This window comes from Emys orbicularis, chromosome 6 (genome assembly GCF_028017835.1).
Source record: "Emys orbicularis isolate rEmyOrb1 chromosome 6, rEmyOrb1.hap1, whole genome shotgun sequence".
In the NCBI taxonomy this organism is placed as follows: Eukaryota; Metazoa; Chordata; order Testudines; family Emydidae; genus Emys; species Emys orbicularis.
In genome coordinates this window covers 134,643,812-134,714,977 of record NC_088688.1, presented here as the reverse complement: position 1 = coordinate 134,714,977, position 71,166 = coordinate 134,643,812, and the positions used below count along the sequence as shown (strand labels likewise).

The following is a 71,166-nucleotide window of genomic DNA, read 5'->3' as shown; positions in this document are numbered from 1 at the left end:
CTTGTCTGGACCACGTATTCATTTAATCCCGTGGCTTACAAGTACCCCTCCACCCGAGTTTCATGGCACTACTCGCACCTGGCAGCTTCTATGTTTCCAGGCTGGGGTAGCTTGGCAGGCATGGACCCTAACTCCCAGCGATAACATCTTAGCCCCCCCCTCTCACCAACCGTTATGCATTGAAACAAAATATGATCCCTGGGTTGTGTCTGACGGGGGCACCTCACCATCCCCCAGGGCAGGAGTTCTTTGTTCCATATGTAATTACTTTAATGTGCAGTTACTGCCCCCCTCCTGCTCCGCACAAGAATGCGAAGTGCAGGGCGTTCTTTTAGCTGCCCAGCATGTTGCTAATGCCCACTCTGCCAACAAGCAAGTTGTTTTAGGTATCGATTCTCAATTTTGTTTAGATATTTTAATTGAGCAAGCCTCTCCCTCAGCTTTTGTTAAAATGTGGGACCAAATTTTTACCCTAATTCGTAAATTCTCTCACCCTTGGTTCGTTACGCACTGTCCCTCTCATCGACCAGACTCTAACCCCCTGCATTCCAGTCTTGATCAAAGAATGAGAGAGGTCTCCCAAGTTCATATGGCAAATCCCGCCCCACAGGCCGACCCGCTGTTGCGCTGGCTCCACGAAGAATGGGGACACTTACCACCCACAAAATTGTACGGCCTGTTATCTGGCTTTTCTAACCAAAAGCCTGACGTTAGCCGCAGTCAGTGCGAGCTCATTGTTCAGTCCTGCTTGCAGTGTGTGCAGGTAAAAACTATGAATCGTCCCCGATATGAGCGCTCTGCATACGCTGCAGAACACTTTGCCCCAGGTAGTACGTGGCAAATTGACTTAATAGGACCCCTGCCAGGTGCTCGTCGTTTTCCAAAAGCCTTAGTTACTGTCGATCTGGGGTCTCGGCAAACTTTTTGTGTCCCTCTTACTAAAACCAATGCTGCTTCTGTCGCTGTGGCTCTTAAGCAAACAGCAGCTGCCTGGGGCACTCCCACTGAAGTCCAAGCAGATGGTGGGCCACCCTTTACCAGCAAAAGCATTGAACAGCTCATTTTTGGATGGGGGGCTTCCCTTCACATCCATACTAAATATCATCCTCAAAGCAATGGTGTGGTGGAGCGAAAAATCGCAGTCCTTAAGACTATGCTGCGAACAGCAAACCCCAACCCTGATTTTAAAAACTGGAGCTCATTTTTACCCCAGGTACTTATCGCACTCAACAAAAGTTACTCTCGCTGGCCTCACATTTCACCTACACCTAAGCCGCCTTGGTCCCCCGTGTTTAACACCGGCCAACTGGTTTGGCTTACAGAACCCCAAGCCTCTGGCCATCGAGAACCTATAAAAGCCACCATTCTCCGGGCCGGCAAGTACCCTAACACCTACTTAGTGGCTACAAGTACCCACGGTGACAAGCTAGTTCATCATAACTGGCTCAGCAAATGTAGTTCTTAATAAACAAACTAATGCCCCTGAGCAGGGCTTGTATTATTCTGTTTTACAGGTTATGCTGCTCTCCCTCACAACATCTTTGCCCACGGAGCCCTTAGGAGAAGGTGGACTACAAACCTGGTTCGCCGCCTACTGGGTGCAGGAGGTCAGCGGAAACCAGTCCCTGTCAGCGCTGAGTCCAGAAGATTGTCTTGTTTGCTCCACTCAGCTCTCACCTAAATATCCATTACCCTTTCAATTTGTACCAATAGTTTATAATTTTTCTTCATTTAATATTTCTAGTGTGAATTGTTCTTCCCCCTATGTGCAGTGGGCTGCTTCTAGTGTTTGGAATAATTGTTCTTCACAATTTAATTCTTATGTGTTTCCAGTTCTTAATGCTTCAGGTCGAAGTGATCATAGCTTTCCTTTAATTGAGAGTATTAGAGTTCCAGCATCTCATTGTTGGGTTTTTGTTGGTAATAGTTTAACCCCAGCCCCTACTTGGGTTGGTACTTATTCTAATTGTTCTATGTGGAGTTTCTCTTATGCTAATACCTCCCTAACTAAACCCACTCTTAATTTTACCTATCCCCCTCCCATTAATTGTTCTTATCGTCTTAATTATAATATTTTTTTTGGAACCTTCTATACCTCCATAACACATACGTATCTGTTTCATGCCCAGCATATGCATCATGCTGAGGCTGCATGTATCAATCGTGCATCCAGCTTTTATTCTGTAACCAATAATGGGTGGAACCATACCACAGTTTCTTCCTTAAGACCCGGTCATTTTTGGATTTGCGGTAATGTTGCATTTGCTGTGCTTCCTCCCAATCCCCGGGGTATATGCACCATTGGCACCCTGTATCTACAGGGCGGAGGTATTTATACCTTGCCATCTAGCCACCGACACCATCGTAGTACCCACTCTTTTTGGACTCGTTTGCAAACAGCAGCTTCCTCCCTCGCCTCCTCTATTGTTAGTTTTAACCCTGTTGGTTATATGATGTTACGTGATCAAGTGCTGTTTCAATCCCTTGCTATTGAAATGCTTGCTAATACTACGGGCAAGGGCCTCTCCTTAATTAATCAGCAGTTAAATTCCCTTGTTCAGTATAGTATTCAAAATAGATTAATGATTCAATATTTGTTACAATCTTCCTCATTTTGTACTAAATTTGCTGAAGTATATCCCGACTTTGCTGATAAATGCTGCGTTTCTTTGCCTTCTATTTCTCCTAATTTGTCCTCAATTGTTAAAGACCTGCAAACGTTGAGCTCTACTGTCCGAGAGTCACGAGAATCCTTCCAGTTTTGGTCATGGCTCGATTGGCTTGGCCTTGCGCCCTACAAATCCTATTTCCAATCCCTGTTTGTGTCCCTTCTAGTTGGGCTCGCTCTTCTCTGTCTCGGATGTGCCTTCATTAAAGCCTGCATTCGCAAGTTTGTTGCCTCGGCCTACATCGCTTCCACCCCCGAAGCGCATCCCCTCGTAGGTGGGGATGAGGAGTCGGACTCGGAAGTTTAGGTTTTCGGCCTAACTATTTCGGCCAGGGCACGGGGGCATGTTGAGATGAGTTCCTGTCTGCATCCTGTAAAACTTGCCCATACCGGTATTGCCCTGGCCTCTTCTTTTGTCATTCAGTGTTGCACGCATTCTAAAGCAATATGCATTTCCTCACCTTTTGGGGGCGAAGCCAGACTTTGAGGCACCTGCTCCCCTACTTGGTGTAAACTTTGCTTGTGCCAATCAGAAACGAACACAAACAGGTTTTGGGCCCCGTCCCCTATGACACTTCTATGATGTCATAGTTGGTACTTTATGGGCTGCCTGCCATGTGCAGGCAGGGAGAGGAGAAAGAAAAACGAATCCTGTGTATCCTGTGTACACCCGTAACCGAGCCTGATCACCTCGAAGCCTCTCTCTCAGCTCACGTGTTTCAAACAGAGTTTCTACGTTTGCTGGTCGTTATGCGTTGGTTTGTATTTGTAAGTATCAGTTATTACTAATTGCTGCATCTTTGTTTATAAATATTGTTAGTAGATATTTTAGTCATTGTGTATTTTAAGTTTCATTAACTCTATTAGCTAATCAAACGCTGCTCCCTTACCCCTTGTAATTATCCCCAATAAAACTTTAAATTGATTAATTTTAGTTGTGTGTGTGTGTGTGTGTGTCTGCAGTTTGCATCGTGACCCATACTCTCCTTGCATCCCTTACCAATATAGTCTATTGCCACGTGCAGCCTGGTAAATAACAGGCCTGCATTTTCTTTCGCCCCTGCGTGCCCGTGGCAATCCACAGGTTCCTAACTGTTTCCCTGAGATGGTTTCTAATTTCACTCTCTTACCCTCAACGGTCGTAATTTTGTATGGTCCCCGATAGTTAGATTCCAGTACTGCTCCTTTTCTTGTTCTCTTTCTAGCGTTCAGTAACAGAACAGAGTCACCAACAGCAAAGGTTATTTCCATATTTAGAATTCTTTCTTTTAGCATAATGTCTTTGTTGCTTTTCTTGTGCTTTAGAAATGTTACTTAGGGCCAGTGCAATGTCAGCGTCATGTCTCGATTTCATTTTGATGCTGTAGTCTTTGCAGAAATCTTCCCCAAGTGTATTCAGATCTGGGATCTTTGTAAAATAATGGAGAAGGGGTTGTATTTGTAAAATGAAGACACAGTTAATGCCATGTGTACATGAAAGGTGCTGGTAATAACATACACTTACCATGTAATTCTCTGAGACTTCTTCTGGAAACCGTGGGTCTTCACAAAACATTAGTCGAAATGGTGAAATTTTTGTTGTTGCGTGTACTTTAGTCCGCAAAGAAAACAAAATGGGGTCAAGTAATTTATCCCAATTACTCCCGTCATCATCAACCATCTTCCGCAATGCTCTGTAACAAATGCAAATTGATTTGATTAAAAAAAAAAAAAAAGGAACAAGTACAGTCTTGGTTGAAACATATCATACATAATCCAAAAGCTGTAATACATAATGAAAAAGACGTTCAAGGCAACACATTGATTTTGAAGATTTTTTTGTGAATTGCATCTTCTAGCATTGGACACTCTACTTGCCATTAGTTCTGTAATATTCCCACCCATTCACTTACCTTTTTATGGATTTATTAGCGTTTTCAACCAATCCATCTTTCACAAAGATACTTGTTAAAACTGAAAGAAAATAAGTTACACCATAAACTTACATATAGACTTGTGTTAAGGAATGTTCCTTTTCGTATTTGCCACTACTTTTATGTGTAATTAGCAACCGGAATAGCCCATGTTTTCATATTTGTTTTGGAAACAAGTAGTTGTGTGTTTCTTTGTTAGATATGAAGACACCAAAAAATAATGTTATAGCGACACTGACGGTGACCAACAGCAGTTTATAAAAAAAAAGGTTGGTGATTGTTTGAGATCAATGAGTGACCTGATAGTGAGTTTGACTACATAGTACAAATAACCAGAAAAAACCCAGTCATTACCTTATTATTGAATTCCGAACCCTGATCTGTCAGTATCCGCTCTGGGCATCCACGTCGAACAATCAATTTGTACATGTTCTCTACCACCTCGTATGCTGACTTACTTCTAAGTGGAAAGGCTTCCACCCATCTTGACAGATAATCTATGGCTGTCAGTATATACTGGTATCCATCCTTTGTTACTGGTAATGGTCCTATTAAATCCATTCCCACCAATTCCCAGATCCGAGTGACCTACATACAAGGGTACCAGTTACAGTCATACTACACATGTTTATTACTAAATGTTCTCAATAAACCCATATGTCATAAGCAGAGTACACAGTGTACTATGGTTACAACAGCCATAGAATCAGAATGAAAGCCCACTCTTAAATACAGCAGAGAAAGAAAGAAAACAAACAAACACAAAGAAGGACAGGAATGGGTTATGGAAAACAATACAAGAGTAAAGCTGAAGACATATCCCCAGCCAGTGCAAAGGCGCATTAGAGGTAATTGCTGCACTAGGCTGTGCCACTTGTACGCATTGGACTCCTTTCAAAATCAAAGCCTCATTGTATTGCAGAAATAACAAAGGATAATGATAAACAATAATGTGTCCGATTTCAAAATTCACCTTTATGCTTTTCAAGGTGGTATCCAGATTTAATTCCTTTCCCTGTTTCTGGCATCGTGCAACCTGTTTTTGATGGAAAAATATGATGACATGAACATTTCGTTATGGAAATAGTATCGCAAGGGAACTGAGTTCACATTTGCACACCAAATATACTTTTATATTTCTTTTATACATTTTGAACTTCTATTTCAATTGTAAATAGCATTCTTCAGGATTTAGTTTCATTACTTTACATACCCAATTGGCAATGTCTCTTGTCATCCCTGGCCAATAGTATTTTGATGTCAGCACATTCCTCGTTTTGAATATTCCTAGATGTCCACCCAATGGACTGTCATGGTAACTTGCAAAGAGTTGTAGGGCTTCTTTCACGGTATGCACAACGACAACCTTTCTTCCTTTTGCTGAATGGAACAATGTCCCCTCTGTTGATCATAGAAGATGGAGCACGGAGGATGATTAAGGTTTATTGGGGCCCTGGGCCAGAGCAATTGTTGGGCCCCTACCCACCCTGTCCGCTGGCTGCACCACATATGGCCCTATCCCGTTAGTCCTCTTCCCCAGGATCTCTGCCATGTTCCACGTAGGCTCCCCAACATTTTGCCTGCCCCACAACTCCTTTGCTCATTTCCCACCCATCCCGCTCTTCCACACAGCCCCAGGACTGGAGAAGCTCTGTCCCTGTGTCACGGCCCCAGGGCTGTACCAGGGAGTGAGAGCACCTCCAGTCCCAGGGCTGTGGCAGGGGTTTGGATGCTGCGGTTCTTTAGGGGACCAGGAGCGGGGTGCTGTGGATTCTCCTGCCCCACCAGGCACTTCTGCTGGAGAGGGGTTCGGGCATAGAGGCTTCCCATGCTGCCACGTGGCTTCTGCCAGGGCTGGGGTGGGGGCAACGTGTTGCACTTAAGATATAACCGGTTATTTGCAAAGCCATTTATTAATTATAAGGCATATGCCTATCAAAGACATCTATATACAGTATGGTTCATAATCCCTTGAGTACAAGGATTACATTTCAGTGTATAGTTAGAAATTTTTGCTCATTGAACATATAGTGATTGTTGGTGGTGCTTGCAGCAGACGATAACATACTTAAGAAATGAAGCAAAGTCATGTGGTTTTTTTGGTAAAATTTATACTCATTTCTCATATAACTGCAAAGCACACTGCATTTCTTGCACCACTGGCATAGATAGCAAGGGAGATTTTCTGGAAAATTTCATTAAAACTAGAGATCTCAATTCCGGTCCCATTGAACTCCAAATAATCCCAGTGTTGGGACATCAGGACCATCATTTACAGGCTGAAGTTTCCTGTGTAATGTGTCAGTATTATCTTAAGTAAAGTATTTCTTGCCTTCCAAAGAAAAGTTGACAGCATATCGACGCAGGTTCAGTCTGCCTGCTTTATTCATTCCTTCAGGATATGTGCCACTCCTTAGGTATGCCAAAACATTTGCAATTTTCTCGTCAAAAGATTTCCCTGAGAATTGTTTACAAGAGAAAACAGTTACTTAAGTGCAATGTCAATCAAAAAAGAAAACACAAGCACATTTGCTTGAAGATAATGGGTTCTGAAAACAAATGAATAATTAATAATATATGGGGATATACCTATCTCATAGAACTGGAAGGGACCTTGAGTCCAGTCCCCTGCCTTCACTAGCAGCACCAAGTACTGTACCTGACAGTTTCCCCCCCTGCTTTTTTTCCCTCTGATCCCTAAATGGCCCCCTTAAGGATTGGGCTCACAACCCTGGGTTTAGCAGACCAATGCTCAAACCACTGAGCTATCCCTCTCCCCCATGGGAACACATGGAAACATTCTACTTACTTTCCATTATGTGTATTGTAGAGTTAATTTTTTAGTTGGTGCAAGTTTTTGGGAGAAAATAGTTTTCTGAAACTCTGAAGAATCTGAAATAGAGAAACACCTATAACATACACATATCAGTATCACCTCATTCTCAGCTATGCCTTTAATCAATCATTTTACTGTAATTTAACTAATGAATCCTAAAATAATGTTAGTCCATTATCTAACAAATTAGATCCCACCACCTGAATTGTTTTTCACCAGCAAAATTACTTATACATCAGCCAAAGAAAATCAAAAAACCAGACACAGACCACACAGATAATAGAGAAATGGGGAGCAATAAATAAATAAATCACCATGATTAAAGGCATGCAAACCATTTAAGAAATGACTATACAGTTATTTTAAAGATTCTTGATTAAACATGCAGTTAGCCAGGAAGACCATTAGTATTTGTGTACTTTTACCAGATTTGACCATTACTTGGGGTATGCTCAGTTATTGGGGTTACTTGTTTGGGTTTTTTCCCCCTGATAATTCTAATAATGTACTGCTTGTGTATAAAGCTGTTGTAAAGCACCCCTCTTTCACTACTAACAGTATTGCTGTAAAACCTTTATTTTTAAGGCACAACTCTTAACTCCTTTGTGCACAGTTCTACAGGTATTCTAAGCAAGATTCTTAGTAGAAGGTTAACAAATATTCTGTGAGAGAGAGATAGACCTTGCTAAAGGAGCTTGGTCTGAAAAAGAAAGCTTGCTCAGGTCTGTGCCTCAGTTTCCCTACTCCACAGCAACTAATCAACAATTAACATGTGATTATGGTCACATGCTGCCTGCATTTGTTCAACAATTTGTGACCAGCTTTGCACAATACTTTGGAGTACTCTCATTTATTAGGGTTACTCTTCTGGAGGGGGGGTGGTTGTGTAATTCTATCAATGTACTGCTATTGTGCCCAATTGAATGAGTCAAACAGCACTTTCAAGCTGACACCCTGATTTGTCCCAGATTTAGCATGTCCCTATCCCCACTCTTACATCACAATTGTACTGGTAGTAACCCACTTGATGAGCAAACCCCAGAGTATTTTTGGATGCTACAGGGGTCTGTAGCTTAGGAAAAAGAAGCATTGCTGCAGAATAAATGTGGAAGATACAAACAGAAGAGTAAAGTTATTTATGGACTAATAGTGATAGCTACTCAAAGGAGAGCCTAAACAAAAAAAGTGACATTATTAAAGGTTAATACCTGAGGTAGAAAAGGAAACAGAGAGGGAAAATGAGGGATCTCACCCACTCCAGGAAGCTTGAACCCGTGAAGCTTCCCAGCTGATGATCGTAGCTCAGAGTCTTGGAGTAGATGAAACCCCAGTGGAACTCAGGCAGAATTTGGGTCTATGCATGCTGTCACGGACTCACAGATCGTGCCCACTCTTGGCCCCGTGCGGTCCGTGGGGGGTGCCCCTTTCAGTGAGACAGCCCTTCTCGGGGGTCCACTCTCTCTCGGGGTCAGGCCCCTCCACCTCCTGGAGCTGCACCTCCCTCAGCCCAGCACACCCCAGTCGCTCTGCATCCAGGTGGGCTCTGCTTGCTCCCCCTCTCCAGCCCAGAGCCCCACTGCTCCCAGCTGTCCCTGCTTCTGTCCATTGTCTTCTCTCCAGGTAAACAGGGTCGTAAACCAGGCCTCCTCTCCTGCTTCTGTCCTCTGGCTGGAACTGGCTGGTTAGGTCACTGGGTCCTCACTCTGCAGCCCATTGTCCTCCCACTGGCCAGAACCGGCTGCGTCTCCTCAGCTGGGCCTCCGGGTCACCAGGTTGCCGGGGTATCCATTCTCCAGGCCATCGGCTGGGTCCCCAAGTCCTCTCTCCGGTCCTCTGCAAAACACACTCCCTCTCCCCTCACCTTGTTAAACCAGTAACACCCAGGGAAACTGAGTCCCACCCCCTCTGCATGCAAACCATTGAAACTCCACAGAAAACAAGAAACCCCCCACTTCGTCACACATGCATCAGAAATATTACTGGAGAGTCAGTATATGGTTTTGTAGAGAAAATTGCTTGAAGGGAGGAGACTAGATTTGTTTATGGGTAAACTAATGACTCAAGGAATTTCTTTAGGATAGACAATAGGAGCTGGTCACTCCTACCTATGGCTGGTGTTACTTCAGGGTGCTGACAATGAAATTCGTCTGCTTCAGTATTTTGGATATCAATGCAAGTTTCACTACTTGAATTGGTCTAACTGATGAGCTGGGTGTGGATGAGGATAAGGGAGTTGCCAGAAACTTGTCAGCAGGGATATAGGTGTGTCTCACACCTCCATTTAATGCTGTATGCAAGTTTTTTCAAAGATCATTTTTTGTTCAAGCAGAGTGTGTGTGTGTGTGTGTGTGTGTGTGTCTCTTGCAGACTGGATACTGTGCCCTGATTCCCCAAGAAGACCGTTATTATCTGTGACTGCAGAGATCTTAACACAGCATTGAGCATAAAATGAGCTTTAACAATATGTTGTGACTACTTACATTAAAGAAATCCAGTCCACCTTGGTTTAGGAGAGAGACCACTGACTGACCAATAAGAATCGGTTGTTGCAGATCCCCATAGTGCAATTTTTTTTCTTTTCCATTGTCAGTGCAGCTTTTATTTTGGTGAGTTTTGCACACAGATGCAGAAATGTGGACTTGCGCATCCAAAAGTTCTGCAGCCACTGCTCATCAGCCCAAGCCTTCATTGTTTCAGAAGATTTTTTGCCCTTGGGAAGGATGTAAGATGACACCATATAATACACTACACTGAATATTTGTGAATCAGCTTCTACACACAAGTCCAGCACACAGGCCTTGCTGTCTTTTCACTGCAGTCCTTGATCTTGGTGACAAATCTGTAGAGAATTACTGGAACCATAAACTCCCTGAACATTAAATCTCACCAAATGAGGGTCAATCCATCCTCATCATTATATCTATTCATTATACTCCACACCCGTACATAGCCACTATATGAACTTCATACCCTCATATCTCAATGCCTGTACTTTGACCCATCAACCTTTTACCCCCAATCGGGGATATTGCAGATTATGTATTCCTTATGCCACCTGATTTTAAACCAAACTTTGCACCATCGATAATCTGTACAGTATTCCCTGATAACCAGAAACTTCTATGCTCAAACTCTGTTCCCTTTTTTTTTTTTAACATCATCTTAATAAAAATTTTAAATCTGTTGAAACTGGTCTAGGTCTAGGCGAGAGAATGTCTCAGGGCCGCCCGGGGGTGGGTGGGTGGGGGCAAGTGGTGCAATTTGCCCCAGGCCCCGGGGGCCCCGCAGGGGCCGCCATGAATATGTCGGAGGCTCCCCCTGCATCCGTCTTCCCCCATCTCCCGGCGTCTCAGTGCGCCGTGTCCGGGAGCGGCCCTGGCGCGCTGCAGCTAAGCAGCTGGTATACATACCATTAAAGCATTTAATGTTTTTAAATAATGTATTTAGTGTATTTTCAAATTATTACAAAGCAAAGCAATTTTTGGGGCCCCTTCCATAAAAAAAAGTTGCAATACTATAGTAACATGTATTTGGAAATGTAAAAAAAAAAATAGTGAAATACATTCAAAAATTAATTTGTAATAATTTGAAAATACACTAAACACATTATTTAAAAACATTAAATGCTTTAATGGTATGTATACATTTGCAATTACATAATGGGCTGTTGCTGGGTGATGGTGATGGTTAGGATGAGGTGTGGGGGGGGGGGGTGCCCGGCCCCTTACCATGCTGCTTACCCCCTCTCCTGGAGCCTCAGCGTGCTGCGACCAGGAGCGGCCCCGGACAGTGTTGGAGCCAGGGCGCTGCAGTGCGCCAGGGCCGCTCCCGGACGCGGCACGCTGAGGCACCGGGGGAAGACGGAGGCGGGGGCAGCCTCCGACATATTCGTGGGGGCCCCTGCGGAAAATTGCCCCACTTGGCCCCCCCCTCTGGATGGCCCTGGCCCTGCAACACTTGTATAGGATAGAGAGGAGCTGCGGTGATTAAGCTTTGACAGGCTAGGAATTGGAGGCCTGTGCCTTTAAGACCCCAGTCCCAGGAACCCGCCCCCTGCTCCGAGGCTGACATGCAGCGTCCTGTGAGCAGAACGAAAACAGCCTCTGCCCCCCCACCCCTAGATTAGTGAGCACAGTGGGTGGCTCAGCCCACGGGGTCACTGTCCCCCCTCCCCCTCCCTAAACGGGGGTTTTGTACCCGCACGGGGTCTGGCAGTGTTCCCCCTCCCCCCCCCCCCGCTTAACCCCGGCTCTCACCCCCACCCCTGAGTTTTCCCTTCAGCCCCTCTTCTGCCGCTAGCTACAGGAGCTTGAACCCCCCAGGCCAGTAAAATTCTGCCCCCTGGCAGCCCCCCGCTGCGGTTTGCCCCCTTAATCCTTTTACCCCCCCCCCCCAAAGAGGAGGCAGCAAATCCTAAGCAGAAGTGAGGGCAGAGAGAGGGCAGTGGCGACAGCGAAGGGTACTGGGCATGCGCAGTTCGGGTGAGCCTGCTCAGTGCACCCAAGGTAGGGAAACGGGAGCGAGAGCTGTTTGTGCCGCTCCGGCGGCGGGGGGACCGGGTGAGCGGACCGGCGGGGCGCTGCGAGCCGGGTAAGGGCAGCGCGGCCCGGGCGGACAGGGGGAGCAGGGCCCCACCCAGAGCGGCTCAGCCCCGCCCTGGGCTCCCTGCGGGGCCGCGCAGCGAACCTGGCAGGAGGCTCGCCGTGGGGGCGGCAGCGGTGTCCTGGGGTTACCCCCCACCCCGGTAGTGCGGTGCCTCCGGCACACGGGGCAGATGGGGCAGCGAGTGTCCTGGGGTTACTACCCCCCCCCACACACACACCGCCCCACGGGGCACAGGGGGCAGCAGGCCTGGACCTCTTCTGGCCGATGTGCCCCACAGCCAGAGTTGATCTCTGCAACTGGCACAACGCCATGGAGGCTTTCCCAGCTCCCACTGTGGGTCCTCGAGCCCGGGCGGGGTCCAGCCTTGCCCGGCACTTGTCCTGAGTCAGTTTGATGCCATCCAGGGGCTGCTGCTGACCCCTGTATGCTCTGTTCCCCACTGGGTGTGACCCCTTCCCCACTGTCAATGTAGCTTCTCATCTGTCACTCACAGGATCCTGGAACTGCCCCGGTCAGCTCAGGTCTACTCAGCCCAGATCCCTGCCTCTGGGGCTACGTTGACAGTACCCGCTGCTTTGGTGGCTTGTCACATACATACATCCGTACCCCAGAGCACAGGTATAAGTAGCAGTGTAGCTGGTGAGGCATGGCTTAGGCAAGCAAAGATGCCAGAAGGATGTGGGTATGCCCCCGAGTACATACCCTGCACGCTCTCTACTCGCCCAAGCCATGCCTCCCTAGCTACACTGCTATTTCTAGCAGTGCAGTGTCCTGCTGCCCATGCCTTTCCTGCAGCTGGGAAGGGCTCTGGCCGTGGGGAAAGGCTCCATCCTGCTGGAGCCCTGCCATGCCCTGCCACAGGGAGAGGCTCTGGCAGCGGGGAGACAGTGGGAAAAGGCTCCGACAGTGGGGAGCTGCTGAAGTTTTTCCCCATTGTCTCTCCCCCACCAGAGCCTTTCACTGACATGTGAAGCTAGACACTGTAGTGTGGATGCAGCCCGCTTTTCACTGCAATGTATCGCTACACGTTCGCAACATGCTGCTGAACGTGGTGTGTAGTGTAGATATAGGCTGGTAGTGGCCAGCGCCAGCTGCTTCAAGGAAGATGCCAGAGACCTCATAGAGGACAGTTGTGGAATAGCCAGTCCAAGGGGGAGGTAAATTCCCTCCAGCCCCTCAGTGAGAGGCAGACTTGTCTCCTGCAGCCAGCAGGATTTCTAGTTTTCTCAGCCTCCAGTTGTTTATCCCTGGCAATGGGTGGGCTGAATGGTGCCCCCGGATGATTGCGGGCTGGGTTTGATTTTTTCGGTCACTATTCAGCAGGCCTTGCAGTGTGTTGTCAGTGTTCCAAGTCCACATGTTAAATACCTGTGTATGTTGAGTGTTTGGCCAAGGCAGGAGGAGTTCCCTCTCTGAGACAGGCAAGGTTAAGGTAGTGGGTACAGCCGCATTGGTCCCTGCCCTAATCCAGCATTCTCCACTTGCCACATCTAACTTTTCCTGCATTTTACATAGAAATATAGTTAGGCTGTAAGTCCCATGGCTCTCCTGCAGCTTCTGAGGTAACTTACACTGACACCAGGTAACCCTCACATTGGAACAGGAACTTCCTCCTGTAAAAATGAGTTTGGTATAAAATACAGTCGGGGCGAGGTGTGTGTCTGCCCTGCCCAAACAATCAGGGTGAGGTGTGTGTCTTCCTGGCCTTTCTTCAGTTTTTCTTTCTGAATCAGACTTAAAACTTATATTGGCAACTCCCAGGTTAAAGATCCATGGCAAAACTATGGTCTTTGAGTAGTGTGCTCTTGATTGCTCACAGCTAGAGAAGCCCCATGGCTAGCAGCCGTTCAACAAGTTGTCCCAAAGCAGTTTCTTCTCTGTCTCTGAGGGTTTGTTTCCAATTGTCTTGTCACTGGGGGGCTGGTTCTCCTCCCCTTGACATCAAACTTATAAATTTGCAGAACAGAAACAGACTTCAGTGGGGGCAGGAACAGGCCTGGTCCAGGTCCTTGGGCAATAAAGCCTTTCTGCAGTTGACTAATGCATAATTTAAGAATATAATATAAACAGAGCAAATAAAACAATACAAACGAGTAACAGCCCCTTGTCATGCTGTCTAGAGTGGCTCACAACTGTGAGTGCCCACCTTTTCCTTCTCCAACCGAGGCATCATTCTGAGTTGTAACCCTCTCTTGTTCAGAGATGGGTCTGCTTGCTGGGAAGTCACAAACTCCTTTTCAGTTTCACTTAAGCCCAGAGCAAACTCTGGCACAACAGAAACATTTTCAAATCCTCTTCAGAAGGCAACCGAGGGCATTTCCCTTCCCATCGCAGCCTTCCCTGCTGACCACAGACAAAGCAGGTGAATCAGATCCATACTTTCTTTGAGACTGGGGTATAAGATTAGACATGGCTAAAATGTTATTACTTATTAAAATATCTGCGGGCAGTAAATTTCTGATGCCTACAATATCACCCTTGAATCCTTCCACTCCGAGTGAACTTAGCCAGGGGCACAGTCGCAGAAAATTCAGCCAACGCTAAAATATTAATAAGTTCTTTTCAAGACTCAGTCCTAATATAGTTTATGAGGCCATTCTCCTCTTTTGCAACTTTTTCTGGGATCAAGTTGGTCGTATTGGCACTCATGGTTAGGGTGGTGGGTGCCAATTGTGGCGTGACCTTACGTTTTGGACAATTTCGTTTTATATGGCCAGGAGCCCCACAGTGATGGCAGACTGTCTGCTTTCCCTTAGGGTAAGAAGTTTTAAACTCTGGGCTCCCTTGAGGTTTTTTAACCAAGTTGGGGTTAGGTTTATTCCTAGACCCCCTCCCCTCTTTTAACCTGGGGAACAGAAGGATTTCCCTTTCTTTGGGGTTTGCACCCCCCATGAGCACTTGGCTCAATATATTCATCAGCAATTTCTGCTGCCTCCAAACTGGAAGGTTTTTTGTCAGAGATGGCTGCTTGTACCTCATCAGTGACTGTCCACAAAATGATTGCTCTTGTGCCATCAAATTAAACCATTTGTCATAGCTACCTTCAGCCCCTGCCTTTACTACCCATTTTTTCATATAATTACACATCTTACGCACCTATTCCACGTGGATGATATTGTCAAACATTTTAAGATTTCTTTACTTCAATCGATTGGACTGAGGAGTGATCTTAAACTTTTTCAATACATTTTCTTTAAATCTCTTGTACACCGTAGCATCACCCTCCTTCATTTAATTAAAAACTTGTCTTGCTTTCCCAGTTAATCTGGTTAAGAGAATAGGCTTCCACTTATCCTCTGAATTCTTATGGATCCCACACAGTCTCTCAAAGGTCGACAGGAACTCCTCAATGCAGTCAGTCTCTGGGTAAACTGGGGCAGGCTTTCTCCCACTCCCTGTTGTTGAGGGGGGATGTACTCAGAGATTGAGCCTACTGCTTTTGTTGCTGTAGGACTTTGAGATGCAGTGTGTGAGCTTCCATCTGTTTTTGATATGCTCTTTCCTCAACTTCTGGTTGTTCTAGGTGTCTTTGATGATCTTCCTCCTTGATTTCAGTGGGGGGCTTTGCATCTTTAGTAGGCTCTCTCCTCAGCCTCCTTAGTTTCTTTCTTCTCCCTGACTCGGAGTTCCACCATCTGGTGCTCACGTTCTTTCTGGGCTTCCAGGAGCTTCAGCCGAACAGTTCTGCTGCAGCGGTCTCTCCGGCATCTGGCGTGTAAGGGAATGCTCAAGCCCTGCTCCTTGGTCAAAGTCTATGAGCAAAGCTCTCAGTTCCTGATCTGAGGCTCTCTTTTTATGGGCTATTCCCATATTTCTTTGTAATTTTTCAAGGTCTTTCTGTGAAGACCTTCCTATGACTGTGAGTCACTCGTGACTAATCTTTAATCCGTAAAAACTCTCAGTATTCCATTAAACTTTTAACAGCACTGGTGTTATGATCTATAAACCCAATTGACCTGTAGCATGTGAATCCTGCCAAGACTACACCCATTGTCACGCTGTCTGGAGTGGCTCACAACTGTGAGTGCCTGCCTGAGGGCAGACTGTCAAAAACCGTGCAGACAGCCCAAACTGGTGATGTGTTTTATCATTAGATTTCTCCAAGCCAATAACAAATGTGAACTCCCGGATCACTATAACAGTCTTACTGTGGAATCAAAGACATTCCCCTTAGTCTATCTGGCTACTTAGACAAACTGGACTTAGTGATAAATGGTCACTTTTACACCAAAAATCACTCCATCACTGGTTGCTTCCAGTCCCAAGAGACCAGTCGCTTACCCCAGATCAAGTGGTAGCCTAGATCTGACAACAAAGACAACCCTTGTAGCCAATCGTGTAATAAACTATCTAAAGGTTTATTAACTAAAAAAAAGAAATGAGAGCTGTTTACAGGTTAAAGCAAACAAACACATACACACAAACAAGTTACCATCTAAATCCTAAGAGTGATAGAGTTGTGGTGATCTGTCAATTCAAACTCTGTGCAGGCAGACCCAGAAGGCAGTCCCTGGGGATCTCTGGCTTCAGTTTAGAGTCTCTGGCACTTCAGAGTTCAAACAGTCAAAAAGATGGAAAACTGTCTCTGATGGGTTCCCCCCCAGGGTGCCACCTGGAACTGGGGTACCACTGAGCCTCCCTGACCCCCCCAGCCTGGGCTCCCTTTACACTGCCCTGCTGCGTCCAGCCTGCACTTTCACCAGCACACATACAGGTAGGGACACACCCAGCTGCAGTTACATGCAGACACTGTAATCAGCTCTGCATGGGAAGGCTCCAGCTGAGGAACTTCCCAGCTACTCAGGCACACACTCCCCCTGGAGTGTAAACCCAACATTATACCATTTTGCGCTGCACAGGGAACTGTACAGCGTAAGCTCATGAAATTCACCCCCTCTGTGTGGAGAGGAATATACAATGGCTTTCTGCCCCGAGTTAAAACTCCCACACACTGGTTTTAGACAAAGCAAAAACAAGTTTATTAACTGCAAAAGATCGATGTTAAGTGATTATAAGGGATAGCAAACAGATCAAAGCAGATTACCTAGCAAATAAACAAAACCGCCAACTAAGCTTAATATACTACATAGATCAGGTATGAATAGCAAATTCTCACCCTAAATGATGATGCAAGCAGGCTGCAGATTCTTAAGGGACAAGCTGCAATAGCTTACAGCTTGGAATCCCCAGGTGTTCTATTCACAGGCTAAAAATCCCTCTAGCATGGGTCCAGCACTTCCTCCAGTTTAATCTTTGTTCCTCAGGTGTTTTCAGGAGTCTCTCAGGGCGGGGAGTGAGAGAAGAACCACGATGATGTCACTCCCCTGCCTTAAATAGCTTTTGCATATGGCTGGAACCCTTTGTTTCAAAGCTCGGTTCCTACCCGGTCAGTGGAAAAACACTGGTATCCCAAGATGGAGTCCAGCACCAGATGACCTAGTCACATGTCCCTGAAGTGTCACAGCAGCCATGAGTCAGAGGCTGTCTGCAGCGTCCTCAGGAAGGCCCCAAGGTGGGAAATAATCTTCTTCTAAGGCCTATTGTTTTCCCCTAATGGCTCTTCAACCTGAATGGGCCCTTCCCAGCCAGCCATTTAGACTGAGTGCCTTTTGCCTAGTGGGCATTCCCCAGGTGTAAACACATTTGTAGTACAGATATATAGTCAATCTTCCTAACTCCAGATACAAAAATGATACATGCATACAAATAGGATAATCATATTCAGTAAATCATAACCTTTCCAATGACACCTCACATGACCTATCTTGCATAAAATACATTATGATTAGATCTTAACCATATAATAATAATATCACTGTGAAGAATATGGGGTGCAGTGTCACACTGTCCTGTAGCTTTGTTTTATTCCCTTCATTCAGCCTCCAAGCCCACAGGATGAGCTTCCTTGCTTGTAGCATTACCCAGATGGGATAGGGCCCGTAACCAATCCTTTGCATTGTGATGTTCCTTGATGGCACATCTGATTTTGATAATCCTTCTGGATGGGCAGGGAGATGGTTCCCATACCTGAGCTTACAAATTCAGAGCAAACATTTTCAAAGTTATAAAGTAAAACGTACATATTTCCTTATAGCATGGAATACAGACATTGAAAATGAGATAAATGCATGCAACAATTTACAAGCATTTCATAGAGTCTAAACGCTAATTGTATTCTTATGAGACTAATCCCTTTTCTGAGCAAAACTAACATTCTGATGAACTGATCTGGGGTTTCCAGCTATAAGTGTGTCACTGCCTTAGCTAATGCCTGCAGCCTGGGCAGCAGCTGCCATCTGGCCTGCCAGTGTCACACCCCTAATGCGGGAAATGGAGTGAAAGCATAAAGGTGAGAACTGAATGAATGGAGCCTGCTGATGGACCCAATAGACTTGAAGCTCCATGGACACTGGGCAAAGAGAGAAAATTGCCTATAACATTGTGAGAGCAGATTCCAATCCACTTGCTCATATTGAATAGCACCTTGCTCCACAAGCAGTTCTATCAAAGTCACCACTTGTGGAATGCGGTGCCATTTGGGGTCAGAGGATTTGAGTATGGCTCCCCACTCACTAGAATGTGCTAGACCTGCCTGTGTGACTTTGCTACACAGGAAAAGGTAGTCGAGGAACTAAAGTTTACTGATGGTGTGAAATTCCATATGGCACCATGCCTTTGTGAAATATGCATGTTCATGTTGGCAAATGGAATATTCAGCAGTAGGTTGTATCCCAGTTCATGGCAACTACACCTGGGTTTTCCCCTCAGTGGTCCAGCAAGGGCATCCACTCCCAGGCTTCTGGCTCCCCAGCCAGTGTCTCTTAGGTGGAGAGACACCTGTCTCTCTCCCTCCTGACCAGGGTATTTCCAGGCTGCACAGTTTCTTGCCCACACTTTGTCATTGCCAGCAAATGACAGCTTGCCTAAGCAGGCCTGCTTGCTTTCTCTTCAGAGACTGATCACAGTGTAACTGCCCAGTTATAAGAACCAGAGGGCCAGTCTGTTTGCTGGATCAGACAGAAGGCCCTGAGTCAGCTTAAACTCGGGCTATTTATTCACAAGTCCTTGCTCTGTTTGTCCCTTGAGAATCCACTCTGAGCTGTCCTCAGGTAACAAGTGATCAGCAGACAAAAGATCCCCCCCACAGTGCAAACCTTGAAAAGCTGAGTCCTTAGGTGGGCGTTTGCAATGCCCTTTTCCCCAGTATTGCCTTAATCCTGTCTTCCCGCTAAAGAAGTTCCAGAAAAATCCTACAATATTACATAGGCACTTGCATTTTTAATACAACGGGCTCTCCTAAAATATGCCCAGAATATTGCCATCTGTCACAGGTGGATCCCCCTCACCATTAAAAATGTACGCCCTTATTTCTCTCTGAATTTATCTAGCTTCAGGTTCAATCCATTGTCATCATACACCTTTCTCTGCTAGATTGAAGAGCCCCTTATTAAATATTTGTTTTCCATGTAGATGCTTATGGGCTGTAATCAAGTCACTCTTAACCTTCTCTTTGTTAGGCTAAATAGATGGAGCTCTTTGTGTCTCTCACTAGATGGCATGTCTTCTAATCCTTTAATCATTCTCATGGCTCTTCTCTGAACCTCTCCAATTTATCAACATCCTTCTTGAATTGTGAGCACCAGAACTGGACACACTATTGGAGCAGTGGTTGAACCAGTGCCAAATACAGAGGTAAAATAACCTGAGATTCCCCTGTTTATGCATCCCAGGATCACATTATCCCTTTTGGCTAAGGTCCCACTAAGATCTCATGTTTAGCTGATTATCCACCATGACCCCCAAATCTTTTTCAGAGTCACTGCTTCCCAGGATAGAGTCCCCCATCCTGTAAGTATGGCCTGCATTCTTTGTTCCTAGATGTATACACATACATTGACATTTAGCCATGTTAAAATGCATATTGTTTGTCTGCACCCAGTTTACCAAGAAATCTAGATCATTGTGAAACAGTAACCTGTCTTCCTCATTATTTACCACTCCCCCAATTTTTGTGACATCTGCTAACTTTATCAGTGATGATTGTATGTATGCTTTCTTCCATCAAGGTCATTGATAAAAATGTAAAACAGTGTAGGGCCAACAACCAATCCCTGCAGGTCCCCATTTGAAACACACCCACTTGGTAATGATTCCCCATTTACAGTTACATTTTGAGATCTATCTATTAATAAATTTTTAATCCATTTAATGTGTGGCATGTTAATTTTATATTCTAGTTTTTAATCATATAGAAGTCTAAGTATATCACTTCAACACTATTACCTTTATCAACGCAACTTGTAATTTCATAAAAATAAGATATCAAGTTAGGTTGGCACGATCTATTTTCCATAAATCCATGTTGATTTCCATTAACTAAATTACCCTCCTTTAATTCTTTATTAATGAAGTTCCATATCAGCCACTCCGTTATCTTGCCCAGGATCAATGTCAGGCTGACAGGCCTCTAATTATCCAGGTCATCACATTAACCCTTTTTAAAAATTTGACACAACATTAGCTTCCGGTCTTCTGGAACTTCCCCAATGCTCCAAGACTCATTGAAAATTAACTTTAATGGTCCAGCAAGCTTGTCAGCCAACTTTTAAAAAAGTTCTAATTTAAAAATGCCTAACTTTAATGGCTTCTGTTTAACATCCTCCCACGATACTGGTGGAGTGGAAAGAGCGTTATCACCATTTGATGAGACTATATCATCTGCTTTTCCCCAAATACAGAACAGAAATATTTATTAAATGCTTCTGCGTTTTCAGCATGATTATTGTTAATTCTACCATTTCCATATACTAATGGACCAATACCATTGTCAGAATTCTTTCTGTTCCTAATATATTTTAAAAAAACTCCTTATTGCCGTTAACTTTCTAGCCATAGATTTCTCCTTGTGTCCCTTTGCTTCTTTTATGAATTTTCTACAGTTCCTATCATATATATAGCTGCCCTGTGCCTTAACTTCCCCTCTAAAGCAGGTTGGTTTTATGGTCTCTTTCCTCAATTTTGGCTTTTTGGGCATCTAGGAAGGTATTCTTAAATGATTACCAATTGTCATTCACATTTTTCTGTTTAAATTCTTCCTCCCAGCTGATTTGGTTCATAATTGTTTTTAGCTTTGTGAAATAGGTCCTATTAAAGCACCAAGTATATATATTAGTGGTCTGGATTTTATTCTGCTTGCACATTATAAATGTAATCAAGTCATGATCGCTTGTACCTAAGCTACTCCTATAGCTAATTCTCTGTTATGCTTCTTTCCTGGTGACTCAGTGTGTAAATCAGGCTTCCATTGGGTTGGCTTACAATGCTTAGTTTACATTTGGAGAGATACATATCTTACCTCCTGTCTGGAAGAAACCTGTTTTTCTCTTTGGTTGGAGACAGATTATAAAACATATTTTCAGTATATATACAAAGGCCTTAAATGTAATTCGTATATGCATCTCGCAATGATTTGAGGATCAGTATGATATAAGCTTTTATTAGAGACTTCTATGTGACATCATTTATGGATAAATACCACAAAAGTGGTGTGCTAGATGTAGTGAGTTTGTCAGGCCCGTTAGGAGTTGCTGTTATACAACAGTGGACCCTGTTGTTGGCCTTTAGGCAATTCACACTGTCAGAGATTCTTAAACTGAACTCAGTAAGGTTTGTCAAGGATATGACAGGAAATTGCCACATCTGCCACATTTCTGCTTCGACTTGCCAAGATACTATGTCTAGTATGTTCGCTTCTAAAGCTCACGGTGTCGTGATGTCACTTCTCTCCTGTCAGCCCACTCTGACTGCAGAGTGGAAAAGGGAATGGCAAGATGAATGGATGCTAGAGGAAAGGCGATGGGGAAAGTGAGAGCTATGTCAGGGAAGTCAAAGGTTAAAGTCAGAACCTTTGGAAGTCAGACAAACAAATGATTAGGAGGGTGGAACAGTTTCCATGTGAGGAGAAATTAATAAGATGGGGACTTTTTAGCTTGGGAAAGAGACGACTAAGGGGGGATCTGATTGAGGTCTATAAAATCACGACTGGTGTGAAGAAAGCAAATACAGAAGTGTTATTTACTCCTTCTCCTAACACAAGAACTAGGGGTCACCCAATGAAATTAATAGGCAGCAGGTTTAAAACAAACAAAAGGAAGTATTTCTTCACACAACACAGTCAACCTGTGGAACCCTTTGCCAGAGGACGTTGTGAAGGCCAAGACTATAACAAGGTTAAAAAAATAACTAGATTAATTCATGGAGGATAGGTCCATCATTGGCTGTTAGCCAGGATGGACAGGGATGGTGTCCCTATCCTTGGTTTTGCCAGAAGCTGGGAATGGGCAACAGGGAATGGATCATTTGATGATTATCTGTTCTGTTCATTCCCTCTGAAGCACCTGGCATTGGCCACTGTCGGAAGACAGGAGACTGGGCTAGATGGACCTTGGGTATGACCCAGTACGGCCGTTCTTATGCTACTTTAGGCGTATGGACATAGGAGCCAAACTTTAACACTTCGTTTTGAAAATATTGGACCATTACAAATAAATTCTCAACAGTATTTGTGAGTTGCCGTTATACTTTACCTAGTAGGTTTCCTGTTGCAATTCTAATTCCAGGTTTAGGAGATCTTTCCTGGAAGAGATGGAAAGGAGACCTGAAAGTGGAGAGTGTCTCCTGGCTGGAATTCCAGGCAAGCCAGTTGAGTCAGATTCCGATGAGAACAGCGGTAATGCAGGCTCAGCGAAAGAGAGAGCTGTATCGTCGCCTCATAGGGACTTGGGAAATGCACAGCTCAATCCTAGCAGAGAAGAACCCAGAAAAAAACTCTGTGGCTATTTAAATAAACTTGGGGTCAAGGGGCCAATCAAGGCCTGGAAGTCTCGTTGGTTCTTTTATGATGAAAATAAATGTCACTTACTGTACTGCAGGACAGCTCAAGATGTTAACCCTTTGGGGAGCATTGATCTCTCCAGCGCTGGTTTTGATTGCAAGGTGGACGCAGATGAAGGGGTTTTTGAAATCAGAACTCCAAGCAGAGTGTTTATCCTTAAGGTGAGCACAATGTCTTCTAGGCAACTACTGCTGCTGGCTATTGTGAAATGTAGGAGCTAGTATTGCAGCTGTTAGTATGAATGGACCAGCATTAAAACGGTCCAGGTAAAAGTTCAATAGCAAGGTTTAAGCACTACCATGAGAGCATGCGGGCCTTTAGCTTTTGGGCCTGATTCTCTCACTGATTCTGTTGTAAAACTCCACTGGCTTCAATGGGAGCAGAATCAGACATGGAGTTCAAAAGGAAAGTTAAGTCAGGAGCAATTGAACTCCAGGATGTAACCTTTCTAAGGCTACATCTACACTACAGGGGGGGGGTCGATTTAAGATACGCAAACGCGTAGCTGAATTTGACGTATCAGATCCGACTTACCCTGTTGTGAGGACGGCGGCAAAATCGACTGCCGCGGCTCCCAGTCGACGGCGCTTACTCCCACCTCCGCTGGTGGAGTAAGCGCGTCGATTCGGGGATCGATTGTCGCGTCCTGACGAGACGCGATAAGTCGATCCCCAAGAGATCGATTTCTACCCGCCGATTCAGGCGGGTAGTGTAGACCAGGCCTAATACAACACTGAGCTATCCTGGCCTGGGGACGGGTGCTGGGTCAACTTGGAAGCTCACTGTGACGATTTGGGTGGGAGAGAGGCATGTGGTTACTAATTAAACGCCTATTCAGTCTCGTTAAAGTCAGTAGCACTGGCTGGGGTCTATGTCTGCCTGAATTTTGCCCAAGTGCCTAGAACTTCCCCTGTAAAACATATACATTTACCTCTAGTTACAGTCAGATGCAGGGGTCTCAAGCCTGTCGTTTCCCACCTAGATTTAGTAAAGGATGGGACTTGAGGACACCAGGCCTGACCTGACTCACCTGCAGAGCCCCATGGTCAAATCCCAATCTCCATGGGACTCCTCTGGCAAAGAGCAATGGATCACTAGCAACGAGAGCTGACTGAGGATGGAGCCTTTGCAAACTAACTCCTACAGCTTTCAACTCCCTCTATATCACTCTGCCCAACGCAGCAGGGCCAGAAATCTCCAGCTGTGACAGGCTTTTCCTTTAAAACAAGCAGACCAGCCATCTAATGTAGTAGACAGTCGGTGGTATGCCTGGGAGACCAGGGTTCAGGATTTACCCCATGCCTCTTGAATCAGGGTTACAACTGGGGGCCTGGTGCTCAGGGAGCAGGTGTCTCCTGCCTGGCCAACATCAGCTGGACTAGAGCAGGGGAGGTGGTGATCAGCTCTTCAGGGACCTCACAGCAGGCTGTAACTGGTACTTCAGAGAGCCACTTCCAACCTGTTTTATGTAATGTTAGGCATTCAGCAGACAGGCCATGATGTACTGGCTGCAGCAGCTGCAGATGAAGCGTTGGGCGTTTTGCAATACCCAGACTGGGCTTCCTGTGGACAGCGTCACTGCAGCAGCCCTGCCTGCGAATGAATCTCTGCTCAGTGAAACCAGTAGGTATTAAAGAGTTAACTGTTTCCCCCTGGTCTGATCAGTGTACAGAGATTTGGGGCCAGCATTTTCAAACAAGGCACCTAAACAAGTTCCAGGTCTCAGAGGTGCTGAGCTCCTGAAGCTCCCACTGACTTCAAGGTGGTACTGAAGTGCCAACGTGGAGGGCCCCAAGCTTGAAACGTTTGGCCTTTGTAATGAGAGCAAAGCTAGCTCTCATTGGAGAGCTCATCTTCTGAAATAAAGGGACTGACTTTCATACACAGCCAGGGCTCTGATTGTCTAGCTGGGGCTGTCTGAAGGGCAGCAGGGTTGGTGGGGTCAAAGGCATTCAGATTTATGTCTACAGTTGCTCTTGTTTTTTCCCTGGAGTGAACCCTGTACGGTTCTTAGGAACTCCTGAGGGGGCTACAGGGCCTGCAGCGAAGGGCCTACCTTTTGTTCCATTTGCAATCTGTGTCAGGACATGATCAAACAGTTACGTCCCTGTGACTAGCCCTCAGGGGCACCCTGCACCAGTCTGTTGCTTAGCTGTCACCAGGTGCACACTTTCCTGCTTAAAAAAAAATAATAATAATATTTGCCAGCAAATGCTGTACCTCTGTTTAAGAGGCATAGATGTGTGTTGGTCTCTCTTTTACTTGGCAGCTATCACTGTCTTTTCCAGTAATCCAGGCTCTGTGGCATCAGTTTTATTATGAGTATAAATACATACAAATGATACCGTCTGCGGAGGAAAATGATGCCAGCACAGTTCTGTTTTTTCCTTGTTTGGCGTCTGTGTGGACATTACTCAGGGTTACTGCATTGTACACTTTAAAATGTAAACAGTTAAAGTCAACTTAGGTTACCTTGGCAGTGGATGAATAGAAAGATGTTTGCATCTGCCGGCCTCTGGGCTCTTATCTGTGTAGCAAACTACAATTGTTGTATGCAGTGTTGTAGCCCAGGATATTAGAGAGACAAGGTGGGTGAGGCAATATCTTTTACTAGGCCAACTTCTGTTGGTGAGAGAGAGAAGCTTTCGAGCCACACAGAGTTGCTCTTCAGGTCTGGGAAAGGTACTACGAGTGTCACAGCTAAATATGAGATCAAACAGATAGATTATGTGCTACTTACTTATGCTAAACCAGTGGTGGATTAGCCACTAGGCCAATGGGGCCTCTGCCCAGGGGCCCCGGCCAATTGGGGGCCCCCAGGAAAAATGGGCACCCCCATACCCTGACGACTCCTCCTGCCCACCCAGTGCTCCTGTCAGGGCGCGGTGGCCTCATGCAGGGGGGACTGCAGGCAGAAGGGGTGGGAAAGGGCCCCTACTTGCTCTGGCCAGGGCCCCACAAACCCCTAATCCACCTCTGTGCTAAACTATCTGTTCAATCTCATATTTAGCTGTGACGCTGGTAGTACCTTGCCCAGACCTGAAGAAGAGCTCTGTGTAGCTCGAAAGCTGGTCTCTCTCAGCAATAAAAGATATTACCTCACCTACCTTGTCTCTCTAGAAAACTACATGGAAGGTTGGATGGCTTCCTCTGGTCTGTCTTGAACAGATATACAGACTGAGCTGAAAGGATATGACAAGGCTTAATGCCTAATGTAAAGAGGCAGAGTTTGATCAAAGGTTTAGGAGCTCATCTAATTTCTCTCCTGGTTTTCTAGTTCACACTGAAGGCGAGGGGTTCTTGCCCCCTGTGAAAACCCCTACAGATGTGGTAGGTTTAAAGGCAGCCTCTCTGCCCGCTCCCCAGCTGTCTGATGCCCTCCAGAACATCTCCCTCAAACACCCTTGGACTGAAATACAGTAAGTGGCGATGGAGGTGTGGCTGGTGTATTGGGCTCCTGTCTTGTGGTGCTCTTGAGCATTACTATAGCACAAGACAAGAAATGTGTCATGTGGGTAATGCCTTCATGCAGCATGTGGGAACTCAAACGCAGTAGAGTGAATACCGCACAGGAGGAAATGCAAGCTCTCTGCAGTGTTTCCTTGTCCCCTCTCTGGCTCTCTGACCAGTAAATCTCATCAGCAGGTCTACAGCCTGGATTTTTTTAAATGCCAGTGTCCATACACCTTTTGCACGAGCACTTACGGTGATGTGCACAATCTAGTAAGTGCGCTCACAGTCGTGTCTGAGTGCACGCAGTAGAGCTTGAAGTAGAGCCCACTGAAGTCAATGGGACTCTTGCTGCTGATTCCAGTGGGTGTTGGATCAGGTGCATTGGGCATGCGCAGAAGTAGTCATGTAGTGTTGGCCCAAAGCAGCTGACCTTGCAAGGCGCTGAGCGCTCTAGAACCGATTCAGCAAGTGCTTAACTCCCAGAGGGTGAGCAGTTCCATTGCCGTCAGTGGCACTGCTCAGGGCTTAAAGTTAAGCTCATGCTGAAGTGCATCAGTGGATCAGGGCCAGAGTGCTCAGCCCCTTGCAGGATCAAGCCCCAAATGCACATGGACTTCCAGCCTCTCCAAGGGCCTGATGCAGCTCCCATCAAAGTCAAGGGAAAGGCTCTCACTGACTAAGGTGGGAACCGGATCAGGCCCTGACCTCCCGAGTTCTGATCCAGCAGAGTGCATAAGCCTGTGCATGGCTGTATGTACGTGCTTTGGAGATTGGAGCCCTAGCATTCACCGTTGTCACTGGTTGTCACAAGCACCAGATCATGGAGGCTAGAGCTTCTAGCCTCTAATGCTAGTCAGGGGAAAAGATACTAATGTTGACAGCTAACACTGTTGACAGTCCCGGTGGCTAACACTGCTAGCCAGCCCATTGGGACCACACGCTGTGTTTTCCTAGGAGGAGAATGCCAAAAATTCAGGCTCCGTGGGGACTGGAGAACATCTCGGGTGGGGTAGGAGAGGCTGATTTGTTTCCCACAGCATGGTAGTTTAGCTAGGGCTCTTATCTGTGGGTCAGGTGGGCAGCAGAAACAGACACTCTGTTAGGAGCCTGAGGATATAAGTGTGTCCTTGCATCCCCTATCTTCAAATCCAGCCTCTGCTGCGTGGTTTGTTTCTCTCCCTCTCAGTATTTCCAAAGCACCTGTTGCTGTCATAGCCAGGTACCAGTTTTGTTAGGAGTCTAGTTTGGCATGTCCAGCGGACCCCATATATTGTACTTACTGTAACCAAGACAAATTGACACAAATAAGGGAACGGTGTGATGCAAGAGAGACAAAGAAAGAAAGAGCTGGCTTTGCCTACTATCTATACCAGGCCTACACAACTCGTAAAGCGGTGAGGGCCATATTACTCCAAAGAAAAGAGCTGAGGGCCGAAACCCCCCGAGCGCCGCCAACCCCCCACCCCAGCGCCACCCAGCCCCCCCGAAACACAACACACACACCCCAGCGCCATCCGCCCCACGGAAACAATCCCCCCAGCGCTGTCGAAATACTCCCCCCAGCGCCATCTGCCCCGCGGAAGCAAATCCTCCTTCCCCAGCGCCGCCCCACTGAAACAGCAGTATTGAACCTCGGTAATTTGTTATAGCGGGCCCCTAAGGTAGTATAATTAAGGTAAAAGAAAAATGTCTTTTTGCTAGAAGTAGAATAAGATCTTCCCCCCACTTTGTAATCAATGGCCCTGTTGAATGAATGAGGTGTGAATGAGGAAGGCGTGGAAGGCAGCACCTCCAGACAGCTGCAACCCTTGGAGAGGGCAGGGCCGGCTTTAGGATTTTTGCCACCCCAAGCAAAAAAAAATGTTGGCCGGCCCCCCTTTTTTTTGTGCCCCTCTGCCCCCGGCCCCGCCCCAACTCCAGCCCTTCCAAACCCCTTCCCCAAATCCCCACCCCCGCCTCCTCCCCCAGTGTGCCGCTTTTCCTCCCCCCCCATTGCTACCTGCGGGCCTCCCGCCATAGCTCATCTCCGCTCCGCCTGCTCCCCCGAGCATGCTGCCGCTCCGCTTCTCCCCCCCCTCTCAGGCGAGGGAGGGCGGAGAAGCGGAGCAGCGGTGCATTCAGGGGAGCAGGCGGAGCGGAGGTGAGCTAGGGTGGGGGGGCGCAGGAAGTAACGGGGGGGGGAGAGGAACCGCTCCCAGCTCCAGCTCACCTCCGCCACCTCCCCCGAGCGCCCTGCCGCTCGGCTTCTCCTCCCTCCCAGCCTTGCTGTGCGAAACACCTGTTTCGCGCGCGGAAAGCCTGGGAGGGAGGGGGGAGAATCATAGAATATCAAGGTTGGAAGGGACCTCAGGAGGTCATCTAGTCCAACCCCCTGCTCAAAGCAGGACCAATTCCCAGACAGATTTTTGCCCCAGATCCCTAAATGGCCCCCTCAAGGATTGAACTCACAACCCTGGGTTTAGCAGGCCAATGCTCAAACCACTGAGCTATCCCTCCCCAGAAGCGGAGCGGCGGCAGCATGCTCAGGGGAGCAGGTGGAGGCAAGCTGGGGCGGCGGGGCACTTTTTTCCCCATGCCCCGGAGTCGGCGCCTATGATGGCTGGCGCCAGAATGCCACCCCTAGAAATGTGCCGCCCCAAGCACCTGCTTGTTTTGCTGGTGCCTGGAGACAGCCCTGGGAGAGGGGATGGGAGCCAGACCAGATCAGTAGAACAGGTCAGCCACCGATTCGCCGCTCGCCTCCTCAGCCCCCCTCCCCTGGCTCGCCTACTCATCCCCCGCCACTGCCTGCCCGCTCGCCTCCTCAGCCCCCCATGCCCGCCGGCTCACCTCCTCACCCCCCGCCACTGCCCGCTCGCTCGCCTCCTCAGCCCCCCACCCGCCCGGCTCGCCTACTCACTCCCCGCCACTGCCCGCCCACTTACCTACTCAGCCCCCCTCCCTCACCCGCCGCTTGCCTACTCACCCCCCCGCGGGCCGCACAGTGAGCCCACCTTCTCAACCCCCGCGGGCCGCACAGTGAGCCCACGCGGGCCGCATGCGGCCCCTGGGCCGCATGTTGTGCAGGCCTGATCTATACTGTACCAGTCTTTTCTGCCACCGTCACTAGCACAACATTCACTTACAGGAAAGACTTGAGGCCAGATCCTCAGCTGCGGTGAATTGTCAGAGCTTATGGGGCGCTCTGCTTAATTCATAGATTCATAGACTCTAGGACTGGAAGGGACCTCGTGAGGTCATCGAGTCCAGTCCCCTGCCCTCATGGCAGGACCAAATACTGTCTAGACCATCCCTGATAAACATTTAACTAACCTACTCTTAAATATCTCCAGAAATGGAGATTCCACAACCTCTCTAGGCAGTTTATTCCAATGTTTAACCACCCTGACAGGAACTTTTTCCTAATGTCCAACCTAAACCTCCCTTGCTGCAGTTTAAGCCCATTGCTTCCTGTTCTATCCTTAGAGGCTAAGATGAACCAGTTTTCTCCCTCCTCCTTATGACACCCTTTTAGATACCTGAAAACTGCTATCATGTCCCCTCTCAGTCTTCTCTTTTCCAAACTAAACAAACCCAATTCTTTCAGCCTTCCTTCATAGGTCATGTTCTCAAGACCTTTAATCATTCTTGTTGCTCTTCTCTGGACCCTCTCCAATTTCTCCACATCTTTCTTGAAATGCGGTGCCCAGAACTGGACACAATACTCCAGCTGAGGCCTAACCAGCGCAGAGTAGAGCAGAAGAATGACTTCTCGTGTCTTGCTCACAACACACCTATTAATGCATCCCAGAATCACGTTTGCTTTTTTTGCAACAGCATCACACTGTTGACTCATATTTAGCTTGTGGTCCACTATAACCCCTAGATCCCTTTCTGCCGTACTCCTTCCTAGACAGTCTCTTCCCATTCTGTATGTGTGAAACTGATTGTTCCTTCCTAAGTGGAGCACTTTGCATTTGTCTTTATTAAACTTCATCCTGTTTACCTCAGACCATTTCTCCAGTTTGTCCAGATCATTTTGAATTTTGACCCTATCCTCCAAAGCAGTTGCAATCCCTCCCAGTTTGGTATCATCTGCAGACTTAATAAGCGTACTTTCTATGCCAATATCTAAGTCGTTGATGAAGATATTGAACAGAGCCGGTCCCAAAACAGACCCCTGCGGAACCCCACTCGTTATACCTTTCCAGCAGGATTGGGAACCATTAATAACTACTCTCTGAGTACGGTTATCCAGCCAGTTATGCACCCACCTTACAGTAGCCCCATCTAAGTTGTATTTGCCTAGTTTATCGATAAGAATATCATGTGAGACCGTATCAAATGCCTTACTAAAGTCTAGGTATACCACATCCACTGCTTCTCCCTTATCCACAAGACTCGTTATCCTATCAAAGAAAGCTATCAGATTAGTTTGACATGATTTGTTCTTTACAAATCCATGCAGGCTATTCCTTATCACCTTACCACCTTCCAAGTGTTCGCAGATGATTTCCTTAATTACTTGCTCCATTAGCTTCCCTGGCACGGAAGTTAAACTAACTGAGCAGAGGGTTGGACTAGATGACCTCCTGAGGTCCCTTCCAACCCTGATATTCTATGATTCTATGATTCTAACTGGTCTGTAGTTTCCTGGGTTGTTTTTATTTCCCTTTTTGTAGATGGGCACTATGTTTCCAGTCTTCTGGAATCTCTCCTGTCTCCCATGATTTTCCAAAGATAATAGAGGCTCAGATACCTCCTCTGTTAGCTCCTTGAATATTCTAGGATGCATTTCATCAGGCCCTGCTGACTTGCAGGCATCTAACTTTTCTAAGAGATTTTTAACTTGTTCTTTTTTTATTTTCTCTTCTAAACCTACCCCCTTCCCATTAGCATTCACTATGTTAGGCATTCCTTCAGACTTCTCGGTGAAGACCGAAACAAAGAAGTCATTAAGCATCTCTGCCATTTCCAAGTTTCCTGTTACTGTTTCTCCCTCCTCACTGAGCAGTGGGCCTACCCTGTCTTTGGTCTTCCTCTTGCTTCTAATGTATTGATAAAAAGTCTTCTTGTTTCCCTTTATTCCCGTAGCTAGTTTGAGCTCATTTTGTGCCTTTGCCTTTCTAATCTTGCCCCTGCATTCCTGTGCTGTTTGCCTATATTCATCCTTTGTAATCTGTCCTAGTTTCCATTTTTTATATGACTCCTTTTTATTTTTTAGATCATGCAAGATCTTGTGGTTAAGCCAAGGTAGTCTTTTGCCACATTTTCTATCTTTCCTACCCAGCGGAATAGCTTGCTTTTGGACCCTTAATAGTGTCCCTTTGAAAAACTGCCAACTCTCCTCAATTGTTTTTCCCCTCAGTCTTGATTCCCATGGGACCTACCTATCAGCTCTCTGAGCTTACCAAAATCCGCCTTCCTGAAATCCATTGTCTCTATTTTGCTGTACTCCCTTCTACCCTTCCTTAGAATTGTGAACTCTATGATTTCATGACCACTTTCACCCAAGCTGCCGTCTACTTTCAAATTCTCAACGAGTTCCTCCCTATTTGTTAAAATCAAATCTAGAACAGTTCCCCCTAGTAGCTTTTTCAACCTTCTGAAATAAAAAGTTGTCTGCAATGCAGTCCAAGAACTTATTGGATAGTCTGTGCCCCGCTGTGTTATTTTCCCAACATATATCTGGATAGTTGAAGTCCCCCATCACCACCAGATCTTGGGCTTTCAATGATTTTGTTAGTTGTTTAAAAAAAGCCTCATCCACCTCTTCCACCATCTGGGATCTGGCCCCACTGACGCCAGTGGAGCTACAGCCAATTGACACCAGCTGGGATCTGACCTGTTTTTTATCTATTTTTTAATGATCACTGATGACTAGGGCCCTACCAAATTCAGGGCCATGAAAAATGCATCACAGACCGTGAAGTCTGATCTCCCACCATGAAATCTGTCTTGTGTGCGCTTTTACCCTATACTGTACAGATTTTACGGGGGAGACCAGTGTTTCTAAAATTGGGGTCCTGACCGAAAAGGGAGTTGTAGGGGGGGGTCACAAGGTTATTTTAGGATGGTCATGGTATTGCCACCCTTACTTCTGCGCTGCCTTCAGAGCTGGGTGTCCGGAGAGTGGCAGCTGTTGGCCAGGCGCCCAGCTCTGAAGGTAGCAGGGCAGAAGTAAGGGTGGCAATACCATACCAGGCCATCCTTACTTCTGCGCTGCAGCTGGCAGCGACTCTGCCTTCAGAGCTGGGCTCCTGGCCAGCAGCCACTGCTCTCCAGCTCCTCAGAAGTAAGGGTAGCAGTCCCACAACCCTCCCTACAATAACCTTGCAAACCCCCCACAACTCCTTTTTGGGTCAGGACCCTACAATTACAACACTGTGAAATTTCACGTTTAAACAGCTGAAATCATGAAACTTATGATTTTTAAAATCCTGTGACCATGAAATTGACCAAAAGGACCAATGATCACTGACGGGATGAATCACTCAATGATTATCTGTTCTGTTTATTCCCTCTGGGGCACCTAGCATTGGCCACAGTCGGAAGACAGGATACTGAGCTAGATGGACCTTTGGTCTGAACCAGTATGGCTGTTCTTATGATGGATGTTTGTCTGGATTTTCTTATGCCAAGTGATGGTACCTCCCAATGACCCCTCTGCCTTACTTTTTCCTTCCTGCATAACGAAGTGAGGAGCAGCATCCAGGGGCGTGGCGATCCAGGGGAGCCAGTGATCAGGCTGGCCTCAGTGACCACGGCTCTCCTGGCCCTTGGGCTCCCTGGGTTTCTGTGTCTTTTCAGAAATACAATCTACAATATCTGTGGCACCAGGCAGCTCCCGGGGAATGGCAGGAGCATCTCCGGTGTTGAGGGATTCCCGGAGCACCCTGGGACTCCGGCGGAAGAACAAGAGGTGGAAGGGGAGGCAGAATGTCCAGGTACTTTCTCCTCACTGCCCTTTGTGGCCTGTATCCCAGCCTGGCATCGTGAAATCATTGTGCAGCAGCCCTGCCAGCTGTTGAAGGAGACGGGGGTTTCTCTGGGCATGGCTACACTTGCAGATGTAGAGCGCTGTGAGTTAAACCCGCCTTCAGAGAGCGCAGTAGGGGAAGCGCTGCAGTCTGTCCACACTGACAGCTGACAGTGCACTGGCCTGGCCACATTTGCAGCACTTGCAGCGGCATTGGGAGTGGTGCATTATGGGCAGCTATCCCAGCATGCAAGTGACTGCAATGTGCTTTTCAAATGGGGGGGGGGTGAGGTGGAGTGTGACAGGGAGTGTGTTGTGTGTATGTGGGGGGAGAGAGAGTGGGTTTTTGGGGTGCTGAGAGTGTGTCAGTATGCTGTCTTGTAAGTTCAGACCCCCCCCCCCCACCACCACCTCTCTCTCACTCACTCAAAGCAAACAGTAGATGTTTGCTTTTTCTTGGCGCTGATAAGCAGCCGGCTTCTCCGAAACGGAGCTTTGAAAGGGCATTTCCGCATTCCTGCAGCTGATTTCACAACAATGACCAGAGTGGCCACTTGACTTAAGGGGATTATGGGACGTTTCTGGAGGCTGATCAGAGCGCAGTAATGCAACACCTCGTTCACACTGGCGCCACGGCGCTCCAGCGGGCACGCAGCAAACGTTATTCCTCTCGCCGAGGTGGAGTACCAGCAGTGCTGTAGCCACGGAGTCAGAGCGCTCTGCATGCCTTGCCAGTGTGGACGGGGAGTGAGCTAGTGCGCCCGGGGCTCCTTTATTGCGCTGTAACTCACAAGTGTAGCCAAGGCCTTAGGGAGCGTCACGATGTCCTCTGGGGACATCGAACCCTAGTGCTCTGCTCTCCGGGGCTCCAGAGCAGCTCCCTCTCATTGCATTGGAACATCGCAGGGCTGCGTCCCCAGCTGGCACTGACTGGCATAGCTCCCTTGAAACCACTTTGCAGGAGCTGGGGACCTGGCCCTGTTTTCTTTTTGGTGCCTGCAGCAGTGGGGTACCTTGGCAGCGGGCATGGGCTTTGCCAGCACTTTCCCAATGGCTGCAGTTTAGAGCAGCCACTCCTGCCTCTGCTCTCTGTTCTGAGCAGCAAATCCTCCCACCAGAGTGGTCAGGCTTCGCTTGGCAGCCGGTCTTCCCTCCAAATGGCCATTACTGGTGTAAATCAGCAGAGCCCTATTGACTCCAGTGGAGCCACGCCCATTGACACTGGCTGGGATCAGCCCCATTGACTCTAGCGGAGCTACGGCCGCTCGAGCTCGGCTGAGGCTGGGGCCCCTGTGTATCTACGTTAGATACAGCACTTCAGCTGGCCCTGTGTGTCCGTCATTCTCCAGCTGGTCATTCAGTTTGGTGCTGGTTTCCCACAAGAGAAGTGACTCCCCTCCTCTCACTTGTCTCCCTCAGTCAGGGAGCAGGCCCGAGAGGACACACGGGCTGGGCCCAGGTCACACTGGCCTAGGAAAGCGAAGTGGCTGACCAGCGGTTTCCCTGCCTTCACCGAAGGGTTGGCACGTGAGAGAAGCTCCCCTGACAAGGTGGCTGTTCTGCAGCAGCAGGTCCTGACGCTGACAGAGGAAATCAAGTCTCAGAAGGTAAGACTGGTCTGGGAACCGTTGCTCCAGAGCCCAGCAAAGCCATTGGGATGGCTCTATAGACCCCAGGGAGCTTTGGATCAAGCCCCTAGGTGCTAGCATGAGCACTTCTTGGGGTGCCATTTGCTAGCGTGTTATGCTTGGTTCTCCAGTGATGTTCCTTTGGAGCTGTTCTCAGTTGGGGCTGGGGAGGGGTCACTCTGGGCTCACACGGGTGTGACTCGGAGCTGGGGGGGGGTCAGTGGGCTCACACGGGTGTGACTCGGGGCGGGGGAGTCAGTGGGCTCACCCCAGTGTGACTCGGGGCGGGGGCAAGGGGTCAGTGGGCTCACCCCGGTGTGTTTTGGGGTGGGGTGGTCAGTGAGCTCACACTAATGTGACTCGGGGCGGGGGGGGTCAGTGGGCTCACCCCGGTGTGACTCGGGGCTGGGGTAGGGGGGGTCATTGGGCTCACACGGGTGTGACTCGGGGCGGGGGTGGGGGGATCATTGGGCTCACACCGGTGTGACTCGGGGCGGGGGCGGGCGGGTCAGTGGGCTCACCCTGGTGTGACTCGGGGCGGGGGCGGGGCGGTCAGTGGGCTCACACCGGTGTGACTCGGGGCAGGGGGCGGTCAGTGGGCTCACACCGGTGTGACTCGGGGCGGGGCGGTCAGTGGGCTCACACCGGTGTGACTCGGGGCGGGGGCGGGGCGGTCAGTGGGCTCACACCGGTGTGACTCGGGGCGGGGGCGGGGCGGTCAGTGGGCTCACAGCGGTGTGACTTGGGGCGGGGGGGTCAGTGGGCTCACCCCGGTGTGACTCGGGGCGGGGGGGGTCAGTGGGCTCACACTGGTGTGACCCCGCTCAGGTTGCGGGGGGGTCACTGGGCTCACACCCGTGTCAGTAGGAGAGGAAACAGGCCCATGATGAGCAGTTGGCTTCGTCCTTCGTTTACTTCCTGGAGGCGATGGCCTTCTCCCAGACCGTGCAAGCTTCCTCTGTGGCCATGTGCCATGAGTCAGAGCCTGCTCCGGGGAGGGGAGGTGACTGTGAAAGTGTTGCCAGGACAAGGGGATTGCTGGCAGCCCCGGAGCCAGCGCGCGCCGCCCCTGCCCGGGGCTCTGCAACCAGTCAGCCTGTGGGGAGCCCGGGGCCAGGTAGGATGCACAGCATCCCCTTCCAAACAGCACAGCACCTCTAGGGTGGTACAGGCCATGGAGCATGGCGACCCATCCGTGCTGGGTGCTCCCAGGGCAGGCTGGCAGCACAGCTCCGCTGTTATAGACACATAGGAGTTGCAAGTCGTTCTCCGACGCTGGCTAGTGCCCACATCTCAGCAAAAGGCAGCTATGGGGTGTCCTGCCCAAGGGACGTCTCCCCAAATCCCCTTAGATAGTGCCCCCGTCCCTTACCCAGAACCCCAGGCCTGCTGCGACCTCCTTCAGAGCCGGTGCTGTATTGCCTGTGGTTCGTGGGCTGTGACGATCGCTCCATGTCCCTGCAGGAGCTGGTTAAGCTTCTCCACAAAGCTCTGGAGGCTGCGCAGCAGGAGAAGAGAGCATCCAGCATGTACCTGACTGCTGCAGAAGACAGAGACCGGCTGGAGCTGGTGCGGCACAAAGTGAGGCAAATTGTGGAGCTCAGCAGTCGGGTGGAAGCCCTGGAGACCGACAAGCAGGAGCTGGAGCAGAGCGTGGCTCTGAGGGACAGCCGTGTGGAGGAGCTGCAGGAGCACGTGCAGCTCCTGATGGACAAGAACCAGGCCAAGCAGCAAGTCATCCTGAAGCTCACGGAGCAGATTGCCCGGGATCTCTCTGAGCCGGTGCAAGAGGCTGATGCTGTTGCCGCGGATACCTTGTACAAGCAGCAGGAGGAGATTGAGCATTTGAAGGTCTGTGAGGCAGGCACAGCCAAATCAGCAGCTGGGGGGCTCTTTAGTAGATGGTACAGCAGGCGCCTGGACTGGTTTGTGCCGCTCCTTTGCTGTCCAAAGTGCAGGCAGTTTGCAAGTGCTGGGCTGATATCAGTCCTGGGCTTTGAAGGGTTTGTCTGGTTCAAGAGATGGGGAAGTGGTAGCCTGACTCCGCTGAGTCATCCTCCATTCAACCCTTAGCTCCTCCTCTGTTGCTGCCTTCACTCAGTCTGTCCAGATGTGTCCTCTGTGTAAACAACTTTTCCCCTCAGACAGCCTGGCCCACCGTGCAGCTCCCAGCCTCCTCTGTGCAGTTATAATGGACGCTTGTGTCTCTCAACAGAGAAGCACTGCAGCCAACAGTGGGGTTTTGTTGTCTGCAGTGAGGTGGGGTTTGTTGGTGCCTGGAATGCCTTTAAAAATGAACCAAACCCAGATCTCTCTGCCTGTCTCCTTGCAGCATCTCCCAAGCATTATGCACTATTACAGGGCAGAGGTAAGGTGGTTTGGGTGCCCTACCTGTACATTCCAGACCGGAACGTGTCTGAATTTCTTTTAAGTTTAGCCTTACATCTAAATTTCCTGGGTCTCTGATGTTATTTGGGAGAATTATGCCCTCCCTGTAATGTATTTTACCTTAAATTATGGAGCCATCCTCTCATTCTTTAGTTGTTCTGTGGGGATTTAAAAGAGAGAGACTAGCAAAAGCCTGTCTGCGAGCTGCCAGCCTGGTGTGAGCACCTGCTCTGCTTTCTGGCAGGATGACCTAGATGCCTACAGAACTCAGAACCAGTTCCTCAACTCCGAGATCCACCAGGTCACGAAGCTCTGGAGAAGCGTTGCCGAGAAGGAGAAAGTCCTGCTGATGAAGGTGAGATGAGCTGTGGAGAGAGGTGGCAGCTGTTCATTTAGTTATTGTGAAGTGAGCACCAATGCAGGAGTTTCCCTTCCTACCCAGCCCCAGTCCCAGATGCACAGTAAGCCAACAAGGGTTTTGTTCCCAGTAGACTCCCATCCACTTCTTCACTCTGCATTTTGGTGGCCCCGACATGGGATCTCTGATCATCTTCCCTCAAGAGTTTCCCAAATAACATACAGGCAAACCCTAATTTTTGTTTGGGTCTCAAGGGACGATGAAGCATTAGTAGAGTTGGGGTCTTGCAAAATCAAATTTCTGCTTCTCTACAAATTTCAGCTCCAGGCCAGACACAAACTTAGAGTCACGTGAGGCTCTGGGGTTTACATAGGAACAGGCTCATCCCAGGTGCCATCCAGTTCAGTAGCCTGTTGCCGACAAGGGCCAGTGCCAGCAGGATGCAGCGCTGAAGCTAAGATGCCCACAGAGAAAGTTCCCTTCAGCCCCCAGGAGTTTGAGGTCGGCTGACACTCAGCGCTTGGAGTTTGTCCCTTCTGAAGCACTTGTCTGCCTTTTAATCTCTGCTATCATAACTCTGGATACTCAGCCACAGAAACATTCAGTCCTTTTTTGAATCCTGCTCAGCTCTTGGTCTCAACACCTCATGTGGCAGTGAGTTCCGCAGGTTAATGGTGTGCTGTATGAAAAAGTGTTTCCCTCTCTGTTTTGTCAGAATTTGGCACCATTTGATTTCACCGAGTTTCTCCATGTTATTGTATTGTGTGATGGCGCGGGCACTGCCCTTGGTCCTATCTTTGCTGTTCCATTCATGATTGTACTCTTGCCATGCTCCCTCCTATTCATCTCCTCTCTACAGTAAACAGTCCCAGTTAATCTGTTTTCAGAGCCCTTAGTTCTCCTCCTCCCCCGCTATGGTCCCCTCTAGTTCTGCAGTGACTGTCGAAGTGGGGTGCAGTCCTGTCCACACGAATCAGACAGCGGCGAGGCAGTGCTGTGTATAATGGCACTGTATTAGTTCCATGGTGTTCTCCATCCCATCCCTATGCACCCTAACACCTTGTTTGCTTTCCTAACTGCTGCAGCTGATGCGCAGATGTCTCCAGTGAGCTCCTAGCCTGGCGTGCCCTTGGGTGAGTCCCTCAGCCTCTCACCTGTGTATCCGGGAGAATGACGCTTCCTTTCTCCCACCCCTTCTCTGGCCTGGCTCTGAGCTCTCTGGGGCAGGCCTGTCTCTCATTACTTGTCTGGGCAGTGGCCAGCACACCGGAGTCTCAAACTCAGCTGAGCCTTCTGCTAGTCACTAGCACTGTCCCTGCCAGTAGAGGAGTAGCACGGCCTGGCTGGGAAGCTGCAGAGGAGCAGTTGGAATAGATGAGACAGGGTAAGGCTTTAGATGCCTCTTCAAAGTGGTCAAGGTATGAACCCAGGTGTCCTGGCCAATTCACTCTGGGCAATTCTGACACCCCCCTAATAAAATTCCCTATGCAGTTTCCTCCACATGCACACACCCTCCCGTGGACTCCCGCTTTACCCTCTAACACCCCCCAGCTCACCAGCCCCTGCTTGCCCTTGCTGCACAGCAGTGACCTACTGCCAGCACCCGGGCTCCTCTCCTTGCTCCTGCGGGGCTCTGGCTCTTTCCTGCTGCAGCGGCCTTGCTGTGGCTGCTCCTTCCACCCTCCATTGCGCTCCGTGGCATGGGGTTGACTCAGTAACTGCTTGCCCATGAACACGGGAGATGCAGGCAGCTGCTGGGGCAGACCCCTGGCGCTGGGTGCCTCTGGGTGGGGGGTTTCCAGGGGCAAGGGCAGGCGATGTGGGCTTTGCTCTCCAGCTATGCTCATGGCTGACACACGTGTCAGGGGCTGTCAGTTTTGTGCATCTGCAGCAAGCCACTCTGATGGCACCCCCAACGCTCTCTTCCAGTGTGCCCGCCTGCAAGCCCGCAGCTGCCAGGTGGAGACCAAATACCTGATGATGCTGCGGAGGCTGCAGGAGGCCTCCCCTGACCTGGCCAGCGGTGAGGCCGAGCTGGTGAAGAGCCTGATCCAGGAGGCGCTACAGTGGGATGCGGAGGAGGAAGCAGCGGAGGCTCTTCAGCTGAACCCTGTCAGGTAAGGGGCACGTGGGCGAGAAGGGCGCATCACTGCTTTGTGGCAGGGATGCGGCAAGTGCAGAAGGACTCTCTGTCACGGGATGGGCCCTCGGCTCAGAACAGTCCTGGGGCGGCGCCTTCTGCCAGGTTCCCAGCTGTCCCGTGCTGAGGTGGACAGGCTTGCTGTCCTGCACAGTGTGCATAGCCCAACTCCAGGATCTCTGGCAGCAACCGGATGGACGGATCTGCATGTCTCCCACAGCCCAGTTCAAGGCTGCTGACAGTCACCCGTGGGTTACAGATTCTGGAATAGGAAGATGCATCCCTAAAACAAAGCACTTCCAGGCCCCTGCGATGGAGCCTGTTCTGTGCATTTAGCCAGACGAGGTGCCATCAGCAATAACGTTTTCAGTACACACCTCACTGCTGAGTTTGCTATTCCTTGCCCTCCCTGAGCTGGGATGCTCTGCTTAGCCAGGCAGTGCAATTAGCCTGGGGTGAGCACAGGACTCATCGCCGCTGTGGAGGGGAAGTGACTGAGCAGCCGTCGCCTGCAGGCAGTTTGGGGTTTCTGTGCACACATCTCCCATAAGTGGATACTGGGGATGAGCAGAGGCCGGGAGGAAGTGTGAGGCTGGTCTGTCTTCTCTGCAGGGTCACCAGGGTGTGAGCAGCTGCACTGCAAACCCACACTCGAGTTCCTGGGACCTCACTGGACTTCTGGGTCTTGGTGCTGCAATGAGCCGAGCGGCTCTGAGAGTCTTTCAGTGAACTGTGGCAGAATTTGTCCTGAGAACGTGGGGGAATTGTGGGAAGGCATTGGAAAGCCATCAGCACTTGAATGGGTTAGTCTGCAACCTCCCTGCAAAGTGGGCAGGTTACCAGCCTGAGTGAAAGCGACTCCTGCGCTCTGCTGGGCCAGCTAACCCGGGTGTCAAGCACCATCGCAGCGGGGTGAGAGGGTTATAGGTGTGGATGGGAGGGGTTAGGGCAACACCTGGGGTGGGTGGGTGGGAAACTGCAGTGAAGACAAACCCTGGAGTCAGGAGAGGGGTTGTTATGTGATGGGGAAATCTGTACCATACCTCTGGCAAATGTCTGGTTGTTCAGCTTGTCAGCGGCTGGGTTAGGACCCAGCAGGGCCCCACTCCTGGCTGAGGTGCCACGGGACCAGGCTGGCTAAGGTTTGAACACAGTTACAAAGGGGGCACTGGAAGGACACGTGGAAGTGTTGGTGCTCGGGGGATAGGAGGCCCGGCAGTCTGGTGGCTCCTTCCATCTCTAGCAGCTGGGGTTCCAGGAGGAGGGGCCAAAGCTGGCTCTCGCACAGGCGCTGCCCAGGGAGACAGCCACTGTGCCTAGGGCAGCAGGAGTGGGGACTGGGCACCGTAGCTGCTTCTGACTCAGTTTGCCCTGCGTACCAGTACCCCGCTGGGCAAACTGTCCAGCGCCTAGCACGTGGGTTTCAGCCCCTGCTCTGCTCTGCCCTCTCCAGAGAGTATGACGACTATGGGTTTATGACCATTCCCAAATACGAGGTTGAGGACTGGAAGCTTCTGGCTAAAATCCAAGCCCTAGAGATCAAATCCAACAACCTGCTGAGCCACACAGCGGTAGAGAAGCCTCTTGGTGAGAGATGGGCCGGCATGGCTGAGTTGAGCCCCTCTGCAGAGCTGAAAGGTTTGATCCGCTGCGGCATCCCCGTGGAGCACCGCCAAAGGGTCTGGAAATGGATAGTGACCCAGCGCCTGTCCCACCACCACACCGCCAACCACTACGAGAGCCTGCTGCGGCAGTGTGAGCGCACGGAGCACCCCGCCTCCCGGCAGATCGAGCTGGACCTGCCCCGCACCCTGACCAACAACAGGCATTTCACATCTCCCACCTCCCAGCTCGTCCCCAAGCTCCGAAGGGTGCTGCTGGCCTTCTCCTGGCAGAATCCCGCCATCGGCTACTGCCAGGGGCTAAACAGGTGAGACGCTGAGGTGCCACTGCCGGAGCAGCAGGGAAGGCTGCTCACTGCTGGGCTGTCTCTGTACAAGGGGATAAGAGCCGCCCCAGAGTCCTGGGAGCCCCTGGAGGATCAGTCCGTTGCAGAATAGGGTGCTCAGATACCCTAGCGAGGGGGCCAGAGGAGTACCGCAAGGAGAGGGACCTGCAGGGAAGGGAAGCAGGTGGACATTTCCTGTTAGAGTGATGGTGTCGGTTCTTCAGGGATTCCCCCGTCTGGGGGAGCAGGGATGGCTGCTTTTGTATTAATTTAGATGGAACGTGTGGGTTAAAGGTGTTCACATCACCCAGTCACTTTCCAACATTAAACAGTGTTAAACAAGGCCCAGGGCTTGGCATACAGAGACCTCGGCTTGCTTTAGTGCCATGGCAAACACACCATTAAAGAGCCTTTTAACCTTTTACTGGAGATACAGAAAAGAAGGAAAAACAGCTAAAGCCTTTGAAATGTAAAGTATTAACTAAGGCTTCCATTTGTACAACATCCCTTCTTCCCTTTGCCGTTAGCTGGAGAGCGTTTTAGAAGGAAAATCTCTCGTTTGAGAGGCCTTAGATCGGGGTGGGCAAACTTTCTGGCCCGAGGGCCACATTTGGGTATGGAAATTGTATGGCAGGCCATGAATGCTCATGAAATTGGGAGTTGGGGTGTGGGGGAGGTGAGGGCTCTGGCTGGGGGTGCAGGCTCTGGGATGGGGCTGGGGTGAGGGTTTGGGGTGCAGGAGGGTGCTCTGGGCTGGGACCAAGGGGATCAGAGGGCAGGAGGGGGATCAGGGCTGGGGCAGGGGGTTGGGGTGTGGGAGGGGTGCAGGCTCCAGGCGGCGCTTACCTCAAGCAGCTCCAGAAACAGCGGCATGTCCCCCCTCTGGCTCCTACGCAGAGGCACAGCCAGGCAGCTCTGCACGCTGCTCCGTCTGTAGGCGCCACCCCTGCAGCTCCCGTTGGCCATGGTTCTCAGCCAATGGGAGGTGTGGGGTGGGGGCAGCGTGTGGAGCCCCTGGGCTGCCCCTACACTTAGGAGCTAGAGGGGGGACATGCCGCTGCTTCCAGGAGCCACGGTACGCACGGAGCGGGGTAAGCCCACGGACCCTGCTCCCCGGCGGGAGCTCAAGGGCCAGATTAAAATGTCTGAAGGGCCGGATGCGGCCTCTGGGCCATAGTTTGCCCATCCCGCCTTAGATGGTACCAAAGGTGGTGGTAACTGTCGTCCCAGGTGGGGGTTGACATTCAGTTGGAGCCAGCAGGGGTGGCGATGTCATCTGGGTCCCTCTCTGGCCCGTTCTGGTCACACAACACCTCTCAGGATCAGGGTGATGAAGGCCAGAGGTGCCAGGAAATGGTGGGATTGGCAGCCATGATGGTGAAGCTCGCTCCAGTAGCCTCTGCCTGTTCTATCCATCTGTTCTTTTTGTTTGTTCTTTCATTCTTTCCCCACAAAATCTCTCTTTAAGGACCCCAAGAGGGAGTGGTGGGTGGAATAGCCCATCCCCTCATTATTATGTCCACCAAAAAGGCCTAATATCCGACATACCAGTTTTGGCTCATGAACTTCCAGCTCCACATCTCCTCTTTTTAACGAGCGTAATTTCATCGCAGTCCTTGAGTCATAGCGACTTGGCCTTTTTTTCCTCAGAGTAATTTAGTTATTCTCCCTTCAGTTGTCTCCCATCCGTGCCTGTTCCCATCAACGTTTGTTGTTATAGGTTACTGGAACAACTTGTAACTTTTACATACTTTTTACAGCTGCGCTCCCAAGTTGGGTGGATTTGTAGGCCCATTTGTCACAACACTGCTCGTAGCAGAGTTGGCAAGGAGGCAAATGCCCTGTGGCCCGCATACACTGGCGATCAATGTCCTGCTTAAAAATGAAGGCTTGTTTGTGTTTTGTGAGTTTGACACCTCTTCCTCCACCAGCCCCATGCTTTCCCTGTCCCCTGTTCAGAGCTAAGAGAGGCAGACCAGTTCCTGTGCCCAGCATTCATCATGCCCTTTGTTCATGGGCTGCAAACCCACACCTACTAACCTCCAGCCAGGAACAAACTTCCAAAGCCAGGTGATCAATCCCATGACAACAGAAATGCTGTCACTCCTCCTCTGAAGGAAAGGTACACAGCCATTTCCCGAACAGGTACTTTCCTCTGAGCTCATCAGTGACTGTTGAGCATCTAAAGAACAATGGGATCAGATTCAGGGAATAGAAGAGAGGCAGAATAAAGTGACTTTTTCAAAAGACTTCTTGTAGCCTCACTCAGTATACTTAGCCCTCATGCGGCGATTTAGGACGCCTGGAGCATTGCTGTGATGTATATTAACATGACATGAAATGTACATCAGTCATTTGTATCACGTTGGCCAAATCCTGGGAGCTGCTCAGCACCCACAGTCGCTCCAGAAGCACTTGGGCGTGTGAGTGCAGCAGCCTCGGGAATTGGCTTGCTGGCAGTAACAAGCACTTTGCTTTTCCAGGAGCTGCCCAAGCGGTACGATGTGAAGCGGGCTGCTGCTGTCAGCCTCTGCTTCCTAAGCAATAGGAAAAGGCAAGGTCTGAATTGGTGTGTAATAATTGAGGTTTGGCACGCATGGCACGCAACTGTCCTGGTGACACTCCCCTTAGTGGAGAAGACTTGACATAGATATTGGGAAGCCTTCTTTATTCTTCAGAGCCTGCTCTCTGCACGGTGTCACCCAGCAGCTATGTGGTCCCCCCTCCCTGCCCAGCTTTCTGCAGGGCATTGCCTGGCAGCCACATGGGCCCCCCCGCCCCCCAGTGCCTTCTGCTCTGTGCGGAGCCACCTGGCTGCCACGTGGGCCCTCTTTCTCCCCAGCTGTTTGTGTGAGGTTGCCCAAAGGCTGCCTAGGACCCTGCCTCTCATCCGGCTCCGGGAGCAGGCTGGGATGTTGTATGTATTATCTGGCACCTAGGACATGCATGGGGCTCTGCAGACTACCTCGGGAAGGCAAGTTCCCTGCCCCAGAGAGCTCATCCTGTCCAGCACAGGGCACCCTCTGTTCCTCTGAGGCTGATCGCAGTCGAGGGGGCTCAGGCTATGGCGATTAATGGATGACCGGCGAGGGGGGGAAGGGAAGGAATCTGTCACATGGATCTATCAGGGTAGAGCCCCTCCCATCTCAGAGTGCCAGGAGGCTGGCTCCCAGGTGGTGTAAATCAGCACACCTCCACTGGCTTCAATAGAGCCCCCCCCAAGTACCCAAACTGGGGTGCTGGCCCCAGGAGTCTAGCTTCATTGCTTAGCCCTGCCTAATCTCTAGTGCTCTGGCAGTGCTGCCGGACGTGGCAATGAACTCCAGCCAGCCTTGTTACGCCAGGAGATCCAGGGAGATCTTTGAGGCCCTGGAAAAGCACACTCGCTGGCTGGCCTGTCACTGCTCAGCAGCCTGTGCTCCCTGCACCAGAGCCACACAAAGATTTCATGTCAAACCTGAAGCTAGAAGACCAATGCCAACCAGAATCTCTGATTTCCCACCAGTGCTATTGCAGGTCAGTGTCTGCTCAGTAGGTAATAGAGTGTGTCTGCTTTGTTTCATGGTGTCCTGTCCATTGCAGGTTGGCAGCCATTGCCCTCCTGGTCCTAGAAGAGGAGGAAAGCGCATTCTGGTGCCTGGTTCACATTGTGGAAAACCTGATGCCGGCGGATTACTACAGCAACACGTTAATAGCATCACAGGTGAGCATGAGAATCCGGCTACGTTACAGGGGTGAAAGACAGCAGGGTACTTGCACAGAGATGTTAAAGGGACATGGTCGACTCCTGCAGCCCAGCCCCTCCTGCATAAGCCAATTTTAGGATTACTTTGCAGGGCCCAGAGCAGGGCCCATGAGAATCGGGCCCATGAGAATCAGGCCCATGCTGTCCAGCAAGTCCTCGGAAGTCAGGCAGGTTGGAGAGGAGACACTTTTATTAACTGCACAAGCACTCAGCATTGTCTGAATCCATAGAGTTTCTTCACATCATAGGTAATCTCATTAACTCTTTCCACTACTTCAAAGTGTCCATTCTAAATGTCTTGCATTTTATTCTTTCTCACAGGATCCAGCACAAGCACCATCTCTCCTATTTCAAATGCTCTTTCCTCGGCATGTCTATCATGCCAGGCCTTTCAAACTCCCTTGCTTTCCTTTAGATTTTGCTGAAACAACTCCATCATACCTTGCAATTTTTCATTAAAATGAGACACATAGTCCATCACTGGCTATGCTGTTTCCTCAACATTACCTTCCCAAGAACCATGAATCAGATCTAGGGGTCCCCTAACCTGCCTTCCATAGAGCAGTTCAAAGGGAGCAAACCTAGTAGATTCTTGGGGTACACTCCTGTACAGATCCAACAGATATGGCAGCCGAACATCCCCATCGTTCTGTCACCTGTCCACATACATTTTCATCATAGATTTCAAGGTCCCATTGAACCTTTCCACCAGACCATGGTCTGACAGTATTGCTCTGGGGAAACCCACTCTGCTAAAAATAGCAAACGACCTGTTGCCACTATCTCTGCCTCAATATTAGACAATGCTGCAGCCTCGGGGTACCTGGTAGCAAAATCTACCAACACAGAAATATACTTCTTCCCATTCCTGGAAGGTTTAGGGAGTGGTCCTACAATATCCACAGAGATTCTGGCAAATGCCTTCCCAATAATGGGTTAAAGGCTGGAGAGGTGCCTCACTAGGTCCCTTTAACGCTTTGCACTTCTGGCACAAATCACAGCGCCTGGAATAATCTCTCACTGTTTCAAAAAGATAAGGCCAGTAGAAATTTTGCTTCAGCCTGTCACATGTTTTGCCTACATCCAGATGTCCTGCAAACAGACCATCATGGGGCCTCGGTTACACAGTGTAAGCTGGAGTAACTTCATAGAAATCACCATCGTCCAATGCTTCTGCTAGGGTGGGGCAGCCCCACAGAGCACCTTGCCCAGGACTGGGCCTCAGTGGCACAGCCGAGCCTGAAACGCTCAAATCACACATGAAGGGCCTGACCTTGCTGTGATACTGGTAGGTGTGGGAGAGTTAGGCCCATCATATATGTCTCCCTTGGTCCAAAAAGAGAGACCGCCAAGACTCCTCTGAGTTGGAGCCCAGTTGCGACTCAGTAAGTGTGTGTAGACTCTTAAAATCTCCCTCATGGACACAGGGTTCCTCTGTCCGTCTGGTGCATCAGAATCTAGGGCAGGTCTGCCAGATTTTCTGATCCTTCAGCGTGCTTGCAGCAGAAGTCACGGCAGTCACAGCTGCTGGTGCCATTCCATTGCATTTGTTTTGGTGGTCAGCCAGCAGGAGGAGGAAGAGCTGTTGTGTGTGTCACAGTCAGGACAGGGGTATATGTTACAGAATGTGCTCTCTTGGCCTAGTGGCGCCGACTTTCTAATCTGCTGGAGGGGGCTCAACCCCCCAGCTCTGTCCCAGGCCCCACCCCTGCCCCACCTCTAACACAGCACTGACTTTCCAGACACATGCTGCTGCAGAACCAGCCTTCGTACTGCAGCACTCTTCTTCCAGTTAATTAGGGAGAACATAAGAACGGCCACACTGGGTCAGACCAAAGGTCCATCTAGCCCAGTATCCTGTCTACCGACAGCGGCCGATGCCAGGTGCCCCAGAGGGAATGAACAGAACAGGGAATCATCAAGTGATCCATCCCCTGTTGCCCATCCCCAGCTTCTGGCAAGCAGGGGCTAGGGACACCATCCCTGCCCAGGCTGGCTAATAGCCATTGATGGACCTGTCCTCCATGAATCCATCTAGTTCTTTTTTTGAACCCTGTTATAGTGTTGGCCTTCACAACATCCTCTGGCAAAGAGTTCCACAGGTTGACTCTGTGTTGTGTGAAGAAATACTTCCTTTTGTTTGTTTTAAACCTGCTGCCAATTAATTTCATTTGGTGACCCCTAGTTCTTGTGTTATGAGAAGGAGTAAATAACACTTCCTTATTTACTTTCTCCACACCAGTCATGATTTTATAGACCTCGATCATATCCCCTTTAGTCGTCTCTTTTCCAAGCTGAAAAGTCCCAGTGTCATGATACGGAACCTTTCCATATCCCTAATCATTTTTGTTGCCCTTCTCTGAACCTTTTCCAATTCCAATATATATTTTTTGAGATGGGGCAACCACATCTGCACACAGTATTAAAGATGTGGGAGTACCATGGATTTATATAGAGGCAATATGATATTTTCTGTCTTATTATCTATCCCTTTCTTAATGATTCCCAACATTCTGTTCGCTTTTTTGACTGCCGCTGCACATTGAGTGGATGTTTTCAGAGAAGTATCCACAATGACTCCAAGATCTCTTTCTTGAGTAGTAACAGCTAATTTAGACCCCATCATTTCATGTGCACCTGCCTCAGTATCTCATGGATTCCCGCTTTGTCAAACACAGGTGGATCAAAGAGTCTTTAAAGACTTCTTGTCAGAAAAGCTCCCCAGGCTTACAGCTCACTTTGAGCAGCACAGGATTGACGTCTCACTGATCACCTTCAACTGGTTCCTGGTGGCCTTTGTAGACAGCCTGGTCAGCGACATCCTCCTCCGGGTCTGGGATGCCTTCCTGTATGAAGGAACAAAGGTAGGGACCCACCCCTAGCCCTAGCTATGCCGGGCTCTCAGAGCTGCCGTTCTTGGACACTCGGACCCAAGTGGCACACACCCCACCTTGAGCTGGGCAGCAGACCGGTGTCATAATCATTTTGGTCCCACAACTCCCTGGATGAGCTGCCCAGTCTCTCTGCGTGTCTCTGGCAACGATAGTGGGCCTGTGGCTTCCAGCTCTGTCTGTACTGGGGCTGGAATGGAAAGATTGAGCCCAGCCCGGGGAGACAAATCCACACTAACTCTCACGGAGCAAGCGTGCTACCCAGAGCGGGCGCGGGGCTAGCCACACAAGCACGTATCTAGGCTCTCGAACGGGCAAACGCTTGCGGCGGCTAGTTCTCCCGCTGTTCACGTTGCCACGGCTACGTCCTATTCCTAGCACGCTAGCTCAATGAGCACTCCTGCAAACGCCTCTCTGAGCTGGGAATCCCACCCCAGCTATGCCCTGAGGAGCAGCGCTGTTGGCTCCCCCTCCCTCACTGTGCTCCACAAAAACAGTTAGAAAACTGACAAGCCCCATCAAAATCTACTGATCCACCCTTAGCACAACCGCGTGCCCACATACACACCTCGACCTGACAGACAGGCCACCCCCATCCTGTTTCTCTCACACAAACGGCCCCTACATGCATAGACAGGGCAGCATTCGCCCCATTACCAGGCACACACACACCACACAGCCATTTCTCACCCCCACCTCCCTGGCTTGGGGACACATACCCCAGCTCATCAGGTCTCTCCCCTGCCTCCCGTTCTATTACCCTGGCATCACCTTGTTGGTGCTGGGGTAGCCGGGCCCAGACCTCCCCCAGCTGGGCCTCACGCCGTCTCCTGGCCTTCCCAGCTTCTCTCACTGCAGTCCTACATCATTGCCCTGAGGAGGGCCTGGGGACCTGCTCCATCTCCTCTCCTGTTTCTAGAGGGGGCGCTGGAGCTGCAGGGGTCTTGGGACCTTCTCGGGTTGGGGAAAGGAGCTGGGAGGGGATCTTCTCTTCTCCTTCCTCGGCCTGGAGAGCAGCAGACCAGGCATGTTCTGGCCCTGGCTTCAGCCAGCCAGAGTTGAGGAGGGTACAGTCTCGGCCCTCGGTAGGGCGATCTCAGAGAAGTTGGAGCTGGGCAAATGCAATGGATGCCAGTGCAGCTGCTGCTGGACCATGAAGTGGCCAGGAGAGGGCATGAGGATGCGGGCAGCCACCAGTGCCTGTTCCCTTGGTGCCAGGTACCACTGCTTGGGGAGCGGGCCAGTCCTGAATTCTGTTCTCTGTTCCCCACCACCTCAGAGAAGGAGAGCCTCCTGTGCATTTAACTCCCAGTTTAGCCTCTGCTCCTGTAGCGCATTCACTCTCCAAGGGGAGCACAGAGAATGAACAGTGCAAATTGACAACGAGTGAGAGGAGACGTGCGTTGGCTTCTGAAGGCCCCCTCCTCTGGTGTGCAGCACAGACACCTGCTGTCCCACCTCATCCCATAGTGCACCAGTGCCAGAGTGCTCCACACCCTGAGCTTTCAGTCCCTACATGGGTAGATGCTGGGGGCCCTGTGCCCACTAAAACACATTTTAACTTGTCCTAGGTGATTTTCCGCTATGCTCTTGCCATCTTTAAGTATAACGAAGAGGAAATTCTGCAGATCCATGACAGCCTGGAGGTTTACCAGTACCTTCGCTTTTTCACCCACATGATAGGAGATGGCAGGTGAGAGAAGAGCTGCCCTCAGCTTCCTCTTTGGCCAGTCACTTGTGCGCAGACCTGTAAACTTGATGAAATAATGACAAGGCCTAGGACTGTCGCCCTTGTGCTTGCAGGTTGGGGAAGGAACAAGAGTTGGCCATGTGCCTTTGTTCAGTGATGTTCACTGATCTCTAGTTCAGCCTAGAAATTGTTGCCTGTACAATTGAGTTTGTGCCCAAAACAGAAAGAGCAGTTAGGTTGACACATCCAGGATTCACAGCCACGAAGGCCATTGACGGGACAGCGGGGCTGGGGCTGGGGTTTGCTTTTGTTCTGCTGGAGAAGAAGGATCCTGCTCTTCACAAAGTCGAGTGTGCACCGTGGGCATGGGATGAAAGACAGGATTTGGCCAGTGAATCTCTTCCCTGGCAAACAGCCCCTCAGACTAATCCCACCGCAAGGGAGTCCTGGGACATACCACTGAGCCTGCTAAGGGGACAAGGGCCCAGCCTCTCACAGGAGCAGGATCCATCCTAGCAATAGGTGAGGAGCATATGTCTGCCTGGAGAAAGGTCTCCCTGGGTGTTCATGGCTTGCCCTGCCAAGCTCAGAGGCTTCTTTTCCGGGCTGGGGCAGAGGAAGGTTGGCTGCTGAAGCTGAAACACTTTACACTGGAGTAAGGGGGGACTGACACGATCAGCTGATTAGTCCTTGGGTGGGGGCCTCAGAGCCTGTGGCTGCCAGCTGTAGTCCAGCCCTGGCTACAAGTTGGTCACTTGGTTACAATGCAAGGGCAGTGCTGCCCCGGCAGGAGGGGACAGCACTCACACACTAGGACCAGGTGTTCAGCTGATTAGCTCACCCGTGCACCCTGTCTTCTCCCGGTAGGAAGCTGATGAGCATCGCCTTCAATGACATGAATCCCTTCCCAATGAAGGTGCTGCGGAACCGGCGAGCAACACACCGGGAGGAGCTGGAGGCGGAGCTGAGCGAGCTGGAGCGGATCAAGGCGCAGTACGTGAAAGAGCAAGCAGAGCAGGTGGCACTGGACGGAGCCGTTAGCGAAGAGGAGGAGGAGATGTAGCCAGAGAAGTGGCTGCTGTCCTGCACCTGCATCCCTGGCCCTGGAGCTCTGCAACAGCATCACGCTCCTTTCTAAGAGAGATGGAAAATCCTGAGGCAAGCAGGGCCAACACAGAGGATAGGCACAGTGTTTCTGAGGAGCTCAGCTGGGAGGACTGTGTCCTGCCCAGACCTCCTGGCTCACTGTCCACCCAGCACACAGCTGCAGGCTCAGGGCCAACACAGGTTCTGTCTTGGAAAGGTCCTGTCTGTCTCTCTGAACCATCCTGTCCATTCCTCCCCACCATCTTGCTGCAGCTGCACTAGATGGGGTGCCCAACCTATGGCCCGCGGGCTGTACTCTGCCCACTAGAGCATTTCGTAAGGCCCACAGCCTGCTTCAACACAATATACTAACAGCCGATTCGTTAGCGTTTTGTCGTCATGTTTATATCATTTTAGTTTAATTATGAGTTCTGTATGGGGTTTTTTTTTTGTTTTCTATAATTCTGATACACGTTTTATGCACTGATTTCTCTATTTGTTTTTAAATAGACAATACTGAACATACCAACCTATCTAAACACCTACGAAACAGAATCTGTTTGGCCCACTCCAGGTTGTGCTTAGGTTCATGTGGCCCTCCTGTGTAATAAGGTTGGGAAACCGAGTGTCACAGGATGCTGTTTGTTTGATCACAGGTGACTTTAATTGTGTGCACCATATTGGAGGCTGATGAGGCACATGTGATCCAGAAAGCCTTCCCATGTCTTTGAGTGTGCTCTGCTGGGAATGTCAATGGGGTGTGTGTATAATCATAGCAAGTATTAAGACAAAAGCACTTGCTTGAGAGTTAGTGTGTGAAGCCCCTGAATAGTGAAGGAGAGAGACCTGATGGAACTCTTGAAGCTACCATGGCATCTTTCTGCAGCTACAGTAACTCCTCACTTAACGTCGTCCCGGTTAACATTGTTATGTTGCTGATCAGTTAGGAAACATGCTCGTTTAAAGTTGCACAATGCTCCCTTATAACGTTGGTTGGTAGCAGTCTGCTTTGTCCACTGCTTGCAGGAAGAGCAGCCTGTTGGAGCTAGCTGGTGGGGGCTTGGAACCAGGGTGGACCGGCAGCCCCCCTATCAGCCCCCCGCTCCCCTAAGTTCCCTGTGCAGCAGCTGCTCAGCAGGCTTTCAATTCCGGCAGTTCAGCTGTCCCTCCCCCCACTGCCATGTGCTGCTCCTGCCCTCTGCCTTGGAGCTGCTCCTGGGAGCCTCCTGCTTGCTGTGCGGGGGGGGGGGGGGCTAATGTCAGGGTGTCCCCCTGCTCCTGCCCCTCACTTACCCCATTTCCATAGAATGGGGGGAACGGGGACATGACAGGGCTCAGGACGGAGGGAGCTTGCTGGCAGCAGGGGCTGTCTCAACTTGCTGATCTACTTAAAAAGGCAGCGTACTTAAAGGGGCAATGCGCATCTCTCTCTCTCACACACACATAGGGTGTGTGTCTCTGTCTGCCATGCTGTCTCCCCTCCCTCCATTTGTGCTGCCTTGTAGAGTATGAGGCTACATTAACAACGTGTTTACCGGTGAGGGCTCAGCTGTTCTAGTTCATCATTTAGCAGTAAGGCATTCCTTGGGAAATATCCCTCCCTCTTCCACCCTCTGACTTCACCACCTCAACCAAACTTCACAATCATCATTGCTGTGTACAGTATTAAATTGTTTGTTTAAAACTTATACTGTGTGTGTGTGTGTGTGTGTGTGTGTGTGTGTGTGTGTGTGTGTGTGTGTGAGAGAGAGAGAGTGTGTGTGTGTATATATATATATATATATATATATATATACACACACACACAGTCTTTTGTCTGGTGAAAAAAATTTCCCTGGAACCTAACCCCCCTATTTACATTAATTCTTATGGGGAAATTGGATTTGCTTAACATCGTTTCGCATAAAGTTGCATTTTTCAGGAACATAACTACACGGTTAAGCGAGGAGTTACAGTAGTTTGCCAGGAGGTCACATGTTTGATGTTCAAGCACGCTCAGGGTTAACCCAATTAAACTATATTCCCTGGGGCAGTGCACTGATACCCCTGAGGCCATGGCTAACATCCTCCTTATTGAGATGGTCAGCGGGCACTTCCTTGCAAACAGATTGTTACCCTCTGCTTAGTGAGTTCACATTCTGCTGTAGATAATAATAGAGCTGATATAACAACAGCAGATGGTTATGAGTAGAGTCTGTACTGGGACTGGTATTGAATACATCTCTTAATGAGCAGGAGGTGGTAAAATGTACAGTTGGCACAAAAGGGCAGAGGTGAGGCAAGACCAGAAAAGACTGTACCGTACTTAACCAAGCTGGGGCAGTGCACAACATGACAGCCCAGACAAATGAAAGGTGTTGCAAAGAGAAAGGAATAGTTAGAACCACTTGTGCATGCTGCTGGCTTCTTAGTAAAATCTAACTGCTGGGGAAAGGAGCTGTGTGTTGATTGGACAGCTGGGTGCCCCTTCTGCCCAGTGCCATGGCCATCCACCCTCAAGCAGCATCAACAAGTGCAAAGGATGGAATGCAGAGCAGTATGGGGACGGGGACAGTGCTGGACGGTATCTAAACCAATGGGCCTCTCACCTGCATGATGCCTCCAGCGATACTACCTGCAGGAATCAGGCCTGCTTGAACAAGAACCTAAGAACGGCCATACTGGGTTAGACCAATGGTTCATCTAGCCCAGTATCCTGTCTTCTGACCGTGGTCAATGCCAGGTGCTTCAGAGGGAATGAACAAAACAGGGCAATTATCAAGTGATCCATCCCCTGCTGTCCAGTCCCAGCTTCTGGCAGTCATTGGGCGACTTCCCCCCCGTCCCCCACAGTTCTTTGTGTTATGTGAAGGATTAAATAACATTTCCTTATTCACTTTCTCCACACCATTCATAATTTTATAGATGTCTATCATATCCCTGCTTAGTCGTCTCTCTTCCAAGCTGAAAAGGCCCAGTCTTTTTACTCTCTCCTAATATGGAAGCTGTTTCATACTCTTAATCATTTTTGTTGCCCTTCTCTGTACCTTTTCCAATTCTAATAGATCTTTTTTGAGATGGGATGACCAGAACTGCAGGCACTCTTCAAGGTGTAGCCATACCCTAGATTTATAGGGTGGCATTATGATTATTTTCTGTCTTATTACCTATCCCTTTCCTAGTGGTTCCTAACATTGTTAGCTTTTTTGACTGCCGCTGCACATTGAGTGGATGTTTTCAGAGAACTATCCACAATGACTCCAAGATCTCTTTCTTGAGTGGTAACAGCTAATTTAGACCCCATCATTTTGCATGGGAGTAAGGACTGCATCAGGTCCTTAAATAGCTCAGACCTTTCTCTCACTCTCCCTCCTCTACATCTGATTCCTGTTGCTGTATACCTAGAGAGCTGATGGCACCTGGCAGGGAAGGTGCAGTGAGCCAAGGGGCAGACACTGGCTGAGGAGAAGGGGGGGAATGCAACTTCTACCATTTCCAAGCCCCCCTGGGGCACACACAGCCCCAAAGGGGGTGGGGGGTGGGTGGCTAGAGTATGGTGCTGCTCCCTCCGCCCCAGCCCATAAGGGGAAGCAGACTGCACTGTCCCCACAGCACAGTCCCTCCCAAGATCCCCTCTGGCTGTTGGGCTCCACACTGGCCCTTATCTAGGCTGGGCTAACTCAGCCTAGAGAGGGGCTTGCCCAGGTTAGAGGCCAGCACAGCTTTTCAATAAAGCCATTTCTCCCAGAGTTTGGCAAAAGCCCTGCTCCAAAGGGGTGAATCTGATGTTGGGTAACAGCGAAACCCTCCAACCCAGCATCTGGCCAGCCTGAGCTAAGGCATCCGCCAGAGTGGGAGAAATTGTGGAGAAATTCTGAAAACTTAGTCAAAAAAGGAGAGAGGAAACGGTGACAGAATAAATGTAGATGTTTATCTATTGCACTCAGGTAAAAAAGGAAAAATTGGGAGAAATAGGAAAAAGCCAATCCCCCAAATTTTGAAATATTGAAAATGTTTCAGTTTTCAGCAGTTGAATCCAAATGAAAATTTGGTTCAATCTCAAGATTTGGGGGGGATCGAAATCTTGAATTTTGAACTTCTGGAGTTGGCAATTGTGACCCTAAGAGCATCCCTGTGCCAGAACACAAGTGGGTCCCTGGTACCTAGCAGTGAGTTTCAGCTGGCCTGACTGCTCCATGTACCCCAACTCACCACAGATATAATCTGTATCTGTGTCATATGCCATTGGAAAACCAAAAACTGATCATTGATATTCTGGCATGATGTTTGTATGCATTGGCGCAGACTCTGTGGGTGCTCCAGGGATGGAGCATGCACGGAAAAAATATGGTAGCTCCTCCCTCCCCCGGATCAGCTCCTCCTTCTCCCACCAGTGGCTCCTGTCCACCAGCGGCCCTGCCGATCAGCACCTCCCCCTCTCCTCAGCACCTCCTCCACACCAGTGATCAGCTGTTCAGCGGCATGCAGGAAGCTCTGGGGGAAAGGAGGAGGAGCGAGGGCAGAGCACGCTGGGGGAGGGAGAGGAATGGGTCAAGAAGAGGTGGGGAGGGGGCAAGGCAAGATGGGGCCTTAGGGGGAAAGGGTGGAGTGGGGGCAGGGCAGGGGTCAAGCACCCCTCGGCACATTAGAAAGTCAGCGCCTGTCTTTGTATGGTCAACCCACAAAGGATTATACTGTTGTGCTGGAATTATGACTAAAATGTCTTTAAACCAGGCATGGTGGGGGAATTGATCAACAGGATTTTTCCAGACAAAGGAATGAGGTTCTACTTGCTTGAATGTGTCTCCCAAGTAAATGGAGCAAGTTGTTACCAAAACCAAGAAAAGCATATTTGCATGCCAGGCAAACAAAGCCATCAGAAGAGCAAGTGGGGAAAAGTGATCACTTAACATTCTCAACAGGGGATGGAGCCAGCACCCCCAGGAAGTCTTCCTGCCTCGGGAAGCAGGGTCAAATAACTGTGAGAGAGATGCTTTTCAAAGTTTTCCTGGACTATCAAGAAAGGCGCAGCGACCCCCTGTCATGGAGTCACCGGGGTGATGCTCTGGAACTACTCCATATGAGGCCAGGCAGGACTCTGGGGAGCCTCCTCTCTCTGAGCAGACTGTCACCAGGGCAAGAAGCTCACACAGCTTCGACCTTCCTGGGTCTGACCTCGGAGCATTCAGCATCCCCTTCCACACCGTGTGCTTCCCACAGCGAGTCCACCCGTGCGGGGCTCCTGGGGAAGCCAGAGGGCCCTGCACCCCAACTCTGCAGTCAGACGCGACGCTCAGCGAGCATAAAACAGAAGGTTTATTAGTTGACAGGAACAAAGCATAGAACAGAACTTGTTAGCACAGAAATCAGTGACTTTCAGCCAAGTCCATCTTGGGGGAACCCCAGGCCAGAAGCCCTGGACTCCCCCTCGTCCAGTCCTCTACCACAGATTGCCCAGCTTCCAGCGATCCGACCTCCAACACATCCAATGCTCCTCCTCCTGGTCTTTGTCTCACTTCCCAGGCAAAGTGTCACCTGGTCGTCACCTGGTTGCATCCCCCTTCTGGGTCTCAGGTTACGAAAGGCACTGGCCATAGCATATGTGCAGGAAGATGGAGCACCCTCACCTGCTGGAGGGTCTCAGTCAAAGTCACATACCCTTATTCCCGCAACCTAGGCACTGGTACAGCACACAGGGAAACGGAGGCACACACAGTATTCTTGCAAAACAGTAAAACTCACCTAGGCTCAACAGTAAGACTCCCATACAACATAACAAGGGAAAATCCCCACTTCATCACACCCCCTAAGTTTCCCTTCCCCTGAGGGGAAGAGGAAAACCAGTGCCCTGTGTGATGGGTTGGATTACAGAAACCCCCTTGGGGACTGCCAACTGATGTGCTGAGACTACCTCTGAGCCTGTTTTCCCTGCCAGCTTGGGACTCCAGAACCCTGCCTTGTTTGAGCCAGACATGCTTTCCTGCTACAGACCCAGACCCAGGTCTGAGTTACGTCCCCTAAACGCTGCAGGCTTAACTGAAAACAGCTTAAGAAGTGTTCCTATCCCCAACACTCAGATACCAGTTCCCAATGGGGTCCAAACCCCAAATAAATCTGTTTTACCCTGTATAAAACTTATACAGGATAAACTCCTAAATTGTTCGCCCTCTATAACACTGATAGAGATGCACAGCTGTTTGCTCCAGGTATTAATATATACTCTGGGATAATTAATAAGTAAAAAGTGATTTTTATTAAATAAAGTAGGATTTAAGTGGTTCCAAGTAATAACAGACAGAACAAAGTGAATTACCAAGCAAAATAAAATAAAACACACAAGTCTAAACCTAATACAGTAAGAAAGTGATTACAGATGAAATCTCACCCTCAGATGTTTCAATAAGCTTCTATCACAGACTGGACACCTTCCTAGTCTGGGCACAATCCTTTCCCCTAGTACTGCCCTTGTTCCAGCTCAGGTGGTAGCTAGGGGATTTCTCATGATTGCAGCCCCCTTTGTTCTGTTCCACCCCCTTATATAGCTTTGGCACAAGGTGGGAATCCTTTGTCTCTTTGGGTCCCCATGTGACGGGTTGGATCACAGAAACCCCTTGGGAGCTGCCACCTGATGTGCCAAAACTACTTCTACCCCTGCCTTCCCTGCCAGCTCAGGACCCCAGCACCCTGTCTTGCTGAGCCAGACACTCCCGTCTGCTCCAACAAAGACCCAGGGTCTGAATTACTTGCCCCAAAGCTGCATGTTTACCTGAAAGCAGCTCACAGAAGTGTGCTTGTCTTTAGCACTCAGATGCCCAACTCCCAATGGGGTCTAAACCCAAATAAATCCGTTTTACCCTGTATAAAGCTTATGCAGGGTAAACTCATAAATTGTTCATCCTCTATAACACTGATAGAGAGATATGCACAGCTGTTTGCTCCCCCAGGTATTAATACATACTCTGGGTCAATTAATAAGTAAAAAGTGATTTTATTAAATACAGAAAGTAGGATTTAAGTGGTTCCAAGTAGTAACAGACAGAACAAAGTAAGACACCAAGCAAAATAAAATAAAATGCGCAAATCTATGTCTAATCAAACTGAATACAGATAATCTCACCGTCAGAGATGCTTCAGTAAGTTTTTTCCTCAGACTGGACACCTTCCAGGCCTGGGCACAATTCTTTCCCCTGGTACAGCTCTTGTTCCAGCTCAGGTGGTAGCTAGGGGATTCTTCATGATGGCTCCTCTCTCTCTCCTTTGTTCTCGTCCACCCCTTTATATATCTTTTGCATAAGGCGGGAATCCTTTATCCCTCTCTGGGTTCCCACCCCCTCCTTCTCAATGGAAAAGCACCAGGTTAAAGATGGATTCCAGTTCAGGTGACATGATTACATGTCACTGTAAGACCCCAAGCCTTCACTCCTCCCAGCCTAACTCACAGGAAGGCCTGCAAGCAAACAGAGCCATCCACAGTTAATTGTTCTGGTTGATGGGAGCCATCAAGATTCCAAACCACCATTAATGGCCCACACTTTACATAATTACAATAGGCCTCAGAGTTATATTTCAAGTTTCTGATACATTTATACAAATAGGATGACCACACTCAGTAGATTATAAGCTTTGTAATGTTATCTTGCAAGAGACCTTTTGCATGAAGCCTATTCCAGTTACATTATAGTCACACACATTTGCATATTTTTATAAAATCATATCGAGTGCAACATCACACCTTGGACTCTGTGGGGATCCTGACTAAGAGCTAGTCAGCCACTGCTAGAAAAGGAAGATGGGGGAGGAAATTACCTTGAACAAGGATTGTAGCTTGTTACTCGGTCCTAGCCATTAGAAAGCATATTTTTACTTTGATTTGTAACCCTGCACAAAGGCCCTGCTTCTCCTCCCCCTTGCACCAGCTTTACATCAGAGTCACTTCAGTGACTTGTGTGGCCTTTCTCCTGACCTGCCTGGGGTGAGAGGAGGATCACGCCCAGACACTCCTGGACCCAAGGCTATGAAGCTGATCGTTCCTCAACAGGGAGCACACCAGTCCTGCTACCAGGCATTAATCATTCACTTTTCCATATGGACTTTGCTACTTGCAAATGGTGCCAAAACAACCAAGAGCCAGTGGGAGGGGCCTTATTAAATGAGACCCTGGGTGTGGCTAATAAGATGCTTCTCTCCACTTGCCATGGCTCACTGAGCGTTGCTATTTGTCCTGTCAGCCATAGGGTTGGAGAATGCACTCTGGTACGGTGGAGAGGGTGTGTGCAGGGAGTGGGATCTAGCCGGTTCCTGCACTGAGAGATTTTGTTAGTCTCTAAGGTGCCACAAGTACTCCTGTTCTTTTTGCGGATACAGACTAACACGACTGCTACTCTGAAACCTAACTAAAGACATGAGCTCAGGAAGGCAGGCCATTCCCCTCACTCAGTGTCTGCTGCAGCCACTCTTTTCCGAGGTGCACATGAGGGAGTTAAATGCTGCACATATATTAGTAATTATTAATTAATTATAGCTCACTCAGCCTGCTGAAACACACCCTGCCCAGGCAGTACTCAGAGGAAGGTTTTGTTTGGAATCAGCTGGAGGTTTGGGGCAGGAAACGCTTTTGTGTGTATCTAAAGGTGGCTGCATGGACATGGATGGCACATACCGATCCTCTGCTGCTTGCTGCCTTATTGAGACGCCGTCAGGGAGGGAACAGAACAAAGAAATACAAAAGATGAGAACTCAGAAAAAGACAATCTGCCTGTCCTCACTCCAGTCTCTGCTGCGGTATGCATTTAGGGCCAGATTGTGTCCCAAGGACGCAGCCGTCCTAAGAGGTACAGAGCTGCACTGCCCCAGCTGCATCTCAGGGAGTCACAATTCCCTGATTGCTCCTATTTGCACCAGAGGGAAGTACTTACCTCAGCAGAAAATGACACTCTGCCTCGGGGTGAAAGTAGAAATAGGGACTTACCAGTACAGGGCTGGGTTGGGGCCGGCTCTGGCCCCCGGAAGGGGCGGGGCCTCAGGCGGAAGGGTCAGGTATGGGGGGGGCTCAGAGGCAGCCCCGGCCCGCCCTGTACTGGTAAGTGCCTTCCCCTCCCCCGCCGGGGTAGCAGCGGCAGCCGGGGGCTCCAGCAGCAGTTTAAAGGGCCCAGGGCTCGGCCGTTGCTACCACCCCGGGCCCTTTAAACCACTGTTGGAGCCCACAGCTGCCGCTGCTACCCCAGGGCTCAGGCAGTAGGGCTCCGGGGGCTATTTAAAGGGCCCGGGGCTCCCCTGCCTCTACAGCCCAGGCCCTTTAAATAGCCCCCGGAGCCCTGGGGTAGCAGCAGTGGGGCTCCGGCGGCTATTTAAAGGGCCCAGGGCAGTAGAGGCAGCGGGAGCCCCGGCCCTTTAAATAACCCCCAGAGCCCTGCCGCTGCTACCCCAGGGCTCCAGCAGCGGGGCTGTGGCGGCAATTGAAAGGACCTGGGGCTCCAGACGCTGCTGGGAGCCCCAGGCCCTTTAATTGCCGCCTGGGGAAACCGGGCTGTCCCGGTACGGCGCACCGGCTTACTTTCACCTCTGCTCTGCCTGCAACAAATAGGGAGCAGGGAGTGGGTTGTGGCTCTTTGAGCTGTTTCCTTTCCAGGGTGGGGCTGCAATGTGCTACCCCTTGTTGTGCAGTATGGTCCGGAGCTGTGATCTAGCCCTTTGTAAGGTATTCGTACAACTGTGAAGAGAGAGTTTTGTTTTGTATTTTTCAATAAAGATTCTAAGGGCCTTGATCTTGCAGTGGGAACATCAAGCACAGACCAGTGAGCCTGTGCTGAACCCCATTGGCGTTAATGGGCTCCACACGGCTGCAGGGGGCTGTGCTAGTGGATGCAATCGCAGGATCAGGGATTAAATCAGAACAGTAATCTCTGCTAGTTCTTGGGGGCCTAGTTAAATGGTGCCCCCCAACTGGGGCACATGCTTTGTGTTGAATGTCCTGTGCTGTCGATGTCCACTGGAGATACAGAAGAACACTGCAGACAACATCATTTTTAAAAAGTGCCAGGAAAGGCACTTTGGCTAATGAGTATAGACTCAGACATGTCAATGAGGGGATCCAGACCTGTGCATTTTTCAAAGGGTGATGATAACGGGGCTATTTGGAAAGCTGTCCATCTGCCCTGACCTATAAATATGCATGACCAATTATCCTTGGAACAAGGCATTGCTGGCAGATGTTGTGTTTCTCGGAATACTTGAAGTTTAGCAGCAGATAGTTTGGGCCTTACAGGCATCCTTCAGCTCTTTGTCATGCTTCTTAGATGGATGCCATTAGCATATACGTGAATTCTCTGCAGTGATTTACAGACTGCACTGAATAAACTGAGTTACGTTCCTGCTAACTAACCCCCCAAAATGACTACATTGCCCCACCCTCCATAACATGGCAGTCTCACATTTATATCACTAAATCAGCGGTTCTCAAACGGGGTTGGGACCCCAAAGTGGGTCTCGACTCCCTTTGAATGGGTCACCAGGGCTGGCTTACATTTGCTGGGGCTCAGCGCTCTAGCCTGAGGACCGCTGCCCAGGGCCGAAGCTAAAGCCCGAGGGCTTCAGCCCTAGGCAACAAGGCTCAGGTTGCAGGTCCCCTGCCTGGGGCTGAAGCCCTTGAGCGTCAGCTTTGGCCCCCCTGCCCCTATCGGTGAGGCTCGGGCTTTGGCTCCCCCACCCAGGGTAGTGGGACTCGGGCAGGCTCAGGCTTTGGTCTCCCCTCCTGGGGTCATGAAGTAATTTTTGTTGTCAGAAAGGGGTCACAGTGCAGTTAAGTTTGAGAACCCCTGCACTAAATCAATCCCTCAGGCCAGAAGCTTGGTGTAGGGAAGCCTTCCTGGGCAATCCAGGGAGCAAGAGCTGCCATTCTAACAATCGCCTGGGAAAAGCAAACATTTCTACAAAAATAACAGGAGTACTTGTGGCACCTTAGAGACTAACAAATTTATTAGAGCATAAGCTTTCGTGGGCTACAACCCACTTCTTCGGATGCATGGGTTGTAGCCCACGAAAGTTTATGCTCTAATAAATTTGTTAGTCTCTAAGGTGCCACAAGTACTCCTGTTATTTTTGCGGATACAGACTAACACGGCTGCTACTCTGAAACCAAACATTTCTAGGTGCTCATTCCAAATGGGAACCTCTGGACTGAGGCTGATGTTCAGGGGAGTGCGTTACACATGACTGTCCCCATGGCAAATGCACACTGTTGCTGTGTGAGCAGAGAGGCACAGTGGTGGGATCCCAGCACTCAAGGGATGGCAAAGTGCCCTCACACTCTGCATGAAACTCCGGGAGGCAGCACCCATGCACACCATTGGGGTTCAACCCCGGCAGGCCAGCCCAGTGTCTGTCCAGCTCCTGACACTCGTTATGAACCCAGTGTGAGTGTCCCCAAATAAGGCAGGAGACTATAGCTGAGGGTAGCATTTTTAAATATAGATCTTCAGCTTCAAACTCCCAGGTGATCCAGAGAAATGCAAACAATTCATTTTGCATGATGGATCATGTCAGTATTGCTTATGAACCCACAGCACAGGGTTTTCGATGAGAGGGCCGCTTCCATTGAAAGGGAAGAAATTTCATTTCGATGTTGGCATGTTTATCGTTTGGAAGCTGCCAGCTACTAATCTAGGCTTATTAGAAGGAGCACCTGGCCTTGATGCAATCCTATCATGTGCCATGAATTGCATGCTGGTTCTCATTTTGAAATGGTCTCTCTGTGAGGTTATCATCCCTAAATCTGGGTCCTGAGAAATTCTACCTGCTGTTTTTATATTAAAATTAGAGCGATGCCTTATGTTTGACTTGCAAAATCCTTCCCCACACATCTTGAAGGTTTTCTATCTGTCCATCAGTCTGTTCTCTGGCTTTGTCTGCCATGCTCACCCCCCATGGTATCTGAGCACCAAGAATGTCTCTGCATCCCAAAGCCCTGTCCTCCATGAGAGCTGAAATGGCCTCATAACCTAGCCCCATGGCTCAGTTTGCCCCCTGGGCTCTGGGGCCTGTACTAGATGTCCTTCTTTTACTCCAGAACCTTGCAGGCATCATAGCAGGAATGGTTAGAGGTATGGCAGCTGTTTTGTATTCAGGTATAAGAATTCTAGGATAGAGCTTCAGCTGGGGTATATCAGCATCACTCAGTTGACTTCAATGGAGCTATGTTGATCTACACCAACTGAGGATCTGGCCTAGAATTTCTGCCAGTTGTGGGTTTCAATCCACTAAAGTAACCAGGCCAGAATGTGCATAGCTGTGCAACTTTCATTTGTGTGCCTGCTTAGCAGCTCTGTTCTTTCTCCAGACATTCCTGGGAGAATGAAGACGTGCCATTGTGCATTTTGATAGCACCGTTCACCTAAGGATCTTGGAATGCTCTACAAACCCAAGTTAAACTTCCCAATACCAGTGTAATGTAGGGATGCAGGAAACTCCCCACTCAGAACCTCAAACATTTTGTATTCTCTTTAATGGTTCCTTGTCTATACAAATCTAATTTGTACTGCCTGGGAAATAAACTTGCATGCATCAGTGCTGAAAGTCAGCACACAACAGATGCATACAACAGTTAATATCAAATTCTCCGTGTTTACTTACAGGTCAACAGAGGAGTCACTGGGCTATTGAACGCGCTATGAAATACTGCTAGCTCTGTACTAGTACAGGGTGCATACTGCGTTCTGTGGTGACACTCCCCAGCTTTGGCTGAGCTGGCTGGGCCAGTCTATATTAAACCTGATATTCTAAGAGTTGACAAGACTGTGAGGGACTAAAAGACATGTCCCTTTGTGCCCATTCATCCCTCTCACACACAGCCAGATACTGCAATCACACCCTAGTGTCACAGCCATCTGGCCCCATCGGGCTGGACTCTGCACGCTGCCATGCCAGCCGGGCACTGCAGGGACCTAACCTGATTCACCAGAGCAGAGTGGAAAGGCAGGACCATTGGCTTGGCACAAATGCCCTGGTGAATGAGAGCAGGATCAGGCCCAGCAGGGCAGCACAGACACCCTGGGCAAGTGAGAGTGGGATCATGCCCAGCGCCAGGGTAGCACAGGGAAACGAGAGCAGAATCAGACCCAGCAGGGCCCCAAGGATGCCCCGAGTGAGCAAGAGCGGGATCAGGCCCAGCGGGGCCCCATGTATGTCCCAGGTGAGCAAAAGTGAGATCAGACCCAGCCAGGCTGCATGGACACCTTGGGCAAGTGAGAGCAGGCTCAGGCCCAGGCCAGCAGGGCCACATGGACACTCCAAGCAAGCGGGAGCGGAATCAGACTCAGTGGGGTCCCACTTTCCTCCCGGATGAGCAAGAGCAGGATAGGGCCTAATGGGGCTGCACAGACCCCGCAGGCGAGTGCAGATGTGTCAAGTGGCACTCAGTGGGTGTGAGACTCACACCTTAGCACGCTGTCTCACTCACACACATTCCTAAGCTTGTCTCACTCGTTTGGAGTAAACAGATAAAGATTTAAAATCGTTTTACTCAGGCACTGCGAGAGACAACAATACACCGGGCCTTAGAGCTGGGAAAGCTGCTTTCCAAGCTTGTGTTCGGTGGTAACCATGGCGATGATCGGCCCTGGGCCGCAGGGTTCCCACCTGGCCCGGAAGCCGGATACCGGCCTGGCCGCTTTATTTAGGGATTTGCCACTTGCCAAAAACAAACAAACAAACAAACAAACAAACCCAACAATTTAATCTGCTGGGTTCTAACGTGGGTCTAAAGAAAGATTTGCATTATTCTCCCACTACAGTGGGATGGCGACTGGCGGGAGTGTGTGTGTCCAGCTGGGGCCGCTGCAGTGTTCCCGCTTCCGCAGGCTGAGCCACAACAGGCCAGAACTGTTGTAAACACAGCAGCTGTCTGCCCCCCTCCCCCAGCCAGCGCGGGCGGGAGATGATGTTATCAATCGTGTCTGCCTGTGGGCGCTCTCCGGCTCCTGCCGGTGGCGGGGGGGATTGCGGGCAGGACCCCCGGGGAGCGAGCCCAGGCGGGGCTGCGGGCAGGACCCCCAGGGGAGCGAGCCCGGCCCGAGCAGGACCCCCAGGGGAGCGAGCCCAGGCGGGGCGGGACCCAAGGGAGCGAGCCCGGCCCGGCCGCCGGCCCCCAGGGGAGGCGGGGAGCAAGCCGGGTATGGGGCCCTGCTCTCGGCAGGTGCAGCGCCCCGGTGAGCAGAGTTTGTCTCACACCCGACGGGACCGGCGCTGAACCCTCCCGCAGGCGCTGCGGCCCGCCCGAGGGTGCCTAGGCGAGCAGAGACTTTGGCCAGGTGTCTGCCTGGCTCCTCCCGCCTCCTCAACACGCAATGGGCTTCCCCGCAGCGCTTCCCGGCCCCGCCCGCAGGGCTCCTCGGCACACAAAGGGCCCCCGCCCCTCTGTGCCTCCCCCAGCCCGGGAGCTCTGCGGCGTCCGCTCCCTGCGCGGGGCGTTTCCCCCGCTCCCCCTGCCGCCGGCGGGCCGCTGCCAAGGTGGGCTGGGCTGGGTCGGGTCCTCCCCGATCTCTCGTGCCTCTTGGAGCCGCAAGCAGAAAGCCTGGCTCATAATTGCTGAATGAGCGCGACTCAGGGCTCGCCCAGCCTCTGCCAGGGACACACCAGCGGCGGGACAGAGGCAGGCACTGGCAGACTGCGCCGGGGGTGGCTGGCTTGCTGCTCCGCCGGCGGGGGCAGAATTGGGGATCCTTCCTGCGGAGAGAGACGAGCTGATTTCACGCTGCCGCTGGAGTGATTCTGCATGAGCATTGCAAAGGTAGGAGACCTTCCGCAGGGGGAATGGCACTGCACCTGCCGATGCGCATATATGCTGCCATGTATTGTGTGAGCCACTCTGTATGCACAAGCCCCACATCTCTGCAGTGCAATAGATCCGCAGATCTGCTGCAGCAAGTGACCTCCGTAAATCTTAATCTACCTGTGACATTCAAACCTTGGGAGTAATCTGAACAGTTGGCATTCATATGCTGCCTTCCTGGTCCGCTGTTGGGGTATCCAGCAGTCAATCTGCATTCCCTGGAAATGGACCTGGCATTTCCTTTCTCAGCTGTGTGGATGAATTTGGTTCTATACACTTTCCCTTTCAAGAACTCCAAGGCTGCTCTGGAGATGGGGTGAGCCCTTTGCAGCAGCCAGCCCTGTTGAATATAGTTACAGAGAAGGGGTAAAACCTGATGCTGACAAACTGTTTTGCTGTGGGCTGGGGTTCAGGAAGATTTGAGTGGTTTGTCACTTGGGCTCCCATCAGAGGGAGGAAAGCTGCAAATGCTGGCTATGGAAATAGGGTGACCAGACAGCAAGTGTGAAAAATCAGGATGGGGGTGGGGTGTAATAGGAGCCTATATAAGAAAAAGACCCCAAAATGGGGACTGTCCCTATAAAATTGGGACATCTGGTCACCCTATATGGAAATGATGTGCGTTAACTGTGAAGCGCTGAGTGCAATAATATGTTTGTGTTCTGTACTGCTTGGGAGAATAGCCCTGCCTTGTATCTTTGTGCTCTGCATTAACCTGGGCAACGCAAGGAGTCTGTCAGCCCTCATGAAATGGGAACAGGCCTGTGCTGAGTCCCTGCACTGGGACAAGGGTCTTTGCTGCCCCTCCAAAGAGGGGACTTTCTGGGGGATCTTGCCTAATGTCATTTGTCCTGCCTACCACTTGCTAATTATTCCGAAGGGCTAGAGCCCTGGTCCTTTGTTGACAATGCTGCAAGTAAAGGGCCTAGGAAAAGCTCAGTGACCAGTGCAAGGCCAGAGACTGATTCCAAAAGACCTTGGAAGCCAGCAGCTCTGGGGGACTTTGCGGATCCTCTCCCGACAAGTGCCATTCCCTTATTATCTTTGTCGTACCAAATGCAGGGCTTGATGGGGCTGCACACATTTACGCAGCTGAAGATCTGGGCCAATGTGTTAATGGAGAACCGTGTTTGGGGAACATGTGTGAGTGTACAGGCGTATGTATGGGCACACACAAACTGTACATAGACACGCACATTTGCGCTCTCACTCACACACACTACACGTTCACACACAAGTAGGAACAGAAGACAGTATCTGGTGTATATGGGGATGGGGTGAGTGGCCTGTATTCTCTGTGATGCAGTGGCCTGATGTGAGCAATGGACTCTCCACATGCTAAATTCAGTACCAGCGTTTCACCTTCTTCTAGACTCTGGGCTTTCTCTTTTCTGAATTAATCTCCCAGAGACAAACCTGTCTGCTCTCTGCTCCTCCATGGAGGTGAATGGTGCACCTGAGTGAGGAGGTGGATAGCCACTCTTCACTTCTCTGCTGTGACTCCGGCAGCAGGCCCTTACCACGTAGGGGCTGGGTACAATATTTCTGCACAGAAAAGTCCCTGTTCCAATAGTGTAGCTGGCCCTTTACCCGGAGGCTGCTGCTTCTGGATCCTATCCTGCTTTTAGTTGGTCATCTGGGTGGGACTCCAATATCAGGTTCTCTAGGATCTTTAGGTGGGTCTCTCAGGAAGCAGAGCCATGAGCTGCAGACACCAGTTCAAGCTGGTGGGTGGGCCGTTATCTGTCCACGGTGACCGGTCAGCCGTTACAGCTCTCCATTCGGATTCCTGGCCTAGGTTTATTATAATGTCCTTGCACTCTTCTGGTCACTTTCCCAAGGGTCTTTACAGACATGGGAACGTTGCCTTCCAGAAGCCCCGGAGGAAGATGGGGCACAGCGAGTGAGCCACAGGCAGAGAAACTGGCTGGCCCAAGGTTGTGCAGCAGCTGTGTGGGCAGAGAGTCCCCCACGATTAGGAGCATGCAAAGCTGGTTGTGAACAACTTCACCAGCCCAGGTCCCATACTGTGTGTAGCTTGGTTCCAGAGCCCCTCACAAATTCCATCCAGTCCAGACCCCCCAGATGCTGCCTGTTGGGCTCGGCTTGCTGCTGTTTCTCATAGGCAGGACACAACCTAATGGTTATTTTAAATCCAGCTCAGAAGCTGCCTAATGACATGCAGGGAATCTTAATGTTTAATCAACAGTCACCTCTCTGAGTAAGGGCAGTCATGCCACCCATCCACCTGTTCCCAGGGTCCAGTGCAGCAGCAGCTAGTGCTGCCTTGTTACCATCCGTGCCAGGCACCAGGGAGATGACTAGCAGAGATGGGTGAGTGCAGAACACAGGTGTTTCACTAGTGCCCCTTCCTGCTCTCTGTAGTCAGTGCAGCCTGAAGCACAGCTTGGTGGTATGAGAAGGATGGAGGATTTACTGAACCCCCTGGGATCCCTATGCAGCAGGCCACATGCAGCCCAATGTACTGCCCCGAGAAGGATAAAGGAATGAGTTGACCCTGCCAGGATTTGAACCTATGGCTCCAGGGAATCTGTATATATGATCCCCAAGGCTTTTGAACACTAAGCAGTCCCCTCTGGCATGACAGCAGCGTGCTGGCTGAAGGACCCTGAGCTTGACCTTGCACAGTGCTGCTGAGCAGCTTTTAGAGGGTGCTCAGCACTGCAGGATGAGGCTCTTGAGGCCGTGCAGGATCGGGGATGCATAGTGTGGGTGGGGCTCTGCTCTATGTTCAGTTCCCCAGGTGATGTTTGCTCCTGGAAGACTCTAGACATCTGTGGGACGCTCTCAGCACTGGTGTCAGTGGGGATGTGTGCAGGGGAAGCAGGATTGTGTAGTAAGAATGAAGCAGCTCCTTCTGCATTTCCTGTGCCTGCAAACGGCTGAGGCAGGTGTGTCATGCTGTCTGTTTTACCATGTGATCCTCTTTTGGGATTCTTCCTCCGGTTAATTCCAAGTAACTTTGTATTGTAGCCATTACAGGCCCAAATCCAGTTACATCGCTGTGACCCCATTGACTTCACTGGAGCTGCAGGAGCATAACTGTGGGCAGAATACGGCCCGTGGATTTCATAGCAGACGTACAAAGGGCTCCCTGCTGCAGATGCATTTGTAACATAAGGCAGAGTCCCTGCTCTGTCAGCCAAAGGCAATAACTACTGTGAAAACCCTCAGGAAAAGTGCAAATGGCCTAACAAAGTAGTTCTGACCAGCACTGTGCAGCCTGTGTCTTGCTCCATTCTTCACCTCCATCACACATGGTGCTGGAGACCCTCCTCACCCCCAGCATGCCTTTCCATTGATGAGCAGCAGTGGCACTCACAGCTTTGGGCTGTTGCATCTTTGTGCTGTCTCCATTGCACTGAAGTTAATGGGAGTTTTGCGACTGACTTCAGTGGAGCCAGGTTTTCATCCATAATTTTAAAAAATCCCTAAGGAAATCAGACCTGCTGCTATGCTCACATTACAGTCACAAGGGCCTAATCTCCCTCCTCCTCGCCCAACCCTCCAGGAAAGACAAACTCGACTGGCTGATTCAAAGACTCTTTCAAATGCACTGGGATATTCTGAATTCAGAGCATTGCAGCTTTTTGTGGGCCTGGGCTAGGTCCAGCCCAGTCTATGGGAGCTCTCGCATCAGCACCCTTGAGGCTGTATGTGGAGCACACGTGTGCCACTGACTTGCGAATCATGTGGAGCAGTGGTTCTCAACCAGGGGCGCACACATCCCTAGGGGTATGCAGAGGTCTTCCAGGGGGTACATCAACTCGTTACCTAGTTTTACAACAGGCTACGTAAAAAGCACTAGCAAAGTCAGTACAAACTAACATTTCATACAGACAAATGACTTGTTTATATTGCTCTATGTACTATACTGAAATGTAAGTTCAATATTTTATATTCAAATTGATTTATTTTATAATTATACGGTCAAAATGAGAAAGTCAGCCATTTTTCAGTACTAGTGTGCTATGACACTTTTGGATTTTATGTCTGATTTTTTTTGTAAGCCAGTAGTTTTTAAGTGAGGTGAAACTTGGGGGTACACAAGGCAAATCTGACTCCTGACAGGGGTGTAGTGGTTTGGAAAGGTTGAGAGCCGCTGCTCTGGAGTATAAGGAGGATTGTTGTTCTCCAGGCCACTCTGTGTAGCACAGAGCTCAATCCGCTGCACACTCGGCCAGCACGATGCCCTCCCCTCCCCTCCTCTGTGCCAGGGCCACGGTCCAGTCCATGGAACACAGGCACATTGCTGTCATGGAGTGTGGGGGGACACAAGGCCCTGCACCCCCAGCTTCCTGCGATTCACCATGACTCTCAGCCAGCCAGTAAAGCAGAAGGTTTATTTAGACAACAGGAACACAGTCCAAGACAGGTCTTGCAGGCACAGACAACAGGATTCCCCCCAGTTAGGTCCATCTTGGGGTCCCAGGGCACCACAGCCTCCTTGGGAGGTCAGAGCCCCATCTGCCTCCCAGCCATTCCACCAGCCAGCTCTGAAACTCTCCCCCCAGTGTCTCCTCCCCCAGCCTTTGTCCAGTTTCCCGGGCAAAGGTGTCACCTGGCCTCTAACTCCTTCCTGGGTTCTCCTGTTACATGCTCAGGTATTCTCCCTCACGGCCAGTCTCTCATCCCCCCAGGCAGACTATCCTAGCCACACTCCCCTGCCTTCCCAGCCAACACTCGCCACTCAGCATTCAAAGACCACATACCACATTAAGAACAGTCCCAGTTCGTCACAATGGCCATTCTACATCAGACCGGCACTCCATCCCACCCTGAATCCCGGCTCTTACACCAGCACCAGCTGCTTCGGAGTAGGTGCAGGTATCCCCATAATGGACCATTAGGCAATAACCCGGCAATAGGGGACGTTTCAGCCTGAGCCCAGGCAGTTTGTGTTGTGCTTCTTCCCTGAAGCACAAGGGCTTATATCTGTTCTATTTTAACCCGCTTAACGCTTGGACATGGTTGAGAGATTGTGGCAATGCGTTCCACAGACAGATTATACATTTCTGTGTATCGGTTTGACACAAGTTCCCTTTTAGTTTCGCTGAATGTCTCCTCTTTCCTGTGTTGGAAAAAGGGTCCGTAGGAATGGCCCAATTACCTTTGCTGTCCCATTTGTTATTCTGTATACC

The 71,166-nt window shown here is 50.0% G+C and overlaps 1 protein-coding gene across 2 annotated transcripts; it reads left to right on the top strand.

Annotated features, from left to right (window-relative positions):
• Window positions 1-22,666: 22,666 nt before the first annotated feature.
• TBC1D2 (TBC1 domain family member 2) lies at window positions 22,667-51,750 on the top strand. 2 transcript variants are annotated; one of them, XM_065406112.1, is made up of 14 exons: window positions 22,667-23,077; window positions 24,395-24,539; window positions 26,194-26,335; window positions 33,159-33,295; window positions 34,747-34,934; window positions 36,420-36,806; window positions 37,288-37,323; window positions 37,588-37,698; window positions 39,631-39,818; window positions 41,295-41,771; window positions 45,372-45,492; window positions 48,213-48,398; window positions 49,997-50,118; window positions 50,983-51,750. In XM_065406112.1, the coding sequence occupies exons 1-14, from the start codon at window positions 22,667-22,669 to the stop codon at window positions 51,176-51,178; spliced, it is 2,847 nt and encodes a 948-aa protein (XP_065262184.1). In that variant the 3' UTR covers window positions 51,179-51,750. The 2 variants fall into 2 exon arrangements, with proteins under 2 accessions (XP_065262184.1, XP_065262185.1); XM_065406113.1 differs by lacking the exon at window positions 37,288-37,323.
• The last annotated feature ends 19,416 nt before the right edge of the window (window positions 51,751-71,166 follow it).

Bases quoted from the DNA above. Each gene is read 5' to 3' on its own strand.
- TBC1D2 (XM_065406112.1), top strand. From the start codon at position 22,667: ATGGAAAGGAGACCTGAAAGTGGAGAGTGTCTCCTGGCTGGAATTCCA. The intron at 26,336-33,158 runs GTAAGTGGCGAT...GTGTCTTTTCAG, and splicing joins CACCCTTGGACTGAAATACA to AAATACAATCTACAATATCT. The intron at 45,493-48,212 runs GTGAGCATGAGA...TGTCAAACACAG, and splicing joins ACACGTTAATAGCATCACAG to GTGGATCAAAGAGTCTTTAA.